The sequence below is a fragment of the Salvia hispanica genome, chromosome 6 (genome assembly GCF_029641045.1).
Source record: "Salvia hispanica isolate PSC_SH4W2 chromosome 6, Shi_PSC_v1, whole genome shotgun sequence".
NCBI lineage: Eukaryota > Viridiplantae > Streptophyta > Magnoliopsida > Lamiales > Lamiaceae > Salvia > Salvia hispanica.
The window spans coordinates 29,804,972-29,865,919 of NC_142697.1; the positions used below are offsets into that span (position 1 = coordinate 29,804,972).

Sequence of the window (60,948 nt, forward strand, 5' to 3'; positions counted from 1 at the left end):
ATAGTTTCGCCCTAAACATCACAAGCACATAGGCAATGATAACTTCAAATTAGTAGGAAGTTCGACTCGAATCGACACCAAAACTCCTGATCAACTTCAAAATCAGCACATGTTTCGTCCAGTGGCTCTAGTCCCAAAATCAACGCCCCGATCATCATAGTTTCATAGCTATCGAGTCTCGACCAAGCACTTATGCCGTATCAACCTTTAAGCATATGTTTTTTGAAAGATTGAGATTTTGGGATACCGCTTTCTAATCCACTCTCTAACATGAAAATAGTAATTTGTGAGTTGATTTGCAAAATCGTGTTAATATTTTTTGTTGTGTTTATTTTTTACAAGTAACTAATATGCGTATGATAAATTTTACAATAAACATTGAAAGATGCAACTTTAGATAGGGGAAATCAAAATCTCATTCTTTTAAGTATTAGTAGTAGTGTAACTAAAAATTACTAATTCGCAGTTATGAACTCTTCTTTATCAATTATCATACTAGTATTACTTATTTGTGTATTTCAACAACTTTGTTTCTAAATTTATACTATTGCGATAATCTTCGGTAACATTTATTCACAGAAGAATCAACTCTAATCATTAACTACTAAAATTAAAACTATTTTGGCACTTTTTTTTGTTTCTTTGTTATTACATTTCACGTATTTATTTATGATGAAACCAAGTCCTTTATTTTAAAATCGAATATAAATGCCCTGAAACGAAAGCAATGACGACGCGAGTAAACATAATTTAATTACGTAAACTTATTTATTACAGATGAAAGTTCTACAAAATTCGAAGTACACGAAATAAAACAATTCCACAACAAAATAAAGTATGAAAACCTGAACACGTGTAATTCTTTATTATTCCATCATCGTGATTCCAAATTATTGTTTTAAATAATGTTGCTTTGCCGCAATTAAGTGTATTATTTCGAAATTCATAACTCTCTTAATTATTTGCGTTTTTATTAATTTCATTGCATTGACAAATGATAATGCTTGGATATAATACTTTATTATAGCAAAACATAAGGACTTAATGAGATTCGCTGCCAACATTTTTTCCAGCCAGAGGGAATAAATATTTAAGTACTATGTTGCAGATTTATTATTATTTAATTTAAAATGAAAATACTCATGTCATTTACTATTATATATTGAAAATATATCCACGCCTTCGAGTGATATTGAACCGATCTGTAAACTATTTAAATTAATGGATGCATATTTGAAAAAAAAAATACAACTTTGTTATGGAAAACAAAAAAAAAAAAAAGTTTTGTCAGCATCCAGCTATTATTTTCATGTTTAATATCTTAGCCCATTTCATAGAGCTTACATATTAGTATTTAAGTAATAATTTAGGATATTAGTAATTAATAGTATGATCGTCCAAAAAATTATAAGGACATGGATAGCCAAAAAAAATAGTCGAACTAATTATTTGTTACTATCAGAGTGATGCTACTATGGAAACAAAGTTCTGTTCACACTTCATTGAAGTTAAAATATTTTATAGAATAAATATAAACAATAATCTAAATTGTTTGAATATTAAATAATGCTATTATTTATTATTATTAGAATTTATAAAATTACAAATTTGCGATTTTATATTTTCAAACAGTTTTAATGAATCTGTCCTGTATTAGTCTTGATTATAGGGGACTAAGTCTAAGCGCTTTCATAATTAAATGAGATAGAAGATAAAAAAAAAAAAATTTGAAAAAAAGGCAAGCGATATTAAATGTGACTGCCAGCACCAAATTGATCGGTCATTTAAACAATTAGTAAATGTTCATTAATTTGTGGGGAAAAAAATTAAAATTCACAACAAATGGATTGTTACGTACCTGGACTACAAGTACCTTAGTCACATAGACTATTAATTGACAAAGTTTGTCTAATTTTGCAGCAAAAATTTCCTACGAGAATGATCTAGCTAATAAAAAATGGAGTGCAAATTTGAAGAAATTATATATAGTTTCTTATTTCAGATTATAACAAATCAAAGCAATCATCTAAAATTGATTTTTACATTATTTATATGACAACTTGTTTGTGAATTTGGAGGCATTTCGAGAGATTTAATTTTCCAAACAAATTAAATACTGTTCATTATTATAGTGATACGACATAGCAAATTAATTAGTGATATTAAAACTATCCCATTCATTTATATAGTTATGATTATTATTCACATTTATGTATTGTTTGATTGTTTCTCTTAACTTCGTCCTTATTCCAATATATTTGCCAATGAGATGATCCTATATTTGTGTTTATTTTCTATATGTTAACCATTACATATAATATTTGTGTTTATTTTCTATGTTGTTTTTATCAACCATATTTATTAAATTATAATTATGTCTAATCAATTAAATCAACTGATTGACACATCATATTATATAGACGCAAAGCATAACGAATCGAGAAAATAAATCCATAACTATCAATTTATGTGTCATGATACAAAACTTTTCACTATATGTTTCAACGATACAATTAATATCATTAATTGAATACTCATCTCAATTGTCATCTTTAATCATTATTACTCTGTTATATAATTACATAGGCTTTAAAGCTTCGATCTGGTAGAAAAGTGAAATCAAATGCTGTAATTGTACTTTAATTTTCATATAATATGTTAACATAATAAAAAATTGAGATAGGATATTCTTTAGTATCTAATCAACATGAAATGTCTCGCTTACTAGATTAAGGAGGCATGATTATTTGGATAAATATTCAATTTTATCTCATCAACTCACCATTTTAAGAATAAAAAAATCTCAATCACATGTAATTGAAAAAAATACCAAACGATTGAATTGTCGTTGCGTATCTGAATGTCTCCTTTAAGTTGATTTGCTCATGATTTTTTTGATGCGATATTTTCAATTTTTAATTGAAATATTATGTATTTTTGTAATTAATTTAGGGTTTATATAATTTAATTAAAATGCTAAAATGGTAGGAATTGGGATAGAATTGAATATTTGAAAATTATGATAATCGAATTAAATAGGATTTTGATTTAAATCCAACATAGAGCCGTTGAGCTCTCACGTGACAATGCAATAATTTTATGTAGTTGCACCCGTATTTAATCATCATCATACTCACAATTTATTTTAAATTAATTGTTTGCTTAGATTATTTGATCCAACCACATGGCCAACCCCCTGCATTTCGGGATCCATCTACCCACCACCCAAAAAAAATTAAAAGAAAAATATACTTATATTTTAATGTTGAGGTTTTATAAGTACTCATAAGTAATAGTTCATTTTCTAAATTAATAGTATGATAGTGATAGTACCTTTTTCTTATTAATATGGTCTGTGTTTAGTCCTAGTGTGAGCTAATTTGTATTATTCTTTTTAGTGAGGTACACTTCTTTATTACATACATTATAGTCATGTAAATGTAAGTGGATCCATACATGTCACATCTAATTTTCTCTTTATAATATATACTCCTATTCTTTTGAAAAATGGAGAATTCAATAATACGTCCACAAACTTTAGGGTTTTCACCTTTTAATTTATAGACTCTCAATTATTTTTATAGGGGTTTTCACCTTTTAATTTATAGAGTCTCGAGAAACTAACCCAATTCACATATAAAGAAGATTAATCCAATAAAAGAAAGTGCACTTGCACTTGCTTTTGCTTACGTCGTAGTATAATGTACTTATTAGATATTATTAAATAACATAAATTAAAACAATAGAATTTTAACTAAATTATATTATAAAATAATCCACAATATTCACATAAAAACGATGTGGATTAAAAAAATTATAACTTGCTATATATTAGAAGAAAAATATCGAAAGTGTCCCCATATTAATTCGTCCCTGCATTTAAATAAAATGCAACAAAATATGACGTACATAAAAATTCAATATATTAGATAAAATTATGAATTCTATTTCATGAAAATATAAAAATATTGTAATTTTACAAATCCCAAATAAATATACATGGACTGTTGCTAAATTGGGCCTGAATTATTGGGCCCAATTAAATATGGGCCAGCATTTGACTTGAAAGTTATAATTTGGAAAATGATCCGAGCCCATAATCATCATTTTTTATTTTACAAGTTTAATACTACTACTAATTTACATGTGAATGAGAAATACAGTATGTTTAAACTTAGATACACTATGTAGGCATCATTCTTGATCACCACTCTCATTTCCTTTCATGTTAACACTTTTTTTGTTATATAATCGGGTTAATTCTAATACCTCAAAATTTATTAAGAGCATCCGTAATGGTACTTAGGCCAGCCATAGGCCAGCAATAGGTCAGTCATTCTCTCCCCTGCCACGTCAGCAACACTAAAAAATTCACCTGCCACGTCAGATTTAGGCCAGCCATAGGCCAGCCGCAAAAAATAATTCAAAATATACTACATTTACGGAATTAAAATTATGATTAAATTACGGAATTAAATTTACGACACATATACGGGAAAAATAATCCATTCCATTAAAAAAAAGTACAAAGATTTTAAAAAAAAAGTACATGATTTTTTTTTAAAAAAAAGGGCTTCCATACACGAGCCCCGCCGCTCTCTACTCCTCATCGCCATCGCCGTCGCCGTCGCCGCCGCCGCTACCGCTGCCGCCACCCGTGGTATCTGAGCCCACGTCGGAACCCGCTAGCCGTGCCCTCGCGATCTCCAAATCAACACGCATGCTCTCGAGCATCTCGTGAAGAAACATCTTCTCCGTGGGGTCAGTGGCGTTCTTCCACTCTTGGAAGACCTTGTACATCTGATCCCGCGTATGGTTACGCGAATGGAGAGTGTACTCGAGTGGGGCGGGTGGGAGGGCGGAGGACTGGACCTCGCGGGGCGATAGGGGGGATCCGCCCCTCGCAGCCCGCTGCGCCCGCTTCTGTCCAACCGGGCGGGGGCGACCAGTAAATGAAGGACGGGATGGAAACTCCTCAGCATCTGGGGGGAGGTCGTGGGATCCGCCGCTGCTGCCGCTGTAGTCGCCGCTATAGTTCAGTCGCTGCTTCTTCGGCCACCCAGCATCGCACCCCGCCTGGAACTTCTCGGAGTCCTTCAGCAACAAGAAGCACTCCCAGAAGGTGAACTCCTTATACTTCCCCTCCAAGGGGAACTGACTCGCGGCTATCCTCCGGGCGTCGTCCTCATTCTGCCCACTTCTGAGCTGACGGAGGGCGTTGGCGTACAAATTCGCAAAACGGCCCACCGCGGCCCTGGTGCGCTCCCACCCCTTCCGGACCTCCTCGTTGCTGAAGTCCTTCCCGTGCGGGCAGTGCCTCCTATAGGCAGCTCTGATCTTCGCTCACATGTGGACGACCCGCTGGTTGTTCGCAACCAGCGGATCGTCGCACACCTCCAACCACCCCTTGGCCACCCCGGCGTACTCATCCTCCGTCCACTTCCTCCGGCCAGGGGTATGGTCAACAGCGGGCTGCGATGACTCGCCGACCGCCTTGACCTTCCCCCTCGTCTTCTTCTTCGGCGCGGCCCGCCTCGCCGGAACGGGAGTATCCGGATCCTCGAGATCGATCCCCATATCATGCAATGACAGAAGGTCATCGCCAGAGAACAGCGTATCCACTGGGGTCGACGTGTGAGACGAAGCCGTCAAAAAATCAAGCGAGGGCCGATATACCGTGTCCCCTCTCGGTGACCCCTGCACCCCCCCTGCATCCCGGGATGCATACCGTGCTGCATCCCCCCTGCATCCCGCCCTGCCACATCATCCCCATCATCTGCTGCAGCATCATCTGCTGATGCATCTGGGGCATACCCCCCCACCCGGGCGCTGACTGTCTGCCGCTCCCCTGCCCGCCGCCCGGCATCCCCCCCGGCATACCCCCTGGCATACCCTCCTGTTTCCCCCCCATCGCCCCCCCCCCCCGGCGCACCAGCCATCATCCCCATCATCTGATTCCGAGGGATGTTAAACCCCGGGCCCATCTGCCCCCATCCAGATCCCACAGGTACCGTGGGAGTTTGAGATCCACTCGTCGCTGGACTGGACTCGTTGTTGTGATCCATCGCTCGATGATGCTCTTGTACAGAAAGTTAGAGAGAGAGAAAACTTGTTAAAACAAGTGGTGCAAATGAAAATGAAACGAAAATCGCGTTTATATAGTTTTTAAAAAAAAACAAAACAAAACAAAAACCGGCGCTGGCCGATCGGGCCGCCACAATGGCGGCTAGCCGATCGGCCAGCGCTTCGGCCAGCGACGAGCGATCGGCCAGCCCACGCCAAAGCGCTAGCCGGTTTCGCTCTCGCCGACTGCAATGGTTCGGCTAGCCGATCGGCCAGCGCGACGAATCGATTAGCCGGTCGCTAGCCGACCATTGCGGATGCTCTAATATAATGTCATTAATTACACATACTCCTGTACTACACAAGATCAAAATCCTCAGGGACTTCGGCTTTTCTGCCGATGAGATTGCCAAGATAATGTTGTGCAGTAACGCGATTTAACATTCAAGCGCGGAGAAGAAGATCATCCCGCAGCTCGCCACGCTCAAGGGCATGTTGGGATCCAACGACGAGGTGATAGGGCTCGTGAAGAGATCCGTGTGGTATATGACTGTGGATTTGGAGAAAATCTTCCTCCCAAATGTTGACTTCTTAAGGAGCTGTGGAGTAACTACAGAGGGTATACGCGTATTTCTGCATAATTACCCGCGTTGCCTCTTGTTGAAGCCTGATTTGATGAGGAAGGCGGTGGAGAGGGCGACGGAGATGGAGGTCGATCAAAGGAGCAAGACTTTTGTCCATGCTGTTCGTGCTATTGCTTCGCGTAGCAAACAGAGTTTGGAGCTCAAGATGCAGGGCTTTCGTGATATGGGAGTCTCGGAGAGTGAGATATTAGTGATGTTTAGGAGGGCGCCCACGGCTTTCTGCATTTCGTTGGAGAAGATGAAGGAGATCAAGAGTCTCCTGCTAGCTACCGGGAGGTACGAGATGTGTGATCTGATACTTTATATTAAAGGTAGATTTATTTGTTTCTCTATTACTTCAAATAAAAATTTGAGTTTTAATTTATTGATGTCATTAATTACACGTCTTATAATTTATAAAATTAATAGATTTTAAAATATATATTAATGTATCCGAATCCTATGAAATATATAAATCATTAGTGATTTCTCATTACTAAGATACTTATTAAACTTGAAACAATATTAATTATTCATTACGGATAATTTATTATGCAAAATTAATAATAACTAGTAGTAGTTGCACTTGCTCTATAAGCGACTGAGTTTATTGGATAGTGCTCCATTAAAAGGAGTAATCTACTAAGTTACTATAGCCAGCCATCAATATCACCTAAGACAACAAATACTCCAATATAATCAAATATCATTATTCATGTTTTAAAAAATAAACTGATCTAGAAATCATTTGACTCACTATTTTAAAAAAAAAAATGTGCGCAAACTGTCCCTCTAATGACCTTTCAGCCTTCAAGAAATAACAATTATTTTTATAAATTAATAATAAAAGCAAAAATACAAAATCATATAACTAGTATTTTGTAAAAGTGACTGTTGTTATAGATAAAAGAGTAAAGACCAATATTGGTCATGAACATATGTTCATTTTATCATTTTGGTCCTAAACTTTATCTTTTGAATTTTTTGGTCCTGTACATTTCAAATCGGATCACAATTGGTCATCCGTTAACTATTCCGTTAATATTTAACAATCAACGATTTTAATCACAATTTTGACCAACTTAGGCAATTTTTAATTATTTAATCATAAAAAAAACTAAAATAAAATCATAAATTATTGATAGGGGATGTAGAAAAGCCGGTCACGAACGATCGAAGAGCAATTTAAACAGAACAACAAAAGCAGCAGCAGTTCCATCTCGTAAAATCGAGACCCACAATACGAAAGAGTTAAACCAAAACAGAGTCATCATTGATTGAAGAATTACTACTGATTTCCACAGTCATTGTTGTTGAGAGGCGCCGGATATTTGAGTGCATTGAGCTCCATGTTGCGGAGGGCAGCTTTACCCAGATCAATCCCACACATATCCGACAGCCGTACGAGGTATAGGAAGGCGTCTGATAGTTCTTCTCCGACGTGAGTTCTCTCTTCCTCTTTCCACCCAGGAAGCCCTTTTGCCACCTCCTCTTTCCATTGAAATATTTCCGATAGCTCTCCCACTTCTACCACCTGCAACCAATTCTTCTTCTACAATCAACGCTACAAACAAAATACTTACTACTTTAAGCGGAAAAAAAGGGGATATATGCCAAAAACCCCTTTCGATTTTTCTTGCCGAAAACCCTAGATCATTTTTGGATGAAATAAAGTCCATAAATCAAAAACAATAATATGTAGGAGTACTTCATTTTTCCTAAACAATTATATGTTACGAGGGAGAAGAGAATTAGTGGAGGAAGAAGATAAAAGTGGCAATGAGAACAAATAATTTAGAGTGAACTTCAAAATTGGTCCCTGGACTATGAGTTTATCTCGTAAATGGTCCCTGGACTAAGGCTTAATATCAAAAACGGTCCTTTTGCACTGTTTCGAGACGAAAATGCCCTTTTCAGGCTTTGGGCAATTTGGACAATTCAATTTCGTCTACTGTTCATTAAGTCAGCAACTCATTTAATTTTGCAGGTTTTGTCATAATTGCATCTCTCTCTCTTCACACCTTCTCTCCTGTCTCTCTCCTCTATCTCTCTCTTCCCTTCTTCTTCCTCTGGCTTCGTCTGGTCTCTTCCCTTCCCTTCTTTCATGGTGGTTTTGATCTTCCCTTCCTTTCTTTATGGTGGTTGTTATCCGAAGTATGCGGTTTTTTACTTGGTTGGGCAGAATCGGCGCGCGCGAAGGTTTGGTTGGTTGGAGGAGAGGATGAAGCTGATTTTTTTTATTTGCTGGGTTTCAGTTGTTTGTTTCATTTGTATCCATTATCGTGAATTTGAGCAAGTAGTTTGATAAGTACTCCCTCCGTCCCAGAGAAGTTGGCACACTTTCCTTTTTAGTTTGTCCCACAAAAGATGTCACATTTCCCTTTTTGGAAAAAGTTCTCTCTCACATGAATATAAAAATTATATTTTCTCTCTCCATTTAACACACAAAACAAAACCTCCTAAAATCCCGTGTCATTTTCAAAGTATGCCAACTTCTCTGGGACGGAGGGAGTAGATTGTAGTACGTGATTATTGGGAAAAAATTTTATTGTCATCAATTTAGTTTGAATTTCCTTTTTCTAAGGTCGAACAATCAAATTTTATGAAGTTTGAAGTTTCTGATGTTGGATTGAATGAAATATTGCATTGAAATTTTATTTGATGCACCGTCTTCAGAAGTAGAATTATAAAAATGGGCATTAAAATTTTTTTCAGTTGTCAGTCCGACGTGTGGTCATACACTAAATATAGATATTTGTTACAATCGTGTGGATCATGTTGGAAATCCTACCCCACTTAAAATTGATGTTGATAGACATCTACTCGAATGGATCTTGTTCGACTTCTTCCACCCATTCTTCCCATTCCATTGCCCATTCGAATGGGTGTTGATTGTTAGACGTCGTTGTCATAGTTGAGCTTGAGACAACTGTGACATTGGCGGCAGTTTCTGAGACCAGTGCTGAGAAACGGACCTCAGTTTTGGATGGTGTCGGTATTGCCTTCGTGTCGTTTGCATTTTGGGGTCGCTTTAATCTTGCAAAGATATTCTTCAACTTTTCCTCGGACAATTTTTCACCAACGACTGGATTTTGATTTGTGGTAGTCTCCATTTTGTTGTGTTTAGGTGTATGTATTTGGTTTTGCAGGTTTTTATATAGGTTGATAGTGTATCATTAAATGAGTTAGTTGGAAGTTGGAAGTTGGAAAATACATTAAATCGAATGCGTCTTAACGCCTGATCTGATACGAAAATACAGATATGAAAATAATTTCAAATGCAGATATGAAAATAATTTCAAATGCACATAGTAATTTCATACTACAAAAGATAGTACTCCCACTAGTAATATCAGATGCAGTATTCAAAACTAATACTCCCTCCGTCCCAAGATAAGCGACCTACTTTTTTTGGGCACGGGATTTAAGGAATGGTATTTAAATAAGTTAAAGTGGGGAGAGTAAAGTATGAGAGATGGAAAAGTAGAGGAGAGAAGAGAGAATAAAGTAGGTGGAGAATAAAGTAAGAGAGATGACTTTTTGCTAAAAATGGAAATAGGTCACTTATAGTGAGACACCTCAAAAAGGAATACAAGTCACTTATCTTGGGACGGAGGGAGTATCAAATTGGGTATAGTTAATATCAAATTGGCTATAGTTAATATCACATGTCATACGAAACTAATCTCACATGTAGTACATGGCAACTAATATCAAATTTACTGAACAAAGTGTGTACTACTAGTAATATCAGATGCAATACATGGCAAAAATAAAACACAATCTTCGTAGTAATAGTCATCAGAGATGTGAGAGTTATTGGATACCACAAAATACACAAAATAATGGATGTACACCAGTTGCAGTTTGAACTTGAACTTCAGAACCTTGTTCAACTGATTTTGTAGGCTGCAAAGTCAACAATTTGTTAACCATATCCCTCCTCAAATACAAAACATAATATCAAAACCAATATGCATGCAAACTAATATCAAAACCAATATGCATGCATAGCAGTAAGTGCAATAAGCATGCGGTTAACAACTATATACATGCATAGCAATAAGTGCAATAAGTATACAGTTAACAACTATATACATGCATAGCAATAAGTAACTCCACATTTAATACCTGTTGTACATCAACAAAATCATTTCCAACATCAATTGGATGTCCAACAGTAACACCACCATCATCATCCTACAAAGTAATGTTCACATTTAGATATGGTAGTTATTATAGTTATAACACAACCAACTATAGCACGAATTAGGATACCTGAACCACAACAAATTCATCCATCAGATTTTTGTGAACGATTTCATTTTCACTTTCTTTCGCCTTCTATCCTTCACGTGCTTTCACCAAGCTATCAACGAGATATTTTTCAAACTCGGGATCAGGTTCATACCAGCCTAACAGAGGTGTTTGTGGAATAGCCTTTGGAGGTGTTTGTGGAATAACCTTTGCCTTCTTCCTAACTGGTTTCGGTACCCCTAAATGGGGCTCCTCTATTTCTTCAATGACTACACTACTAGACGATTTTGTTTCCAAATTTTTTTTAAAGAACTCAATTTGGTACTCCTGCTGTCGTGCCCGAGCATCTGCAGGTGTAATCTCAAGCACGTAGACGTGAACGAGCCTCGATTTTGAGGTACTAGCAACCTTCATAAATCGAGAGACATCGTCTTCGTCCATGAGCGGATCAGTAGGATGCCCAATTTTAGTACCCACGCATCCATCATTGAAATGAGGATGACAATAGTAAGACTCACATATAGCATGTCTTGGATACCCAACTCTGACCATCATACTTGCCAATTCGAACAGGTTAAACTGCAATATGCTCACGTAGTCGATGTAGTTTAACAATCCCGTAATGTACTCTCCAGCGCGAAACACACCATGGTGGTGAAGGGCAATTGTAAAACAATCAGGCCTAGTATCTGTGCAAAGTCACGCAAAACAACAAAATCCAAATTACAAATTTTTGGGATGCATAAATTCGATAAATGTTCACAGAACCCTAACCGACCGCAACATAACATAAGTGCAAATTTTTCATTTTTCAACTACATAGCCGAACACTTTGAATTTTAAGGATGAAATGCGTACCATATTCAAGCTCCGGGTGGAAGATGGAGATATCTTCACCACGAAGTTTCCATCTCTCTTCATCAAGGTCTATTATCACCGGACGGCTTGGGCCAGCACCACCATTGTTCCTCGTATGTCGACGCGAGCTAGCACCGTCATTGTTCGTCGTCTTTCGACTAGAGCTAGCACCTTCATCGTTATTCTTCTTTCGACCCCTTTTTTTTGGCGGCATCACGATCGCTCATTCGTCCCATTCGGAATTCTGGTCGCTGATACAACTTTGGTGGAGTGGGCAACGACGATTCGCTTGGTCACCAATCACGACACAGAGGAGTGAGACTGAGTTTATGCATATGTTAGCAAGTGGTGAGAGGAAAATGAGAGGGAAATTGGAGGGTAGGTGTGAGGGAGGGAAGGGAGATGAACGATAAAAGGTAAAAAGTGGTGGGAAGATGGAAGGGTTTCTCGAAAGCCACTCTAGTTTTCCTCTCTCTCTCTCTACGTGTCAACACCCCATATGTGTATATATGACAGTACATGCAAATCCGGGTGAGTCTGACAGTTTGAAAAAGTTTAAATTTTGAAATGCCCAATTCTGGGACGACATATGATATTACTTTAAAACCTGATATGATATTACTTTAACACCCGTTATGATATTAGTTTTGTACTGCATCTGATATTAGTTTTTGAAACACTAATGTACCATGTCTGATATTTGTTTGTTGTACTACATCTAAGTTGTTGTATTGCATCTGATATTAGTTTGTTGTACTACATCTAATTTTAGTTTGTAGGCATTTGAAGTGCAATTTGGATATTATTTAGAGTTGATTTAGCTGTATAGAATACTAGTCATGTTATTATTTCAACAACTTTCATTTCGCCGTGGTTAATTAGCCAAATCTTCAAATCACAATTTTAAAACCAGAAACTTAATACTTAACAATACATAAATCTTGTTAATCAAATTGCATCAATTTAATCACTTCAAATTTTTGGTTCTGATCACACACTACAAATTTTAATTCTCGCAAGTTACCCTGTATATTGTATTCAATTCAGAACCCATTTCATACCCATCGAACAAAACTCATTTCGGCCATTAAACTATTCAAATCACAAAAACTAAAACTTCAAACGTAGAAATGTTCATCCCCAAGATCACAATCTGCAAATTAAAAGTCAAACTATGCAAATTAAGTAACTTTTTCCCCAAAATGCAGCACTTCAAATTACAATTCTTCTTCGCAAAATGTTTCTTCACCAATATTTTCCCCCGCACATTGCAATGGAGTACTTGTTCAATCCTACTTCATCAAACTGACCATAATGGCTACAAATGAAACCACCAACGAAAACCCAGCAACTAACACAAGAATATTATCTTTCACTTTACTTCCACCTTCACACCGCTTTGGATATACTTCAGAATGAACTTCGTCTTCTCCTCCAATTTCATCTTCTCCTCCGACTTCGTCTTCATGACCATTGTTTCCAACCAAGTAATTGCAGCCTTCAAAATCCACACGCTTCGGATGACACCACCAAAAATAATTGCAGCCTCCAACTGTGCCCTTTTTCTCACATACGAAATACAACATTCCAAATGATGCCTTTCTTGCGTCGGCAACGATTTTGAGAGTCGCTCTGTGCCGGTACATACAAATTTCGTACTTATACCGGAGCCACTTACAACCATTTCCTCCTCCTCTTCCATCAGTCGAATTTTTAACGGACAGCGAAGACATGAAGGCAAGCAAGCTCGACGTTGCGGAGGGAAGCAGGACCAAGAAGAAGAAGAATCGCGTCTAGATTTTTACGGATTAAATGGTTCAGACAAGAAGAAGAAGAAGAAGGGAAATGAGACAGGGGAGAGAGAATATGGTCAATATTTATAGAAGGTGTGAAGAGAGAGAGAGATGCAATTATGACAAAACCTGCAAAATTAAATGAGTTGCTGACTTAATGAACAATAGACGAAATTGAATTGTCAAAATTGCTCAAAGCCTGAAAAGGGCATTTTCATCTCGAAACAGTACAAAAGGACCGTTTTTGATATTAAGCCTTAGTCCAGGGACTGCTGGTGATATTTTTAAAGTCCAGGGACCATTTACGAGATAAACCCATAGTCCAGGGACCATTTTTGAAGTTCACTCAATAATTTATGATTTTGTTTAAAAAAATAATTTTGATGATTAAATAATTAAAAGTTGCTTAAATTGGTCAAAATTGTGATTAAAATCGTTGACGGTTAAATATTAACGGAATAGTTAACGGAGGACCAATTGTGATCCGATTTGAAATGTACAGGACCAAAAAATTCAAAAGATAAAGTTTAGGACCAAAATGATAAAATGAACATATGTTCAGGACCAATTTTGGCCTTTACTCTGGATAAAATTACTATTCTTATAAATTAAAATGACCGTTCTTATAAACATATATATATTGTTTACTATTTTTATACATAAATAATAAAAACAATTTTTGCTGAAGTGATTAATATATAAATAAAAATTACTACTCATATGAACAAAAATACCGTTTTTATATCTGTGAAGACAATAAAATAAAAAAAGACACGCAAAGTAAAACAATTTTCTAGAAACTTTAGAATACATAGAGCATAAAAGAAGCTGTAAAGTGTAATATTATCCAGAACTTTCAAATAAATAAAATTCAACTTGACTAACCCAAAAAAACAAAAAAACAAAAAAAACAAAACAAAAAACAAATACGAGGTGAGACTGAAAAATGAAAATCCAAACTACTCCATTTGATTTTATGTACGTGCCACGTCATACAGGGTTATCAAGATTTGAAGTTCGTGCCAAGAACAAACAATAAATAAATTAAAAGTCATAGATCTATAAAAAAGCATCCGATTTGTTAGAGATTTATGTCAGATAATTAATCTAAAATATATATAAAAAAATCACCTTCACATTTTTCTTTAGAACTAACATTTGTTAAATCATCAGCAAAAATCAAATTTATTCTCACAAACTAAAAATTTGACTGTAAAAATATAAAATCTAATACTAATTCGTATAAATTGTATGAAACCATATATCTGAATCTTCATTAATTTCATTTATTCAGCTACAATATTAAATTTCACAATTTTTTCGCCCAAAATTTTAAAATTAATTTCTTGTTTTATTCAGTAATTAAACCCATAAATTCAACTAGATTGTGGCAACTTCCACTAGATGGGATTTATTGATTACAGTATTAACACGTGAAACGGCGAAACACTAAACAGAATCGTTCAACCGTTAAAACTCCGCCCCGCGCCACCAAATCCTCCTCCGCCGCCGCCGCCGGTGCTAATCCCTAGTGAAGCAGCAGCTAGGTACTAATCACTAATTCACTATCTCTATCATAAACTAAAAATAATCCAATTATTTCGCAAAGGAGAAAAAAAACACAATTACTAATTCCGATCGGGTCGATTTTCCCGCCATAGCGTAGTCAATTCGCGATGCCGTCGCTGCGACGGAGGCGCGCCGCCGCGGAGGAGTCGGTCCGGGCGCCGGATCCGGAGGAGAAGAGGCCGGAGCTCCGGAAGCCGAAGAAGCAGCGGAAATGGTCGTGCCTGGACAATTGCTGCTGGTTTATTGGGTGCGTCTGCGTGGTGTGGTGGGCGCTGCTGTTCTCGTACAACATGATGCCTTCCTCGTTCCCGCAGTACGTGACGGAGGCGATTACGGGGCCAATGCCCGACCCGCCGGGGGTGAAGCTGAAGAAGGAGGGGCTGCGGGCGAAGCATCCGGTGGTTTTTGTTCCCGGAATCGTGACGGGAGGGCTGGAGCTGTGGGAGGGGCATAGCTGTGCTGAAGGATTGTTCAGGAAGAGGCTGTGGGGAGGCACGTTCGGTGAAGTTTACAAGAGGTGAAGATTTGATTTGGCTTTTTTTGTCGGTTGATTTGTCTTTTTGTGCTGATGATTTTTTTTGGAGTTTCTTCCCTGTGATGGTATGAAGTGAATTTGTGGAAGAAATTGTTGGTTGTTTTTTTTAAAGAGGGGGATAGAGTAGGAACGATATTCTCCATTAGAAAGATTTACTGGATTCGAGCTTCTTTCCATAAATTGGAGTAGTTAGATTAGTTGTTATGCTAGTATTTAGAATTTAGGAAATTGGTTTCTTTGTGTTTTTCATTTTCTATGTTTAGAGGCTTGTTTGTGCAGAAGCAACAAATCGTGTGTTGGTCGATTTAATGTTCATTTTTTGGCAGGAAAATGCTTTTTGATTTTTGGTTTGTGTGATTTAAGCTAGATTTTCTTGCCATTGGCTTGAAGTGGCAACTAAGTACAACAACAATGATAACTTTCTTTACTGTGATGATTGTGCAGTAAGTTTGCTAGTTACTGGTACAGTATAATATTAAATGGCAGCGATCTCAGTACACTGGAGGGAATAGAATTTATACTTGATTAGAGAAGACCGATATAGTGGTACTTAGCTGTAAGGGCTGTTGATAACAGTTCAAAAGTTTAGATCTTCTGCGTAGGAGTAAGATGGAATTTGCAGGATTATTAAATGAACATTTAACCATGTAAAGTAATTAGTTTTGGTATCACTTCCCACTTATTGGTGGATCAGTGGATGCCTGCTGGTTTGTGTGTGTGCGTGCGCGTACATGCGTGTGTCTGAGACTCTTGAGTTTGCTGTAAGATGTTTTCATGCTACTGAGACACATGACCTGAGGTGCAGTCATTTTCTCAATTTCTATATATCTCATAAACTTTTTTGAAAAATTTATAGTTCACTAATGTGTGGTATCTGAGTATCAGTACATCAGTCACTCCCCAAAAGATTCTTATCAATCATTGACCTGCTTCTTATATGAGTTCTTAACTGGTATTCTTATTTATACTCGTAAAAACACTACAAAGAGATTGTCTTGCATCTTTTGTGGAGTATGAATTTGATTCCTTTAAATTCTTTTGTAGGCCACTATGTTGGGTGGATCACATGTCGTTGGATAATGAAACTGGCTTGGATCCTCCCGGTGTCAGAGTCAGGCCTGTTACCGGCCTAGTTGCTGCAGATTACTTTGCTCCAGGATATTTTGTTTGGGCAGTTCTAATAGCTAATCTTGCTCGGATTGGGTATGAAGAGAAAGCCATGTACATGGCTGCATATGATTGGAGGCTTTCATTCCAGAACACAGAAGTACATGTTAAACATTTATCAATCTTGAGAGGTTTAATTACAAGACAATTGGATTATTGATGCACTTCTCTTATGAAATACTCCTATTTACTTTTCAGGTGCGTGATGGAGCACTGAGTAGAATAAAAAGTAATATCGAACTGATGGTTGCTACAAGTGGACACAGGGCAGTAATTATTCCACATTCCATGGGTGTTCTATACTTTCTCCATTTCATGAAATGGGTGGAGGCACCTGCTCCGATGGGCGGAGGAGGTGGACCGGATTGGTGTGCTAAACATATAAAGGCTGTGATGAACATTGGGGGGCCATTTTTAGGTGTCCCTAAAGCTGTTTCTGGGCTTTTCTCTGCAGAAGGTAGAGATATTGCTGTTGCCAGGTAGATTTATGAACATGGAACTTCTTGTTTGCTTCAGTGAAAATTTTAATGCTGAAATTGCTTACCAGCCCATCTTTTCTATGGTTAGTTCATGTGCTTACTGTTACCTGCTATTTGGGCAATCGTTCTATTCAGGGCTGTTGCTCCTGGTGTCCTGGATAAGGATCTATTCCGAATCCAAACCTTGCAGCACATAATGAAGATGACTAGGACATGGGATTCAACAATGTCCATGATACCTAAAGGCGGAGATACCATTTGGGGTGGACTTGATTGGTCACCGGAGCAGGGTTATGCTGCAAGCAAAAGAAAACATAATACCAGCCAACCTGAGGACTTAACCTGTACAGAAGACGGAAATGTTAAACAGAAAGTTAAATTTGCCCATTATGGAAGGATAATATCATTTGGGAAAGATGTAGCTGAGGCACATTCTTCCGAGATTCAGAGGATTGATTTTAGGGTAACGTTTCTTGCTTTGTTCAGTGATACTTTACAATGTCATACTCATCTATATTATGCTAATTTAGTCCCTACTATGGGAAGTGCCTCATTTAGTCTCCAACAGTTTCACAGTTTACCTATTCTTGGGTAAGTTTCTTGAGACTGGAAGAATAAATATGTCTGGCCAAGTAAAGATTTCATGACAACAGCTTAATATATAAAGCAACGCTACATTATAGTTTATGTGTGAAGATTAGTTAAAGCAAATTTTGATTGCGCCAAAGTGAATGTGCTTTACATTTATAAAAGGACAGCAACCGAGCCATGAGAAATTCCTGTCATGCTGGGGGCATTGCTCATATCTCAATCTCTTTCAACTTACTATGCCTGCCTCTGAAATATGTTTTTTTTTAAATTGAAAACCTCTCTAAGCGACATTGTGTCATTTCAATGAATGTATTGGGTTAGCGAGGGAAACCCCCACCAAGTGCATGTGCGATCTCTGACCCTAGCGACGTAGTTGAATGTGTCTTTTCAATTGTGCCAAGGATTGTTACTAGACCTTATATTGATGTTTGAAGTTGTTTTTGTGCAGGATGCTGTAAAGGGCAACAATTTTGCAAACGATACTTGTGAAGATGTGTGGACAGAGTATCATGACATGGGTATCAGTGGCATCACAGCTGTTTCTGAATATAAAGCTTATACTGCTGGAGATTTACTAGATCTGCTAAACTATATTGCCCCAAAAATGATGGAGCGTGGAAGTGCTCATTTTTCCTATGGTATTGCTGATAACTTGGACGACCCCAAGTATTCGCACTACAAATATTGGTCAAATCCATTAGAAACAAGGTTAGCCAATGAGCATGCCATTTCTAAAATCTGATCTATGTCTATTACTTTTTCTCGCAATTTTTTATGTGTCCAGCATTTCGTAAACATTAACAACACTCATTTCGCAGGTTACCAAATGCCCCTGACATGGAGATCTTCTCTATGTATGGAATTGGCATTCCAACTGAAAGAGCTTATGTGTACAAGCAGGTCCCAGCTGCAGATTGCTACATTCCATTTCAAATTGATACATCCGTAGTTGAAGAAGATATAGATAGATGCGTAAAAGATGGTGTTTTCACCGTTGATGGCGATGAAACTGTGCCTGTTTTAAGTGCAGGCTACATGAGTGCAAAAGCATGGCGTGGAAAAACCAGATTTAATCCTTCAGGAATGAAAACTTATGTAAGGGAGTGCGATCATGCTCCTCCATCCACTCTTCTCGAAGGCCGCGGCACCCAGAGTGGTGCTCACGTTGACATCATGGGAAACTTTGCTTTGATCGAGGACATTATGAGGGTTGCTGCCGGGGCTACAGGGGAGGAGCTGGGAGGTGACCGGGTGTACTCAGACATCTTCAAGTGGTCCGAAAGGATCAAGCTACCTCTATAAAGCTAACATGTATGATAGGCTTCCACAGCTTCATTTTGTAAAGTAGGATGGTGCATCGTGATTGAGACGTCAGCTTCAGCATGATCGAGCTTTTGAAGCAGCGTACTAGTATTCTGGTTAAGGTATCATGTCTTGTAACTGGATAGGTAATAACATTTCATCGCTGCTACAACAGTGTGTGTTTCTTTGGGGATTGTGTGTTTTATTTTCCCTCTGCAGCTGATATTTGTATTATTATGAGTATGGTTTTAGTGTTCTTCCATGGGATCAACATTCAACAGGGTAGAGATAAACGAAAGAGGTGTATCTATTCTTTGGTTTAGATTTTATGCTGCAGGAGAACTCTTGTTTCTTTTTTTTGGGCAGAATTTTTGGATTCTTTAATATTGTTAATGACTTCATTATTAATTGTATAGTCTAATGTAATTGCTACGTCTGTGGAAGTAATCTATTAGACATTAGCACTATATTTTATTTTAGCCTATCTAAACAGAAATTAAATATAATAAAATTTTAACTTTTATCAGTTATGATAAAATGTCAAAACCATAAATTTATTTACTATTCTCCCCTATATAAAGGTAAAGTTCAATCATGTACTATAAAAATTGTCATTTTATTACAGAAATATAAAGAAAGGGCTTTTAAAAATTTAGTCTAATTCAATCCATTTTGAAAAACAACTCCAATGAATTGCTCACTTTTGTTGCTTTGACAAATTAATTTTACTCCACCCAAACTATTTTCGAAATTTTATATTCAAATAATTTCAACTTAAAGATGGAGATGAAATAGTTCAATCTTTTAACTGTTCACAGTATGACATATATATAGAGCTTATAATAATAAAACAATAATTTTACGAATATTAATTACATTAGGGCTAATAGCCAAAAAAGTTGATTAGATTTGGTTAAATCATTATTTCATGAAGCTTAATGAAATTTAATTTATCATTGCTTTGGAGAATACTATGTGCATCATTATTTTTGAAATAACAACTATAGCCTAAAATCAAATTAAGAGCATGTGTATGGAACTATAGAAGTCCATTTTCTACAATTTATGTCTAGTGTTTTCTCTAAATTATTTTTTTTTCCAAAAGTTGTGCTCACAAGAGCATTCCCATCTATGCTCCCGGATTCATTTTCATTCATTTTTTACTTCATGCTCTTCCCTAGTAGCACAACACTCACATTTATGCTATTCCGCAAGGACATGCTCAAGGGTCCCACCATTCTATTATTCAATTTAAATAAAAACATTTCTACAATATTGAAATGCATTAAAAATACCCGGAATACTATTACAAATTACTAAAAAATTAAAAATTACATAATTTAAATCCTAAAAATTAAAAATTACATAATTAAAGTCCTAAAAATTAAAAATTACTTATTAAATTCATAAAATTAAAAAACCCACTACTCGTGGCCAAATTTTGCTCAAATGTGTTTGATTAGGTCTTCTTGTAGCTCAATGTGGGTTTCGGTATCGCGCATTGTGTGTCTTGTTTCGATCCTCTCGTGCACCATCGTATGCACACCTCGGCGTGGGGGAGGCCTCGCGGTTGAGCTTCCGGCTTCATCCTCGTCGTAAAAGTTAGCCGCCCTTGGTCCTTCATCAACTATAATCATGTAGTGCAAGATAATACAAGTGTACATGATGTTGGCAATATTCTTAACGTACCACAACCGAGACGGGGCCTTCACAATGTTGAATCGCCCTTGAAGGACCCAAAAAGCTCTTTCGACGTCTTTCCGAGCAGACTCTTGATGCTGCGAAAAAAGTATCCGTCTCGGGTCTTGCGGATTGCTGAACGACTTCACAAAAGTCGACCACCTTGGGTAGATACCATCAGCGAGATAGCAACCTATGTAGTATGAATTTCCGTTGACGGTGAAGTCGATCACCGGTGCTACACCATTCAAAACATCATTGAAGAGTGGTGAAGAATAGAGTGTGTTCAAGTTGTTGTTGGATCCGGCAAACCGGAATATGCATGCCGAATCCATAGGCGGTAGTCGGCGACCGCTTCAAGGATAAGCGTTGGGCCGCCGCCTTTGTGGCCGCTTAAGTGTTGCCCCCTCCAAGCATTCGGACAATTCTTCCACTTCCATTGCATGCAGTCAACGCTATATTTTTGGGAATCAGAAAATATATATTTTCTTAGTTTATGGTATTATTTTCGATTTAAAAAAAATAGAAAATCCAACGGCTAATCCGTTGGCGAATAGAAACGCACCACGTCGCTTGCTCAGTGGCACGGACGTGCTCGATGCATCGAGCAGCGCCGTGCCAGTAGCAAGAGCACAACGGTGGACACGGTGTCGTCGTGCCAGCAACATGGGCGTCGTCCTTCCCAGAGAGAACCGATGCGGATACTCTAAATAAAGTTGTCAAGTAAACGTCATGGAAAATGAATGTTTACATAATAAAAACACTCATTTTATGTTACTCCATGTAATAAAAAATAGTACTAGTTCTGTTGGGTTTTCTAGAATTACAAGAGATAACCGGGCGTAATACAACCCAAGAAGGAATACAGAAAAGAACTGAAACGAAAATTACAAATGGAAATCGAAACTATAAAAATAGCCGAGTCGAGGAAGCCTATTTCCGCAAGACGAGATACGCCCCGATAGTGCTCTTCGGATTGGCGTTTCGTCCCCAAAGATAAAACGGCTGCGTCTCTGGTGAAGCAGCACCGCTATCAACAGAGCTCCGGCGAACTGGATGGAGGAGAAGGAAGAGCTTCGACAGAAGAACAATGCAGAGGGAAGAGAGAGTGTATGATGCAGAGTGTGGATTCTAGTTTCTGTGTCCACTGCAGAGGTCAACACAGCCTTGATGGCTGTCATCAATGCTGGACCGTAACTGTCAGCCACGTTGGCTTACCGCGTCATACTGACGAGGTGTCATCCCACTTGGCTCGCTGACGTGGAAACGGTGGTGGTCTAAAAAGAACTAGACCCACTAGCCTTGGGCCAAGCCCACGACCAGGCCCAAAAACCACCCAAAGACCAATTGCCAAGATCCAAGTCCAAGGACACGGGCACGGGCACGAGCACGAGCACGGGCGCGGGCTCGGGCTCGAGGCTCGCGGCTCGCGGCGGGGGGGGCGTGTGGGCTCTTATAGCCCATCTTAGTCCACTATAATTATTACATGTAATAATCCTTCTTATTAAATACTAGTTTAATAAGGTTGTAACTTCCAATGTGGGATAATTAACTCTCTTAATTATTCTCTAAGCTTCTCTCATAGCTCATTAAGTTTGCAATTTTGCACAACTTTAATCCATTATTTCTCACTCACCGGGAATCGGATTTGAGAAAATGAATATACCACGGTCATCTACTCCGAACTTAGATCGACGCTATATCATTTAATTTCACAAAATTAAATGTATCGTTCAAATTATAATTTCCGCATTAAATTTTATTATGGTTTAAAAATTAGTCACATGAGATAAAGTGTTAATAAAAAGGTTTAAGAAAGTAGTTGCATCAAAGAGAAGAATAATAATAATACATACAATGTATAATTAATTGACATTGCTAAAATTGAAATAAAACGAAACATCATAACAACAAAAATAGCAATGCAATAATTTACAATGTGATGTTTAAGACATACATTGTATAATTAATTGACATCTCAATCTCTGCAAGAAAACATGCCACACAAAAGAAAACATACAGTAGATTAATATTCTAGAAAAAAATTATAGAAGAAAACTTCAAAAAAAGTTTACTATGTTTAGCTACTGTAAAAGAAAATAAGCCATCTTCATGCTAACTGCAAAAGAAATTACGAGAACATTGGAGGTGAGGCTGACCGCGGTTAGTGCACTGCTCTTCACTTATTCAGCGGAAGTTCATATCGACCGCTACAAGATGGTGCTTTTCAACATTTTTCCTAGCATTGTGGCGCGTTTCCCCAGTTCAATACTCTTTGGCATCATAGTATATAGACCAAAGTGTGCCAATTAAGTAACCAAACTAATTCATCACTTATCTCCACTAACTATGTAACCAAATCGCGATTCGTATGCATCGTGCGAATTTTAAGTCAATATGACACTGAAGGTTTTAGCCCGATTTCTACGTTTGAACTGCATCAAAAGAGAGAGTAGATTGAGTGTGTGCTTGTGCATGCTATTATTCGATTTCAATATGTACAAAGCAGAAATGTTTTGAGTTTCAATATTTTGATGTTTAATAAGTATATGTATCTGTGTTGCAAGGACTGATTCTCAGCTTTAGAGCAGCTAGCAACGAGGCGCTTAATTTTAGGTTATTCTACAAATCGCTAGTGGTAATGGCTACTGCAAAGGGGGCATTGTCAGTGACGCTTGAAGCGTTTCTTGACGATCAGCTCCGGGAGACTGATGATGAATGATGATGAGTATCGGAGAAGGTGCCACACCAAATTCTGGTAGTTATTGGTATCATTTGCGGAAGCCATATTCTCTGTATTTGGGGCCACACATCTTACCCTCAAATATCTTGCAGTCGCACTAGCTTCAGTGATGGGAGTTTTCTTTGTGGTGTTCATGTCTGGCACTAGGTTTTACAACATTGTCTCCATAATTGAAAAGCCACTTCGAGAGGTAGCAATGGTCATCAAGAAGGGACTGGCAGCGGAAGCGCTCATCATAAATCAATTACATAATAATCAGATTTATTTAGCAGATTATTTAGACAAAACCTATTTGCGTAATTATCACATGTATCATGCTCATAACATGAATTAATCATGTTTTAAGAATATTGAAACTTAAAACATGCTTTTCTACGGAGTAGATAAATACCTAATTAATTCTCCAAAGAATTGAAGATGACTAGCTTCTTCTCCACGTGATGCTTTGAGTACTAGACCACAAATCTTCTCTCTGGTTCCAGAACTGTATCCCAATATCAGTGTGGGCTGATCTTACTAGAATACTAGGACTTAAATAAAGAAGACAGAAGAAATCCTTTTTGGAATAGGAGAGGAATTCAAAATTCTCTTCAGCTTAGGGCCAAAAATTTCAAAAATTTCAATAATGAAAAATGCGTTATTTCTGTCTCCTTTATTCTCCTATTTATGTTAAGTTCCTTTTGGGCCCAGAAAGGGATCTATGGAAGGTTTTGGATATGGGCTCATCCAATTTACTTTTCACTAATTAAATTGAACCCACAATTTAATATAAGTTATAATTGGAATATTACGAACAGCCACTACAGAAGTAATATTGAACTCTCCCCATCCAAATCCGAAATTACAAGTAATCCGGGTTTCCGTTTAACTTTCATTTCCCGTGCTTAAGATTAAAATGTCCATTAATTAATTAATGTCTGCTATTAACTTAATTAATTAACTTCTTATTAATTCCAAGAGTGGACTTAGCATGAAACGCTTATTTATTATTCATAGAGTAATCAAACTCCAACTAGCTAGGTTCCGAATAATAAAACCTTGTTTCGCACTCCTCTTGAGGACATTATCAAACAAGACTCTCCTCGCCCACGATTCAATATAATAGCAATCCTAGCACCGCTAGATATTGATCACCACTACCCAATATATCAGGATAATTGGGTTCCGAAAAACCCGCACCATTTGATAAGTCAAAGTAGTGCATAATCAATACCGTATGCTCAATGCTAACCTACATTGATTAAGAAACAAATATTATCAAGACCTCACCTTTCAGTAGATAGCCCAAGGACAAGTCTTGCTGATCCGTTCAGTGCTATACCACACCAAAGTCATCTTATTTCAGTAAGGCTTAGAAATATGCGGACTGACATTGCAACCTTTCTCGATGGATAGTCAAATTCCATCTAGGTTGTGAAATTCATCTTTTTCTCTGTTTAGAACTGACCGTGTTACCTTAAAGTGGACGACGCCCACAACCGGTCTGCTAAAACAAAGACTTAGACTTTGTTACGTTAACTTATACATTTAAACATGCATTAACATCCATTAAATGTAAAACATAACAATATTATGACAAAAATAATCTGTTTTATTCCTTGGAAAATAAAATAAGAGTTTTACAGTATTCAATCACTCGAAACGTGATTTCTAGTATACAAACTCTAACACATCATCAGAGCCATCCAAAATGAAAATGCCGACTACAGTAGTGATAAGCATATCTTGCCTCCGGTTCCATAGTTAAGGCTGGTGTTTTATTTATTATACTCGTTATATAGATCAAATTTTATATAACATTCAAATTCTATTACTCCCTCCGTCTCGCAAAAGATGTCACACTTATAGGACGGCACGGGATTTTAGGAGGTTTTGTTTTGTGTGTTAAATGGAGAGAGAAAATATAATTTTTATATTTATGTGAGGGAGTACGGAGGGAGTACTATATGCCATGGACTAACATCAAAGAGTCGTCCCAAACTATGATAGGTGGTTAGACAAAGCAACAACGATGCAAGGATCAGAACAAGTTGGTAGAGTGAAGCGCCTGCTTAAATTGCTTCCACTGTGGTCATGTTTTCTCATCCTGAGCTTGTCTTAGCTACTGGCGACAGATTCTTCATTATTGAAGCCACAAGCCTGGTACATGACTATGATCTAGCCCCAATAATCATCCTCAACAATCTGGCTTCTGTTACGGAGTTTGTGGTCTCGATTTTCTCTCGCTTCATCATCAACAAACTCAGAGAGAATGCAATTCAACAAGCAGAAGATGGAGCTCGTGAGAATTGGCATTGGGATGGGGTGCAGCGTGCCATGTTGCCTCGCGGCTTGGGCGATCTCAGTGCAACGGATGAGCCTCGACATGAGCGTATACTGGCTAACTCCACAGTATATTCTATTGGGAGTCACCGCAGGGTTGTGTGGTGATAGATTCCGGTCATTGTTCAAAACTCAGAGTTTTGGAAGCTTGTTGAGCTTTGGACCTCCACTTGGAGAGTTGGCTAGGGGATAGGAGAATTTACGAGCATACTCTTCATTCATTTCGTTAGTAATGCGCCATTCAAATGGATTCAAAAGAATCTAGAACATAGTTATCTGGATAGATATTACCTTTCATGGACAGTTTGAGTGTTGGGAGGGAATGCCGTCATATATTGTTTGGTATCTTATTGGTACGCATATGATGCCTTCCTAGAGGGAGATGGCATGGATGAGCCGACTGTTTGGTTCCCATCTGGATTGGGTGAGGACGTCATCCCAGATGGAGATGATGAATTGAGGTGTGTTGAATAATGGTGTCGTAGCTGGATGCGGTGAGCCACTAGAAGATGAAGAAATGACCACTATTGATAGGCTGATGGAAGAATCAGTGATTGTTGAAGGGCTGATTGGGCCGATGGAAGATGCTGCCCCTGGACCGGATGAGCAACATGAGGTCTTTTCGACGGGAGATGGGGAATCGGGGATTGTTGAAGGTTGTGTGTTCGTCAGATTGATTGTTAACTTATTTGCCTTTTGAGCAACTCTAATTTATAACAAAGAACATATGATTACCTAATGTCAAATCTATCAATGTATATTTAAATACAATACCTTTCTTCTTTTTGCCGATGTTTTGAGCTGAGACTTGTGGCACCAAAATATGGTTTCCCATAGTCGTGGTTGTTGTAACACTTTTACCTATGTATGTCCAAACGACTAATTCATAGTAGCAAGGAACATAGGATTACCTAATGCCAAATCTATCAATATATATAAACCCAGTACCTTTATTTTTTTCTTGCTGATGTTTTAAGCTGAGACTTGTGGCGCCAAAATGTGGTTTCCCATAATTGTGGTTGTTGTAACACTTTTACCTATGTATGTCCAAACGACTAATGATGAGAAAATATATTATTTAAATTTTTGAAAAATCTTTTTTTTTTACATTTGAACAAATTATCATCCAAGTATAATTTATCAATAAACACTCTTTAAATCTCATCTCATATGGAAAAAAAGTCTCGCTTGCATTTTCTAATATATTTAAACGAAATTGTATTCGAATTTATAAAAGTCTGATTTACATTTAAACAAAGTTTTATACGTGAAATGAATTAATGATAGGTATCTACATCTTACATATTCCTCCACGGGATCAATAAACTTGTGGTTTATGCTACTCTTCTAATCTAATTATTTTAATGGCGTTGCGTATGTATCAATTCATTCACTCAATCACTACATAATCAATCATGCAGTAGTTACAAAATTTTAAAATTGTATAACTGGCCATAATTTAATTAAATTTTATGTTGTTTTTTAACAATGTACCCTTAACAATAATAGTAAAATTTTCGCAATATTGTATGTCATTGGCCAAAATTGCTACATGCAGGATCATAATAAGCTTTGCATTTCGTTTGATTTTAGTCGATTTCAATTCTTTTCTAACAAAAATAAAAAATGATTGTATTTTAAATAGGAGTACTATCACAAAAAGTTAGGGTTTCAGAAAACAAAATCAAATGGGGTTAAAACAGTAAACCAAAATTCCCCTAATTTCCAACCCGATTCTTCCGCGAAATGCAATGGCAGATCCAATTCGGGTCGAGTCGGGTCGCCGGGTACCGTATATGTGCACTCGCCCACTTCCATTTTGCCGAAAGCATATCACAATTAGCCCCATTTCCTGATTCGGCTCCGGTTTTTTCACCTCCGACGTATCTGAACGACGTCGCTTAGTTGTTCGATCAAACCCTCTTCCGTGATTGCCTCCCTTTCTCTCTCTGCATCTTCCCATTCTGTTTCGCGTGAGTATACTCCGTCATCCCTCTCTGCATCAAGGTTCAAGGAGGGATTTTCTTGGGTGATTTAGCTCCTAATTTAGTTAATTGTATCCATTCCAGTGATATTCGTTTGGATTTTATTCGGAAAATGCTATAGCTGAACATGAACAAAGGAAATTAGCGGCGAATATACTAATAATCAATTTGTTTCTGCAACAGTTTTTAGTTACATTTTATTGCTTGGTGCTTGCTATAAACTAAATAGCCGTGTTGTAGGTGCGCTGGAAGCAGTTCATTCTTTGTGTTGGTTTATTATTTGATGATGATTGTTATCAAGCACAAGTTTTTCTGTATTACCTGTTTTTTTTTCTTTCTTTTCTGTTGTTTCCCTAATCTTGTATTATGCCATGACCACGTTTCTGGCTTTGTGGAATCTTTAGAATTCATTTTTTAATTATTATTTAAAAAATTATGTATTAGTGCATCAGATTTTGGCAGCATTGTTTCATACATTGTGGTTTTCACTACGTTACCTTTCTTATTTGTGCACGAAATGTAATCTAGTGTTGTGAAAACTATGTGAGTTGGATAAGTATTACACTGAATCCTTAGCAACTCTCTGAATATGATCTACGGATACACCTAAATGGTGATGGCGCGTTGTTCCTTTCATATTACCAAGAGAAGTTACTTTACTTGTTGAAAGCCTTGGACTATTGTTACGATTCTGTTTAGTTATTTCTCATTCTCTTTTGTTAAACCTTTTCTTATGCGTGTTGAAAGATTTTAAATGTAATGTTTGTGTTCTTTGCAGTACGTTTTCTGGACCTGGGTTTAATTTATTTGCTTGCATCTGCTGAAGATGAATATGCAGCAAACTCTACTACCACCCAGATCTTCTTCTAATGGATATGGTCATCATAAAATCAAAGGAGACACTGCAACAAGCTTTCTTAATAGTAGGTTTCGGCTGATAGCTGGGGTGGTTTAGTTGAGAATTCATGATTGTGCACTCATAGTTTGTGTATATATCTAACTCCGATTAACTTTGGGTGTAGCAGAAACACATGAATCCAATTCTTGTGATAGACTTATATATTTAACAACATGCCTCATCGGACATCAAGTGGAAGTACAGGTGCACGATGGATCTGTATATTCCGGAATCTTTCATGCTATCAGCGAGGGGGATTATGGTATGTTGAGAAAATATAGCTGGATATGGTTATTGATAAAAGCATCTTTGTATGGTGTAAGACCTATTTTGAACCCTGCTGTTATGAAATGTCCCTTTACTCTTTTTCGCTGGTATAGGTGTTATTCTGAAAATGGCATACTCAGTTAGGAATGGTTCTCAAGGGCAGAAAAATATCTCAGATTCTTCTAAGACGCCTTCTAAGACTTTGATCATACCTGCTACGGATCTTGTGCAAGTCATAGCAAAGGTTCAACAATTTCTGTCCTCGTAAATCTTGTTTTCTGATGACAAATTTGAACTGCTACCCTCACATTTTGTTGATAAACTGATAAAGTTACCTGTAACTTGTATTATGTGATCTTGATTGTGATGCAGAGCATTCTGCTAGCATGGGTTTTTTGTAATTGGATATAACATCCTAAAGTAAATCTTAATTGTAAATTGTAATCGGAACAGGACGTACCTGTAATTAGGGATGGGTTCTTGAATGAGCTCCAGCGCGAAAAGCATCATGAGCTTATGACAGATTCCTGCATATCACAATCACAGCATGTAGATGCGGGGAGAGAATTGGAGCGATGGGTTCCGGATGAAGATGATCCTGGGTGTCCAGAACTGGAGAATATATTTGATGGCCCTTGGAACAGGTTGAGATATCACATTTACTCTCTTAAACTTACTGTTTATTCATGACAAAGTTCCTCCAAATCTCCAATTAATTTAGTATTGTGATGCTATTTTGAGTAGTACGGTACCTTTATTTGCATACCAGAGGCTGGGATCAGTTTGAGGTTAATAAAACTTTATTTGGAGTCAAGAGCACCTTTGATGAGGAGCTTTACACAACGAAACTTGATAGAGGTCCCCAGACGAGAGAATTGGAAAGAGAAGCTTTAAAGATAGCTAGAGAGATTGAGGGCGAGCAAACTCTTGATCTTCATCTTGCAGAGGTTGGACTGAAACTTGACTTACTGTTCTTTTTTCTTTCCTTTAGTGTGTGCGACTCTGCTTTTTGTTTATCTCAGTCATGTCATTGTGTAGGAAAGAGGTATTCAAATTGATGGAAACATTGAGATAGATGAAGAAACTCGCTTTTCATCAGTCTACCGGGGGCCTGATGGCAGCACATACGAAGAGATTGTGGAGACGGTGTTGGATTCGCAAAATGATGAAACATTTGGAGATGTCTCCGTTTCGCATACTGGCAGAACTCACACAGACATTAATAGGGGGAAAAGCAGTGGGACTCAAGTGTCACTGAAATCCTTACTAACGGTACTTCTCAATTTCTGTAACTGTTCTTTGATTTCCATTATACCTGGCATTATTATTGGTATTCTTTCAATTGTCGTGAGGAGTGATAGCTTTCTTATGTTACTTCCACAATCTCACTTCAGTCTTCTGATTATCAATACTTTAGATAGTGATGAAGGGGAAGGGTTTCCAGTTCATTAATTATTCCTAAAAAGTAACAATATGTTCATTTAATCCATGAATTACCTTGGATATAATCAAAGTTCCTTTTAGTTTCAAAATCCCAGCACACTCTGGTATTTCATCTAGAGGCAACAGGCAACTTTAATTGTCTTTTCTGCTTCTTTATCTTTGTTTTGTAATGAAAAACAATTTTTTCTGCCACAGACACTCAGGCTATGCTTGATTTCTCCTTTTACATTATCTGATGTCCATCCCTTCTGGATTATGCTTCTGGTAGAGGCAGGGACCAAGTGGTCAATTATTCTTAGTATTCAAGCCAAACGCCCGTATAAATCAGGATTTGTGCTACTGCTACAAATTTTGCTCGCAGTATATATTGGATCCAATATAATTAGGTGAACAAAACACATATATAGTTGATATGTCTACTATTTGTTACTTCCCTCTTGCTCTCTGATTTATCGGTTAGGTCTTTTCTGTTGAGAGTAAAACTAAACTTTCTATGCATATGTTTCCACCTCTGAGGGTGTCATTTGCTAATTCATCCCGCTTAAAGGAATTTCAATATGCTGGAAGCTGCCATATGAGAATCCGCTTATTTGAGAATTGAGTTCAAAATTATTAACTGTGTGCGCCTACTGTAGTTGTCACAGTAAAAGGGTTTATTATCCTTAAGTAGACAGCTGATCTTTATTATAGTTTCCCATTTTTATACAACTTGCTTAGTTTCATTACAGTTATATCTCACACTGTTGGCCCAATTTACTCTATGCTGCATTTGAAATATAAGTTTCCAGTTATATCTCCTGTTTTGTCTGATTAGGGAGAAAGGCTATCTTCACTTGCTGCTATTAGCAGGGATGCACATCATCCAGTGTTGGTGGGTTATGCCAAGCATACTGCAAACAGATACTCTCAGGAGGACGAAGAAATGCAAGAAGTGAGAGTCTATTGAACTCCGCAGTTTGACAACATTTCTTTGAAGTGTTGTTGTTGATGGATCTAACCATCACGTTCTTTCTATTTTGCAGGTACATTTACGGAATCAAGCATCTAAAGCTGAGGGTGAGCGATCTTTCTTATTTGTTAGGATTGTTCCAGCCACATACATATATTTGGTCCAGATAGCAAATCTTCCTTTCATAATAAGCAAGAATCTTCTTAAATCTTAATCAAGTTTTCCTTTCTTATTAGGTGCCTTTTTTGGCTCTTCCTTCTTTTGATTAGTCTTATTGGATGAGTTTTTTCAAATTTTGGTAATATTTATAAGGGTTGTTGAACTGGCATTTTCATTGATTGAGACAATTCTACCCTTATTTTACTTTTGCTTTGTCAATTGGTGCAATGTTATTTATCTGTCTTCATTAAGATTGACGTACATATACATTCTCAGATTCAAACTCATTGAATAAAGAACGCTGTTCTAAGGTGGGATTATCTGCAAATGCTACCGAATTTGATCCGTCATGTTTTTCATCCAAAGGTCCGGATAAGGGAAGCTTCTTCAATGAGTTACCAGCGGGCACCTCATGTCCTGTAGCACAAGGGATTGCATCCTCTCTTGCTCGGACTAGTAGTTCCGCATCATCTTCTTCTGATCGTGGAGGAGGTACTTCAGCTTCCATTGTCCGTGGACTGTCTCCTAGTTCATCTGTTGCTTCGTTGTCTTCAGAGAAGTCAACACTTAATCCACATGCCAAGGTGACTACAGTTTGGAAAATTTGATGCATGCCATTTATAATTTAGTGTGATCATGTCCTATGGTGCATCACATTTGCATGTCAAGTTTGTGTTTTGCTAACCCTCTTACCCGTCTTCATATCTTTCAGGAGTTTAAAATGAATGCAAATGCTAAGAGCTTTGTCCCATTTCAGACGCCTAGGCCGTCTTCTCCCGTTGCAGAGAATTCCTTTTACTATCCACCTCTGCATGGCTTTTCATCTGGTGTTGGGGTGAATACACACATCTTTGTTGCTAGTTGTTTTTTTTCTTTGTTTAGATCATTAGATTGCCGTTAATATTTCAATGAATCAAGCTTACCTTTTTTGTCAAACACGTGTGACATAAGAACTTATGGATGCTAGTTCTGTTCATTCAGTTAATCAGCCCTTCAATTGCATGTCCAGTGATACTGTAAGGGTGGCTTTTCAGTGTTTTAAGAGACTGAGAATAAAGAGGAAATGCTCTTATCTGATAATGTGACGTTTAGAATAAAATTCCTGGACTCATGCATGTTTATGTTTGTTTTAATGATAACAGAATTTGGGAAGAAATATCTTTGGGTACAAAACTACTAATCAGAGCCTTAATATTTTTTTGGTCTACAAAGAAGGAAATGGCACTTCTTGGGCATTGCATTCTTGTCACTTTCTTAGGTATATTCAACTCATTACTGATCCATATTTGGGCTTATTATGATTATGCAGGCTGGGGCTTCTTTTGCTCCACAACAGCCAGTTATGTATAATCCACCGGCTGCACCAATGACGCAACAATATTACCATCCAAATGGACCTCAGGTTCGTTGTAGTTTGCTCTACTAAGGATTCTGGCCACAGTCTGTGGCACTATGGAAACTTTAATTTAGTGTTCTTGCAGTATGGCCAGCAGATGACAGTAGGACAACACCGGCCTGTTTACTACATGCCAACATATCCTCATGTAAGACAGTCATCTCCCCTTTTTCTGTCTACACTTTCCTATGTCGTGCTGAAGAAGCCTTGATTAGAATTGCTTTGATGTGTTAGAGAGAACTAAATCACGATTTGCATCTGGACAACCCCATTGTCATGGATCCCTTTTCGTATAGTAATATAAGCATTATAGGCTTCCATTATCTTTGAAAATCTAAATTGATTCATAGAGCTCAAGTGTTCATTCCATTTATGCTGTTCATAATCCCGACTCTGTCGACTCGTTACTATGTCATCCCGTGAAATCTTATATTCTTGTGCAGTAAATGACTAAATGCACAATACAAGTGAAGGAACAGTTTTACTAGATGCTGGAAAACACCATATTTACATCTCTTTATGAGAGCTGAAATTTCTCACTCAAGGCCGGTTGGGATTTTTTATGGTGTGAGTCCAGCAGCAGCTGATGTGGTGCTCGAGCTCGGTGTCGGTCTCGGTCTTGAGATGACGAGGCCATCTGTAACATTAGGGGATTTTTTTCGTGTACTGGTTTTAACAAATCACTTTTCACATTCTTTGTTTGGGTTTGATATGAATTCATGTCATGGTTAGAGATAGAACATTTGGCTTTTTACTATTTATATTTATGGAGCGAAGTTATTAAAATATTGGACTTGTTACTGGATTGAGAATATAGATGAAAGTCAGTCACATGTGATTCGATTTTATTTAAATCTTATAAAGCTAGACCAACATACTTATGTATTGAACGAGAAAAAATAACATGACACTTGAAGATATAAAATACTCTACGGAACTATAATTCGTAACCCTTGCAACATTAGTTCATTGTGTAGCATAGTATCACTCCTTTGGTAACCTCATTCATTAGCATTGAACTTATTTCTCTTTAAATTAAAGGTCAATGCTCAATTGTAATTAATTACTCCAAATTTTGATTAACGAAATCATGCTATCTAAATGACTAAATCCAAATAAAATAATCTGAATCAAATCTTTTGAGTGGATTATTGCTTTATAATTCACGCTGGTTTAGTCATTTATTTGCAAATATTCGTTTACAAAAACAAAACTGATGCGACGGGCAATATTACATTTTGCCATTCCTAAATAAAATAAAATAGAATATTCAATTATCATTAAAAAATACAGAAAAAATAAAAAAATGGAGAAAATTTAAAAGAAGTTAAGTTTGGGGTGTCGGACTCATCACCCAATTCTCAAATATAGTTAAACCCGTTAGATTCAAATCCGCTCCATCATCTCATCTTCTCTCTCTAGACAATTTGATATCCCCTACCGTTAAACCCCCACACAGAATTCCTGCCGCGTTTCCTCATTGTTGCCTTCTCCCGCAAAATTGAGCTCGAGAATCGGAGATGGAGCAAGGCTACAATCCTCGGACTGTTGAAGAAGTTTTTAGGGATTTTAAGGGCAGAAGAACTGGACTCATCAAAGCCCTCACCACAGGTATATATATCTGTGTCTTGTGTCTTATTTGTCCAATTTTTCTTCCCGAAATTCGAATGTTCATCGTATTTTTGTTGGCGAAATAATTTGCTTCCTAGCTTTACGGTGTGTGCATTGTTTTTATTTTTTCATTTCATCCTGTTGATTTTTTGTTTTTGTTTCTGTTTGCAGATGTTGAAGAATTTTTCCAGCAATGTGATCCTGGTAGGATTCCGGTTTTGTACACTGATCAACTTTATTTTTTTTTGGTACATTTTTAATTGCCGGCTTCGTTGTGTGTTTCGGAAATTGATTTTCGATTTTGTAAAATATGCGCGGACAAAATGTTTTGACTTTTGCAAAGTTAACTTGAAGTGAAATTTAGTGTTACATTAGGTTTTGAATCGGTTTGACTGGACCTTTTGATGCATATTTGTGTATTCGCTACTTGTTTCCGTTCGTACGGAGTTTCATTTTGATATGTTTGGGTGAAGATTAATGTATCTGCGAATTGTGATTTTGAACCAACTTAAAACGCCAATTTAGTAGTAGTACTTATTTGTGCCTCACCTAACACCATCAAACTTTGTAACACCTAAAGCCGCAATCTTGACGTACATACGCAGCCGCAGCTGCTGCGGAGGCATTGTGATCCCAGCTGTCCCATTAGTCCTAAAAGCTTGCGCTTCACTTTTCTCTGCTTAATTTCGGGAAAGTTGTGCATTCTGAAATCTTGAAGTCGGGAGTTGAATGCAATGTGATGGTGGGGACCTTGTTGGTTGACATGTACGGCAAAATGTCGTGACATAGCGAGTGCGCGACAACAGTTCTACGAAATGCCTGATAGAAATTTAATCTCTTGGAATGTGATGATTGGGTGGGTACATGTGGAATGGTTATGTGGAAGCTGCATTGGCCTTGTTTGGGATGATGATGGAGAGGGCGACGGTCACATGGAACACACCATGATCGCTGGGTATGCCAGGAATGGGGATATGCTACGGTTAGGTTAGTTTTTGATGCTGTGCCCGAGGGTTTGAAAACTGTGGTGACATGGACAGTGATGGTCAACATGTACGCCAGCAATGGGAATATGGAGGCGGCATGGGAGGTGTTCGAGAATGTGGGAGCGAGGAATTTCTACGTGTGGTCGGTTATGATCACAAGTTACTTCAAGAGAGGTAATGTGGTGAAGGCAAGAGAGCTTTTTGACGGGATGAGTTTGAGGAATTTGGTGATCTGGAATTCGTTGATTACTGGATATGCACATAATGGGATGTTTAGTGAAGTGATGGATGCTTTTACGAGGATGTAAGAAGACCTTTTTGAATCGGATGATGTCACGCTTGTAAGTGTTCTATCAGCTTGTGCTCAAGCAGGGGTGTTGGATATTGGCAGAGAGATTCATGAGAGGCTTTTGAACAGCAGGATTGAGTTGAATGAGTTCGTTGTTAACTCGTTGGCCGGCATGTATGCAAAATGTGGAGATCTAGGAAACGCTAGGCTGGTGTTTGAGGAAGCATTGGCAAAGAACTCTGCAACTTGGAATAGTTTGATAACTGGATTTGCCGTTCATGGCTGATGCAGGGAGGCCATAGAGCTCTTTTCTAGAATGGAGGAGTCGAGCATGAGACCCGATGAGATCACATTCCTCTCTATTCTATCAGGGTATGCTCATGGAGGTTTAGTTGAAGAGGGATTGGAGCCATTCTCGAAGATGGAGAGATACGGAGTGAAACGCAGTGTGAAGCATTATGGGTGTCTTATTGATCTTCTGGGACGAGCAGGGAGGCTTGAGGATGCTTTTAATCTAGTGAAGGGGATGCCTATGGAGACAAATGACACCATCCTTGGGTCGCTGCTGGGGGCATGTAGAACCTACTCTGATACTTATATGATAGAAAAAGTGTTGGAGTTCATAACTGAGCTTTCTCATCACTGTATACTTCTATCGAATATCTATACAGCTTCTGAAATATGGGAGATGGCTGAGGGAATGTGTGTCGCCTTTTCAGTTAAAGGGTCCGAGAAAATAACCGAATAAAGTGTGCTAGTGACTTAAGGCATTTGACGTCAAGAACCTCTGTTTTATGATTTCATCATTCAACTCTAAGAATTCCAATGGTAGAAAACATACTCACAAAAGCAACTCTAAAGTATTCAGTAGCCTTTCTTGTATAGTTAGTGGATGTTGGAAGTTTGTGTCGCTTACATGAGTTTCTGCATTAGACGACCCTAAATGAGTCGGCTATCCTCTTCAAGAATTCCAATGGTAGAAAGCATACTCACAAAAGCAACTCTCAAGTATTCATTAGCCTTTCTTGAATAATGGATGTTAGTAGTTCGTGTAGATTACATTAGTTTCTGCATTTGACGACCCTAATTGCATCAGCTGTCTTCTTAAAGTCCTTGTAATGTTTCTTCCATTGGCGTGACGACAAGTGAGAACCAGATATATATATGTCCAGATATATATATGTAATAACCAGTTACTTGGAGAGGCCACATTTTGCTGTTTGTGGTTTGAAGTGGGAGCAACGAATCATTTAATATCACTGTGATATTGAAGGTTGAATGTTGTATTGTTGCATTCACAATTTGATATCCTGTGATAGATGTGACGCATGATATACCTTTATCTTTACGCCTGTATCATTTTTGTCATTATTTTTCGCGGTAGAAACTAATTGTGCGTGCACCAATTTTTCTCGTCTTCAAGTGTGTCTTATGCAGTTAGTTTTACATATTTGATGTTTCCCTTTTCCAGAAAAGGAGAATTTGTGCTTGTACGGGTTTCCTAGTGAGCAATGGGAGGTCAATTTACCTGCTGAAGAAGTACCCCCGGAACTCCCTGAGCCTGCGCTGGGAATCAACTTTGCTAGGGATGGGATGCAAGAAAAGGACTGGTTATCTCTAGTTGCTGTCCACAGTGATGCATGGTTACTTTCTGTCGCCTTCTACTTTGGTGCCAGATTCGGATTTGATAAAGCTGACAGGTGCGTGCGCCGGTTATATCTTTTTGGACAGTTCTCATCTTAATAATATTAAGTCTGTATTGGGTTGGTTTGCAGTTTATCTTTTGATTTCTGTCGTAGTCTTTTAGAATATGCAGATTATCGTATGACGTATCTATATGAACGCTAATTGTGGCAAATTATTCATGATGGTGTATTTCTAGGGTTTCAGAAGACGGGTGACACCATGTTTATAATTTGCTAAGTTTTTTTGTTTGAGTTTTACTTGTATGATGGAATTCTCCCCTATGTGGTACAGGAAGCGGCTTTTCAACATGATCAACGACGTCCCTACTGTGTTTGAAGTCGTCACAGGTGCTGCCAAAAAACAGCAGAAGGAAAAATCTCTAGTCTCAAACAATAGCAGCAACAAGTCGAAGTCTAACTCCAAACCGGTAGGGAAAAATCTCCCTAAACGATTTTCTATTTTGCTTCAACTTGTTTTCTGTATCACCCTCAGTGTTCTGAACTTCATGGTAGTAAAATAACAATCTGGCTGTTTTGGTGACAGCGAACAATTGAAAGTACACAGACGAAGTTCTCAAAGCCACAACCAAAAGACGAAGAGCCAAACGATGACGATGAGGGACTAGATGAGGAAGACGAGGATGAGCATGGGGAAACACTATGCGGTGCCTGTGGAGAGAACTACGCATCGGACGAGTTCTGGATCTGCTGCGACATATGCGAGAAGTGGTTTCATGGAAAATGCGTGAAGATCACTCCTGCCAGAGCCGAGCACATCAAGCAGTACAAGTGTCCTTCGTGCAGCAACAAGAGAGCTCGCCAGTAGCCGTCGCTTGGACTGCAAACCCTTAGGTCTGTACCTATTCCAAAACTGGTTAATTATTTCCCACCCTTGTTCTAAGATATCAAGGCCTAACCTGTGAATGTGCACTATCTTATTGGGGAATCTTTTTTATTGTTATTATTATTGGTTGTAGGATTAAGGCTTAACTTATTTCTCTTTTATATGAAGTTTAACTTATTTCTCTTTTATATGAAGTTTAACTTCTTTCTCACATTTGTTTCTAAGTCGTAGTATTGTCCCTACAAATTGTGTTGTTACTTTTAAGAAACAGTGTTACTATTGATTATAAGTATAATAAAAAAAAATTAAAATATGAATAATCAGCAGCATGCGGACGGTGATCTTTGCTATAATATCAAAAAATTAAAATATGGATAATCTGCACAGCATGCGGACAGTGATCTTGCTATAATCAGGAAATAAATAAAAATGGTACAGTAAAAATTAATTTTGAAATATGACGCAATTCATTCTCAATGTATCCATTCTTATTTTGCTTTATCTCTCATCCCATCAACTAATCCAGAAACGAATGATGACAAATGAAGCTGCTCTTATAAGTTTAGGAATGATCGTATCATTAGTAGTAGCTATTATTGGATTTACTGTTATTGTCCGATGTCAAAACTATCAACAAATTTATTTACTAGTACTATCTCCCAAATTTAGTTTTGGGATGGAATCCCTAAAGTGTAAATCACTAAGATGAAGCTCTTGGAGAAGCGGAAAGTGACACAATTCAATCTTCAAAAGTCAAAACCACAACATTTGTAGAAACTTGAGACTTGAGAAGTAACCTTCACTTGTTTTCCATTTTGAATAAGCCACCCATTAATACACACTTCCCAAGATAGTTGAGACAATTTTCGTATTTTGGGTACAATGTCATTGTCGCCACGACGAGGATTTGGGAGAATAAATCTGAGGAAGAAATCAATTAAAGAAGAAATTTGGACCTCTAACAACAATGTACTCTGAGTTCACCAATTCAAACATAATTAAATAAACACCTTAATTCCTTAACGGGGAATAAACATATCATTATGATTATCATATGCTATGAATGTTTTCTACAACCTACTTAAGGTTGCGAGAGAGTCCAAAAAATTACATTGAATTAGTCGGTCATAAATTATGTAATTAGATTTTCTAGCTATTCCATACTTAAAATTAAATCAGTTCATGGGTCTTAATTAATTCAAAATGAATTAATATAGCACATATTTACCACTATGCAATAATAATTTACCATAGTTTTTTCAATCAAATCATTTTAATGATTTCTTTCCACTTATTCGTTATAGGGGGCATTAGTATATTAAAAAATACTCTTATACTTTATGGAGTAATAAAATTGGTCTTATTCAACCTAAAATTTTAAAGGCCACTTATACATATGTTATGTGTGTCTGCCTCGATAAATATTTTGGGTTTATTCATTATTCTACAAAATAAATGTGTTTATAATTAATTGTTATTAACTCGACGAATTAGTAAAAAATTTAACGTTTTTCAAATTGTACTTATTTAAATAGTAAAATTTATCTAAATTTGTAATTGTGTCTACATATTCTCGTAGAAATTTGATATCTCCAATTTTAATTTTAAATTAGGAAAGTAGTAATTCCTTAATTTAGTTTACTATTCATATTATTTTAAAGTGTTAATTGCTTATCATAAAGTGATAGTATTAATCTTGATAACAACCTCGTGTCGCGTGTTTTAGTTATGAAATTATAATAATCAGCAGCACGTGGCCGTGATCTTGCTATAATAGCAATATCTTAAGAAAATTATAGAAATGCACAATAAATTATGCATCACTTATAAATACTAGTATGACATGGTAATATTAACATAAAATATGAAAGTTTTATTCTATTCACTCTCAATTTGCTCCTTCTCACTATGAACATAGTGAATCAATTTGGTCTTGCTGCCGGATTGTGGCATTGCTTAAGGTGTCACATAAGATCGATGAAATGATTCGTGTATCAATGATTTAGTATAGTAGTATTTAATCGTGAAATTTGTTTATTTTCTAGTAATTTGATAGTAAATGAATAAATAAGTAGATTCTAATGAACTTATTTGAAGCACACGGCACAAAGATCGAATGTAGCATTTCTTTTTGCTGATGAGTTATCTTTACTATCTATTGTTGATTGATCAATTCTCTAGTAAAATGTCAAAAGTCAAAACTATAAATTTATTTACTATTCTCCCCTATACACACGTACGTACGTAATTAAAAGTTCAATCATGTAATAAAAATTTTCATTTTTACAAAATTATAAGGAAATTAAAGGACCCTTAAATAACAAATCCCGTTAATTGCTCACTTTCTTGCTTTACAAATAAATTTAACTCAACCAGAACTATTTTCGAAAATTTATAATCAAATAATTTCAACTTAATGACGGAGATGAAATAGTTAAATCTTAACTATTCACAATTGTTACATACACCTTCTCTAAATAAAACAATAATCTTACCAATATTAATTACTTTAGGGCTAATAGCCGAAAAAATCCACGTAGAAATAAACTGCAAGTACTTAGTACATCAAAATGTGGGCCATCCAATTTCCAAAAAAAATCCCAATTGAGCCTCTTGCAAGGCTTGTTGGAAAACCCGTTGTCGAACTTGATTAATTGCCCTTTGCTGTTCAAACGGATACACAAGAAAAATAGAAGAAAAGATAAGAAGAAATACGGCCACCCCCTAAATTTTTTATACTTTCTCCTACAAAGAACTCATGATACCAACCCCGTTCGTAATTCCATCAATTACTCGTCTATCTCTTGTTTTTCATTCCCATTTCCATAGGAATGAATACTATGATTATCGTAACCATAGAATACGATCCTAATCGAAATGCATACATTTGTCTCATACACTATGGGGATGGTGAGAAGAGATATATTTTACATCCTAGAGGGGCAGTGGAAAAAGAGAAAAAGAAAGGGGGGATAAAAAAAAAACGAGTAAAGAAAAATTAAAGGGCAATAAGACCACACAAAAGATGAACACATTGGTGTGGGTATATGTCCCTTCTCTCGCTCCTTGTTTGGTGTTTGCCCCGACTTGATGGTCCTGATGACTAGTTGTGTGATTTGTTTTGTCAGTTTTGTTTTATGTTTTTCTGGATTTGAGCTTTTGTTTCCTTCTTTCCTTGGGGCCGGTTTAGCTCTTTTGTTTGTAGATGTTGTTTCTTTGTTTCATTGAGTTGGCTATAATCGTTATTTAGGAAAGTAATTTCTTAATTTAATTTCTATTCATGCTTTTATTTTCAAGTTTTAAATGCTGCCAATCTTAACATAAAGTGACATTAATATTGATAGTAAATATTAGTGTTGAGACACATGTTTAGTCATCAATTTAAATGTCAAGCAGCACGTAGGTCGTGATCTTGCTATAATAGCAATATCTTAAGAAATTAACAAAAACGCACCATAAATTATTGGGCATATCACATATAAATATATAGTATGACATGCACACAACAAGGTAAAATTAATTTCAAAATATGAAGCATTTCATTCGATCCACTTTCAGTGTATCGATTTTCATTTTGTTCTTTCTCATTACATCTCTGGCTGCATATAGTTGTATTGGTGGTCAATGGACGCCGGCAGTAACAATGACAACAACTAATTACGAAACGTCGATGACCGAAAAAAAAACCTATTTTAGTTACAATCGGTATTGTCTTAGGTTTCGCTGTTGCTCTTGGCGGACTGCTGGCGTCTATCATATACTGTTGCCTTAGTACTGAGAAATAGAAGAAACAATCATATATCAATGATTTAGATGAAATGACATTATTAATATTGCATTTATTGGTGAGAAATTGTAGTTCAATTAACTATGAATTTTGCTTTATTTTCTAGTACTTATTTGATAGTAAAATTTATAAATGAACATATAAGAGCATCTCCAATGGTCGGCTAGCGACCGGCTAGCCGAACCATTGGAGGCGGCCAGCGCGAAATCGGCGAGCGGGCCGGCGTGGGCTGGCCGATCGGCTAGCCGCCATTGTGGCGGCCCGATCGGCCAGCGCCGATTTTTGTTTTTTGTTTTTTTTTTAAAACCTATATAAACACGATTTTCGTTTCATTTTCATTTGCACCACTTGTTTTAACGAGTTTTCTCTCTCTAACTTTCTGTACAAGAGCATCATCGAGCGATGGATCACAACAACGAGTCCAGTCCAGCGACGAGTGGATCTCAGACTCCCACGGTACCTGTGGGATCTGGATGGGGGCAGATGGGCGGGCAGATGGGCCCGGGGTTTAACATCCCTTGGAATCAGATGATGGGGATGATGGCCAGTGCGCCGGGGGGGATGCAGGGGGGGAACCAGGGGGGTATGCCGTGGGGGATGCCGGGCGGGGGGCAGGGGAGCGGCGGGCAGTCAGCGCCCGGGTGGGGGGTATGCCCCAGATGCAGCAGCAGATGATGCTGCAGCAGATGCTGTGGATGATGTGGCAGGGCGGGATGCAGGGGGGGATGCAGCACGGTATGCATCCCGGGATGCAGGGGTCACCGGGAGGGGACACGGTATATCGTCCCTCGCTTGATTTTTTGACGGCTTCGTCTCACACGTTGACCTCAGTGGAGACGCAGTTCACTGGCGATGACCTTCTGTCATTGCATGATATGGGGATCGATCTCCATGATCCGGATACTCCCGTTCCAGCGAGGCGGGCCGCGCCGAAGAAGAAGACGAGGGGGAAGGCCAAGGCGGTCGGCGAGTCATCGCAGCCCGCTGTTGACGACACCCCTGGCCGGAGGAAGTGGACGGAGGATGAGTACGCCGGGGTGGCCAGGGGGTGGTTGGAGGTGTGCGACGATCCGCTGGTTGCGAACAACCAGCGGGTCGTCAACATGTGGACGAAGATCAGAGCTGCCTATAGGAGGCACTGCCCGCACGGGAAGGACTTCAGCGGGGAGGAGGTCCGGAAGGGGTGGGAGCGCATCAGGGCCGCGGTGGGCCGTTTTGCGAATTTGTACGCCAACGCCCTCCGTCAGCTCAGTAGTGGGCAGAATGAGGACGACGCCCGGAGGATAGCCGAGAGTCAGTTCCCCTTGGCGGGGACGTACAAGGAGTTCACCTTCTGGGAGTGCTTTTTGTTGCTGAAGGACTTCGAGAAGTTCCGGGCGGGGTGCGACGCTGGGTGGCTGAAGAAGTAGAGGCTGAACTATACCAGCGACTACAGCGGCAGCAGCGGCGGATCCCACGATCTCCCCCCGGATGCTGAGGAGTTTCCATCCCCTCCTTCATTTGCTGGTCGCCCCCGCCCGGTTGGACAGAAGCGGGCGCAACGGGCTGCGAGGGGCGGATCCCCCCTATCGCCCGCGAGGTCCAGTCCTCCGCCCTCCCACCCGCCCCACTCGAGTACACTCTCCATTCGCGTAACCATACGCGGGATCAGATGTACAAGGTCTTCCAAGATTGGAGGACCGCCACTGACCCCACGGAGAAGATGTTTCTTCACTCGATGCTCGAGAGCATGCGGGTTGATTTGGAAATCGCGAGGGCACGGCTAGCGGGTTCCGACGTGGGCTCAGATACCACGGGTGGAGGCAGCGGCAGCGGCGACGGCGACGGCGAGGACGGCGGCGACGACGACGGCGATGAGGAGTAGAGAGTGGCGGGACTCGTGTGTGGAAGCCCTTTTTGTTTAAAAAAAATCATGTACTTTTTTTTTAAAAATCTTTGTACTTTTTTTTAATGGAATGGATTAATTTTCCCGTATATGTCTCGTAAATTTAATTCCGTATTTTAATCGTAATTTTAATTCCGTAAATGTAGTATATTTTGAATTATTTTTATTGCGCCTGGCCTATGGCTGGCCTAAATCTGATGTGGCAGGTAGAATTTTTAGTGTTGTTGACGTGGCAGGGGAGAGAATGACTAGCCTATTGCTGGCCTATTGCTGGCCTATGTACCATTGGAGATGCTCTAAGGGAAGCCATATAGTATTAAGTTCGAACGTGGCATTTCATTTGCTTAAGAGTTATTCTAAAGTGAAATTGTCAACTATAAATAAATTTGTTTACTATTCTCCTCTATATATACGTAAAAGTTGAATCAAGTACTAATAAATATTGTCAAAACTATAAAGTGCTTTTTCCCCTATAAACACATAAAAGTGCTTTTTAATAAAATTCAGTCAAATTCTATACACGTAAAAGTTCAATCAACAAGTAATAAAAATGGTCATTGTTTAAGAGAAATAAACGATGCTTTTAAAAACATTAAATAATGACAGGCTCGATTAGGGCGGGGGAAAAATACCGAAAAAATGATATATCACTCGTATCGTATTGAAAAATATCAAAAAATTATCAAATTTTCGATATATCGTAATTTTCGATACGATACGATATCGTATCGTAAGTTTTCGATACGATAACGATATGAATTTCCTTATATCGCGATATATCGTTTTATATCGAAAATACGATATATATCGAAAATTTCGATATATCGCTATATATCGAAAATTTTCGATATATCGATATTTTCGATATATATCGATATTTTATTTTCGGTATATATCAAAATTTTCGATATATATCGATATTTAACGATATATCGAATTTCGATACGATATATCGAAATATCGATACGATAACGATATGAAATTTTTTTATATCGAAAGTTCGATATATCGAAACTTTCGATATGATAACGATATGAAATTCTTTTCGATACGATACACGATACAAAGTTTTTGATACGATATATCGTATCGACCCACCCCTAGGCTCGATTCCCACATATTATTCTAAATATTTTGACAAGATAAAGTCAATGTGTCAAGATAAAGTCAATGTATAATTTCACTCTCCAAAATCTATACTAATTTCACCTTGATGTGTAGATTCAAGAATTCATTTGTTCCCCAATTCCAAATCTCTCATAAACCCTATATTACCAATTGAATTATACTCATCATTCCGTTTTTGGGGCCAAAATCATTCTGATTTTTTACTTGATTCTCCGAAAATTCGAAACCCTGCTTCACTCCAATCCCAAATTCCAGCTAAAGATCGATTTTTACCCATATTTTGGTGGTTGATTCAATTTCATAGAGGAATTTGAAAAAAAATCTGTGCTTAATATAACAGTTGAATTCGGAAGCTTCGATTGTTATGGATTCACCGATTTTGATCCTAGTTCGACGAAATGCCTGATAGAAATTTAATCTCTTGAAATGCGATGATTGGAGGGTACGTGATGAGTTTGATGAATTTGGTGATTTGGAATTCGTTGATTTCTGGATATGAACATAATGGGATGTTTAGTGAAGTGATGGATGCTTTTACGAGGATGTAAGAAGACCTTTTTGAACCGGATGAGGTCACTCTTGTAAGTGTTGCTCAAGCAGGGATGTTGGATATTGGCAGAGAGATTCATGAGAGGCTTCTTAAAAGCAGGATTGAGTTGAATGAGTTCGTTGTTACCTCGTTGGTCGACATTTATGCAAAATGTGGAGATCTAGGAAATGCTAGGCTGGTGTTTGAGGAGGCATTGGCAAAGAACTATGCAACTTGGAAGCAGTGGCGGACGCATGAATTTTTTTCAGTAGGGGCTCCATTATATATACTCCATTCGTTCACCAATATATGTCACACTTTGATCCGTTATCGATTTTAAGAAATATAAAGTAAGGTGAGGTAAAAATTTTAGTGGTATGGGAGAGAAATTAGTTAGTTGAATTTGAAATCCATTAATAAAAGTAGTAAAAGTCAAATGATACAATTAATAAGGGACAAACAAAAAAAAATATTGGGACATATAATGAGAGACGAAACGAGTATTTCTTACAGTAATATGTATATATGTTATTTAAGAAAATACTTTTGTTTGCACTTTTCTATTTTAAAATTACTTATATATATTTCACTTTATTTTTTATTAATTTAATAAATAGACAGTGCATATTAAAAAGTAGAATCTGGTTCCAAAAAAATTGTTAACTTTTTATATATTTTTTGAAGTAATAGCATATCACAATTATAAATCTATGAAAATGCATAGATATTTTTTTTTATTGCAAGAAAATAATTGGCAAATACCTAATTAAAAGAATGAAACAATTCATATTTACACATTCTTTTTCTTATCCTCGAATGATAATTAAGAATGATAAAAAAAAAAAAAAATTGTATAATTTAATAATACTGACGAGAAAAAAAAAATAGAAAATTGAATATTATCTATCCAATCAAACCGACAACTGTAAATTGAATTTATGCACAAATTATAACTAAACTGAAAGTCCAATTAAAATATCTCTAATCTCCCCACCTTAAATCTTCAATTAAACACGCAAAAATCAATTATTAAAGAATAAGAGTAACAAAACTTATAATAATAACGTAAACTACTTATTGAATTGGTCAATATTCATTCTTTGAAATTATTAATTGGTTGGCAATTTAGAATTTTTGTGTATACTCGCTCCCCAAATAAAAATTTCATTTTGAGAAGAAAATAATACGTGTACTCAATAATAGGACATTTTTAGGTGCTAATATAATACTATTGTTTAATCCATTTCAAAAAGTGGAGTCTTCTTCTTCTCTAAAAACTATGCAGCCATTGTTTCTTCACTTCACCTCCGCAACTTTTGATTTCTAAATTCAATTCAGCCCTTTTTTACCTTCAAATTTCGATATTTTACTCTTCAACAACGTCAATTTGGGAAGGGCTAAACGTATTTTTTGAAATTTTTAATTAAAATTACAGTAGAAAAAAACAAAAACAAAAAATTGGGTGAGGGCTTAAGCCCTCCCCTCTCCCTTACTGTGTCCGCCCATGCTTGGAAGGCCATGGAGTGGAGGAGTCGAGCATGAGACCCGATGAGATCACATTCCTTTCTGCTCTATCAGGGTGTGCTCATGGAGGTTTAGTCGAAGAGGGATTGTGGTCATTCTCAAAGATGGAGAGATACAGAGTGAAACACAGTGTGAAGCATTATGGGTGTCTCGTTGATCTTCTGGGACGAGCAGGGAGGCTTGAGGATGCCTATATATGGAGCCAAATGACGCGATCCTTGGGTCGCTGCTGGGAGCATGTAGAACCAACTCTGATACTTATATGACAGAAAAAGTGTTGGAGTTCATAACTGAGCTTCCTCATCACTATATGCTTCTATCGATATATATGCAGCTTCTGAGAGATGGGAGATGGCTGAGGGTGTGCTTGTCGCCTTTTCAGTTAAAGGGTCCGAGAAAATAACCTGATAAAGTGTGCTAGTGAACCTTTTCAGTCACCTTAAGGCATTCGACATCAAGAACCTCTGTTTTATGATTTCATCATTCAACTCTAAGAATTCCAATGGTAGAAAACATACTCACAAAAGCAACTCTAAAGTATTCAGTAGCCTTTCTTGTATAGTTAGTGGATGTTGGAAGTTTGTGTCGCTTACATGAGTTTCTGCATTAGACGACCCTAAATGAGTCGGCTATCCTCTTCAAGAATTCCAATGGTAGAATACATACTCACAAAAGCAACTCTCAAGTATTCATTTGACGACCCAAAAAACAGCAGAAGGAAAAATCTCTAGTCTCAAACAATAGCAGCAACAAGTCGAAGTCTAACTCCAAACCGGTAGGGAAAAATCTCCCTAAACGATTTTCTATTTTGCTTCAACTTGTTTTCTGTACATCTCTAACTTCATGGTAGTAAAATAACAATCTGGCTATTTTGGTGACGGCGAACAATTGAAGGTACACAGACGAAGTTCTCAAAGCCACAACCAAAAGACGCACAAAATTTTATAAATACGAAATTTTGTGCGATAAGCTCTTTAGAAATAAAAAGCATGGATGACAAATTAAAATAAGGATAATCAGCAGCATGCGGACAGTGATCTTGCTATTATAGCAATATCACAAAAAATATGTAAAAAGATACAATAAATTACTAGTCACATATAAATAGCATGACATTACACACAACATGGTAAAAATTAATTTTGAAATATGAAGCAATTCATTCGATTGACTCTCAACATATCGATGCTTATTTTGCCTTTCTATAATATTTGTTTACCGAGTATGCAAGGATAAATAGAAGAAATCCATCACATATCAATGGTATCGAAGGATACGAGTTATTATTAATACATGTATTGGTGAGAAATTGTAGTTCGTTTAACTTTAACTATGAATTTTACTTTATTTTCTAGTAGTATTTAATAGTAATTTATAAATGAATAAATAAGTAAAGTCTTTCGAACTTATTTGAAGGGCACTTCAAGATTGAATGTAGCATTTCATTTGATCACAAATCCCATTAGTTGCTTGCTTCGATAAACATATATTGAAACTCCAGCCAAACTATTTTCGAAACTTTATATTCATATGATTTCAACTTAAAGATGGAAATAAAATAGCAAAATCTTAACTGTTCAAAATTATTACGTACATCTTCTCTAACTCTGAGTAAAACAATAATCTTACCAATATTAATAAATTACTTTAGGGCCAATAGCAGAAAAAGTTGGTTAGATTTGGTTAAATCATTATTTCATGTAGCTAATGAAATTTTATTTATCATTACTTTGGAGAATACTACGTATGCTGCTGTCAATGATTTTGAAGAGTGCATCATTATTTTTCAAATAACAACAATAGCCACAAAATCAAATTAGGAGCCATGTATGTGTGCAGAACAATATAGAAGTCTATTTTCTACAATTTTTGTCTCGTGTATTCTCTCAATAATATTTGGTTACATCCATCTATATTAAAATTTAATGACAATGATTTACCAAATCAAGCTTCTTTATGTCAAAGGCTGGAGAGTGAAGAGTGGCTCTTAATGAAATTTAATACTAGTGGTCAAATTTTAATTTATATCCCAAAAGCTATGCTGATATATAAGTTGTCATGTAGTGCTCACCTAAGAACATACTATCATTTCTCTACAGATTATCTCTATTCTTATAAATATATGTATATGTGTCTCAATAGAGCAGCAATACTATGAAGTAAAAAAGAATAGCTATTTTGGGTTTATTATTTAGTACTAATACGAAATAAATGTGTTTATAATTAAAGATGCTTAAACTTTATGGGAGTTCTTTTGTCTCATATGCTGTTATGTCTCTTATTGTTCCAATTTGAATACAAATCAGGAAACATACCTTGCCAAGAATGAAAGGTCTCTAAACCAAAATATGCAAAATATATCAAGAAAGAATGACCACATTTTCTTATTTTTGTTGTATAGTATGCTGATCGATTGAATTATTGAGACTTAGTATTACATTTATAGTTAATTACACATAAAAATATAATGATCATTAATAATAATTTGCATTAGGTTTTTTTTTTACTCTAGGTTGACTTGTGAAATTGAAAAACATTTTAGAAAGGTTTTACTTGGGACCAGATTCTGTTTAAGTAGATTGGTGTTTGCCACAAATAGAATGATTGAATCGTGTGTTTATGTGTTTTGTCAGAAATGATCATTTTTGATGTATTATTACCATTGGATTGGGAACAGTGATTATTATTACAGAGTATCAATTTGTGTATCTAACAAAATTAATCTCTTTATTTTGATTTTGTATAACTAAAATGTGTTCCTACACGCTCACACAAAATATAAATAATATTTAAAGAAAGGCAAAGTGAATGGTCCTAAACTTCTAATTTAATTACATTAATTATTTATATTCAAATTTATGCTGCTAAGATAAAAAAGTGCAAATATGGGACGGGGTACTGCTTTTTAAAGAAAAGTAGGAATGGAAATTGAGGAAAAATATGAGAGAAATTACCATAAAAATAGACCGAAATGAAAGTTTAAGAGGTGACATCAATTAATCAATTGGGGCGATTTTTGCCAAATTTTTGTACTCCAAAGGGCCGATTTTTAGTTTAGAAGACTTAGTTGGGGAAAACAATACTAATTGCTACATTATAATAGTGGAATGTTTGAAAATGAATTTTGCTTTTAGATACTAAAAGTAGTAGTATTTTGGATTTCTAATTTAATATTCTAGATTGTCATTGAACTGGATTTAATTTAATTATTGTTGGTATTCTATAGTCTTATGCACTATCGTCTGTCGATTGAATTTATAAAGTCCTTTTTTTTTTCGCTTTCTTCAAGTACTGTACTCAAGCCATTGTATGTGTGAGTTATTAATAAATATCATGTTTATTACTTACATTTATTTCTTTCAATTTACAACAATACTTTATCTGATTAGTTTTGATATAGAAAATACTGCCATATATGCTAAATATAAAAGAGCAGTTTTATTTACGATATCATTCGATTCTAGATTGGTTGATGTCGTTTTTAACGCCAACATCCATGCACTATCAATACGATATATCTAGTCAGAGATGGGTCGAGAAAGAGCAAAATAAAAATTAATACGTTGCGATTGAATCGAATGAATTGCTTCATAATTCAAAATTAATTTTTCCATGTCGTGTGCATGTCATATGCTATTAGTCTATGTTTTGGTCTATATATTAATAATTAATTCATTAATCAAATCAAGTTGACCGTTAAATTTTTGAAAACTTTTTCATCATATATTACCCTTCTGCATATTCTACTATTCATTAATACTACGTATTCTTTTAATTACTAGTATTTTTCTCTCTCTTACTATTTCATCAATTTTATATTAATACTTACCAAAATTTGTAATTTTAAGGTGAGAGAGTATAATCAACGGCATAGTATTTTCTTCAAACTTTAAAAGTATCTTAAAAATTATTGGTGCCAATTTCCAGGATTAAGTTTCGATTTTTTTTGCATTATTACAGTAGTGTTGAAATTAGTAAACTCAATTTCTTCACATTTAAGGAATGGTGATGAAGGTGCTGCATCACCACCTTATCATAGTGGTGTAATCCTTGGTCATGAGGATGCCACAACCTATCTACCTCATTAACATCTATTAGGCGGTGGAATTAGTGGATTACATTTGTTTTCTTCCTAATTAAGCTAATGAAGCCACGTTATGTTGATGTGTATTGTAGCTAGCAATAGTTGACTAGTTTATCCATCTTTGAATCTCTATAAATATGGGTAGTAGCAGTTCAATGTAATAATCAATCAAGTTAGAATTGTGAGTGAGAGTTAGGAGGAAAGAGCCGTAGCTCATAGAGAGAAAGAGAGAAGAAATCTTTGTAGTGCTGAAGCACTTTTGTTTGTGTGTATTTGTAATCCTTCTGTGAGAAGTCTACAAATATTTATCCTCCATATTTCATCCTTGTTGAGTGTTGCTATATTTTGTGAATCAAATAATCCAATAAATTTGGTATCTAGAGCCACTCAATCAAATAATCCAACAAATTTGGTATCTAGAGCCACTCGATCCTACCTATGGCGGCAACGTTGAACATGATTCAACCACAAATTCTCAAATTGGAGAAACACAATTATGGAAATTGGAGTATTCAGATGCGAGTCTTGTTGCAATCACAAGAGTTGTGGGATATTGTTCAAGACGGCTACACCGAACCTGCCTCCCAAGAAGCCGACGATGCCCTAACGAACAACCAGAAAAACGCCCTCAAAGATGCAAGGAAACGAGACAAGAAGGCATTATTCAATATCTATCAAGGTATTGATGAAACCACGTTCGAGAAAGTAAGTGCAGCCACCACGTCGAAACAAGCCTGGGAGATTCTGAAGAATGCTTTCACCGGTGTTGATAAGGCGATACGAGTTCGACTGCAGATCCTACGTGGTGAGTTTGAAAGTTTGGCCATGTCTGACACGGTGAGCATTTGAGACTACTTCACAAGAACATTAGTTATTGTAAATCAAATGAAAAGGCAAGGGGAGAACATTGAAGATGTTCGTGTCATTGAGAAAATTCTTCGTTCCTTGACGTCGAAATTTGAGCACGTCGTTGCTGCTATCGAAGAATCAAAAGATCTCAACACCATGTCCATCGACCAGTTGAAGAGCAGCTTGGAAGTCCACGAGCAACGCATGAAGAAAAAGACCACTCCGTCACTTGAGCATATGCTACAAGCAAAGATGTCAATCCAAGAAGACAAGAAGTTTGAGCCTGGGACATCACGTGGTGGATACAACCGAGATCGAGGCCGAGGCCGAGGTTATCGTGGTCGAGGAGGACGCGGCCAGAATTACCAGTATGAAGGAGGACGTGGACAGAATTACCATAACCAAGGAGGACGAGGCCAAAATTATCAAAACGAGGGAGGACGACAGAATTTCACCTATCGAGGCAAAGGTCGAAATTCTTATGGACAACGAGGACGAGGAAGAGGTCAGTATAGAGGCAGTTATTCTCAAACCTATAATCGACAAGGGTTTGATGAAGCAAATGTCGAGTGCTATACTTGTCACGAATTCGGGCATTACAGTTATGAGTGTCCAATATCCGAAAATACCAGGACCAATCAAAAGTCAATTATGCCGATGGTGGAGACGATAATGAGCATGTAACTTCAACCTCTCTTTTTATTCACAAAGGACTTGAAGGTGATCAGTGCAGCATGTGGTACTTGGACACTGGAGCAAGCAATCACATATGCGGGAATAAAGAACTCTTCGTAGAGCTGAAAGAGACATCTTATGGGGACGTGACCTTTGGAGATTTCTCAAAAGTTGTTGTTCAAGGAAAAGGTAACATCTTGATTAAGCCGAAGAATGAAAATCATGGTTTTATATATGACGTCTATTATGTGCTTGCCATGAAAAGTAATATTTTGAGTCTTGGTCAATTGCTGGAGAAAGGATTTGATGTTATTGTCAAGAATTCCCGCCTTACTATCAATGATGCTCGTGGTAATTTGGTTGCCTGTGTGAAGATGTCCAAAAATAGATTATTTGCATTGAATGTGAAACATGATATGTTGAAGTGCATGAATGCTATTGTTAAAGATGAATCGTGGTTATGGCATTTGCGTCTTGGACATCTGAATTTTGGTGGCTTAAAGCTTGTCTACAAAGAATATAGTGAAAGGCTTGCCGTATATTGATCATCCTGAAGATGTTTGCGAAGGATGCATACTGGGAAAACATCACAGACCAAGTTTCTCTAAAGAAATGAGATGGAGAGCATCACGTCCGTTGGAGATCGTTCATACAGACGTCTGCGGTCCTCTGAAGCCTGTTTCTAATGGAGGTAATCAGTAATTTTTTACTTATTGATGATTATTCCAGAAAGACTTGGGTTTATTTCTTGAAAGGAAATCTGAAGTGTTTGATATTTTCAAAGAGTTCAAAATTCTTGTTGAGATACAGAGTGGGCACTATATTAAAGTTCTCAGATCTGACCAAGGTGGCGAGTTCACATCCGATCTGTTCGAAAAGTTTTGCAAGGAGCATGGAATCATTCACCAGCTTACTCCTCCATATACTCCTCAACTGAATGGTGTTGCTGAAAGGAAGAACCGAACAATTCTTGATATGGCGAGAAGTATGATGAAAGGGAAGGACTTACCTCGAGAATTCTGGGCTGAAGCTGTCGCAACAGCAGTGTATCTCTTGAATCGATGTCCAACCAAAAGTGTTCGCAACATGACGCCTGAAGAAGCATGGAGTTCGTTCAAGCCCAGTCTTGCACACTTGAGAGTTTTTGGCTGTATTGCTTATGCCAAAATTCCTGAAGCTCGACGAATCAAGCTTGATGACAAAGGTGAAAAGTGTATCTTCGTGGGATATGAAGATCGAGTAATGGGTTACAAATTGTATAACCCACTCACGAAGAAGGTGATCATAAGTCGCGATGTGGTGTTTGAAGAAGATCAAACATGGAGCTGGGAGGATAAGAAAGCTGCAAGCTCGTCAGATATTGTACCTGATCAGCAAGAAGAAGCACGTGAAGTAGAAGAGCCAGATTCACCAACATCATCTCAAGGTCCAGTCGGAAGGCCAAAAAGAATGCGCAATCTGAATGATATATACGAAGCTACTGAAGAAGTTGATGGAGCTGGAGAGGAAAATGTGAATCTTATTTGTTTTTTTATGGATGCTGATCCAGTTGCTTATGCAGATGCTGCGCAAGATAGGAAATGGAAGATTGCAATGGACGAGGAAATCAATGCGATTGTGAAAAACGATACTTGGTCGTTGACGACATTGCCAGAAGGTCGAAAAACAATTGGCGTAAAATGGGTGTTCAAAACAAAGAAAAATGCCAACGGTGAAGTGCAAAGGTACAAGGCGAGGTTGGTGGCGAAAGGATACAAGCAGAAGGCTGGAATCGATTATAGTCAAGTATTTGCTCCCGTTGCTCGTCTTGAGACGATCAGAATGTTTATCTCACTAGCCGCTCAACACAATTGGAAGATCTATCAGCTTGATGTGACGTCTGCATTTCTAAATGGCTTTCTTGAAGAAGAAATTTATGTGGAGCAACCTGAAGGTTATGTAAAACGAGGAGCCGGAAATAAAGTCTACAGATTGAAGAAAGCTTTGTACAGGCTCAAGCAAGCACCTCGCGGCTGGAATTCCATAATCCATGAATATTTTCTGAGGAATGGTTTTGAGGAGTGCCCATATGAATATGCTCTATACTTGAAGAAAGATGCTAAAGGTAACATGTTGTTTATTTGCCTATATGTTGATGATCTAATTTTTACTCGAAATTGTGAAGCAATGTTTCATAAATTCAATAAGAGCATGATCAAGGAGTTCGAGATGACGGACATTGGCTTGATGGCACATTTTCTGGGAATTGAGGTAGTGCAAAAGGAAGATGGGATATTTATCTCTCAAAATTCATTTGCAAAACAAATCTTGGAGAAGTTCAAAATGGAGTCTTGCAATCCCGTTAATACTCCCGTGGAGATTGGTCAAGAATTGAGGAAGCATGATGGTGAAGCAGAAGTGGATCCAACTTACTTCAAAAGCCTCGTTGGAAGTCTACGATATCTAACGTGCACTAGGCCCGATATTCTCTATGGAGTTGGAATAATCAGCAAGTACATGGAAACGCCGTCACAGTCTCATTTGAATGCAGCCAAGAGGATTTTTCGCTATATTAAAGGTACGCTGAATGAAGGTATACTTTATCCCTCTAATCAAGAAGTTAAGCTCATTGGTTATTCGGATAGCGATTGGGGAAGAGACTTAGATGAAAGAAAGAGCACCACCGGCTACTTTTTTTTATATTGGAGATGTCGTCTTCACTTGGTCGTCCAAGAAGCAAGCTATAGTGACACTCTCAACATGTGAAGCCGATATGTTGCAGCAAGTTCAACTGTGTGCCATTGCATTTGGTTGAGGAATTTACTAAGTTTTCTGGGATTCACGCAAAAAGGCCCGACAGAGATATGTGTTGATAATAAGTCTGCCATAGCACTCGCAAAAAAATCCGATGCTCCACGAAAGAAGTAAGCACATTGATACTCGTTATCATTTTATTCGGGAGCACGTGAACCAAAATGATGTGGAGTTAGTGTACTGCAAGTCACATGATCAAATTGCAGACATATTTACGAAGCCATTAAAGCAGGATGTGTTTAGAAGATTGAAATTCATGCTCGGCATGAAAACCTTGAAGAATTGAGCTTAAGGGGGGATGTTGAAATTAGTAAACTCAATTTCTTCACATTTAAGGAATGGTGATGAAGGTGCTGCATCACCACCTTATCATAGTGGTGTAATCCTTGGTCATGAGGATGCCACAACCTATCTACCTCATTAACATCTATTAGGCGGTGGAATTAGTGGATTACATTTGTTTTCTTCCTAATTAAGCTAATGAAGCCACGTTATGTTGATGTGTATTGTAGCTAGCAGTAGTTGACTAGTTTATCCATCTTTGAATCTCTATAAATATGGGTAGTAGCAGTTCAATGTAATAATCAATCAAGTTAGAATTGTGAGTGAGAGTTAGGAGGAAAGAGCCGTAGCTCATAGAGAGAAAGAGAGAAAGAGAGAAGAAATCTTTGTAGTGCTGAAGCACTTTTGTTCGTGTGTATTTTGTAATCCTTCTGTGAGAAGTCTACAAATACTTATCCTCCATATTTCATCCTTGTTGAGTGTTCCTATATTTTGTGAATCAAATAATCCAACAAGTAGTACCTCTAAACAGTCAACTGCCGTTTGATGAATTACTTTTTGCGTTTTGCCCACAACAATTTCAGTCTCCAATATTCATTTGTCAATTTTTCCCTTTATCACTTCTTCACCATTTCCTCAAACCCCAGCCTTTATCACTTCTTCATTATTTCCTTAAACCCCAGCAAACCACCACCTGCAACCTCCGTCATCGCCGCCGTATAATTCGCGGCAATTTCCAAATTGAAAGGTGTGATTTCAGTACCTTATGCCATCTCCAATCATTTACACCAATCTAACCCCATTTTTGAGTATATGTTACACCAAAAAGTAGTTTTACTCCAACCATTTACACCAAATTCAAAATTTACACCATTTTTGAGTTTTTGTCTCACAAAATTTTTGCAGTAACACCATATTTGGTGTTGTTTCACAAAAAACACAAAAAATGAGTTTGAGTTAGGGTATGGTTGGATAAGATTTCTACACCAAAACTCATTTTTGGTGTATGGTTGGAGATGGTCTTAATAAAACAACACCAAATTTAGGGTAAATACCATAAGTGGGTAGCTACTGCAAAAATTTTAAGATATTACATATTAATCCTTATTATTATTTAGAGATATCGTTTCTAATTCGATAATTAAAAGTGGCAAGTTCACAAGGATGAATTGTAATCAATTGCTAGGGAATTTTTTTTATTTGAATTTGTTATGGGCAGTAGCAGTAACCTTTTAGATTTAGTTTATCTTTTGTTATTCAATTATTATTCCTAGCCAATGAAATTTGCAGTCTTTATCAATTAGTCTGTGTAATTTTGTATCAAATTTTGTGACCACTGCCTCGTTAAGAGGATTGCTTCTGTGTTTATTTTCATTAGTTATTTTTTGTTTTTCACTCCATATAATAGTTCTTTTTACCTATAACAGATTCCCAACTACTTCACTAATAAATATTAGAGCACAACCAGAATAAAAATGTTTGTATATAATTAGTATTTTATCTTATCATTCATTATCTAATTTGCTAAATTGCCAATATTTATATATTTTCTATAGATTTGATAGGGATGTAGAGTTTGATGTGTGTGCACAACCTTAATAAAAAGTTATAATACTCTTAGTTTTCATTATCTTAGGTATTTTACGTGTAACTAAATCTCTCTCTGATGCAGCTGTTGGTATCCTTCTCCTCACCTCTCTCCATTTGAGTTCGAAAGACATTCAATCTCTTTATTTGTGTGCGCTCTCTTTCGGGCAAAGGGATATCGCGCCATTGTTGTTCTTTGCCTTCTCTTTCACAGGTTAGCATCTCATCGTTCTCTTGTCTTGAATCATAAAAAAGATTACCTATCCTACTAACTAATTAAGGCTTTTGAAGTTTTTTCTGTTGCACAATAGTTACCTTGCTAATTAATGTTCTATGTATATTTGAATCTAGAACTTCAATCTGAAATCAACCATAATTCATTTGCATTATAGTCTGAATTTTCCTCTCTATAAATTATTTTAGAGCCACTTTTTTTCACTTTTTTTTTTCCACTTTTTTTTCCACTTTTTTTTTAGTTTTGTATATGTTTTTCTAAATTTTTTATTATTTTGTGCAGATCTGGTCCTAGTGTAACATCTTTATTTGAAGACATGAACTGGGATTGAGATTAGGTCTATTCTATGTTTATATGTGAGCCCCTTATCAAATATGATCTACATATGATTTGAATTGATATTTTAATTTCTTTAAAGTTAGGTCCTTGGTATTATGTTGAATGCTCATTTTTGTTTGCAGTATTGCTGACAACTGTGGAGGATAACATGTGTTGAAAGGGAAAAGGAAGTGAATGAAGCCTGCTACATTGATGTTGAAATTTCAGACTTTTTCATTTTGACCAAAACTCTCTTAACCTTTTCAATATTGGTCACAATGCTGTGAAGAATGATGATGATGGTATTCAAATTGTTAATGGAACTCTATCTACTTGATAACACATGTTTGTTAGTGTGCATGATGTGGCAAATTCTTTTAGACAGGGAAAATCATGATGTGTCTTTTCAACACTTATACATGAGCTTTATTACTCTCTAGGCCATTTTATTGTTGCATGCAATTCATATCTTCTCTGTTTTACTACTTCTTAAGCGACTAAGAAAACGTTATCCCTAAAAATAGTTACCTTGCTAATTAATGTTCTATGTATATTTGAATCTAGAACTTCAATCTGAAATCAACCATAATTCATTTGCATTATAGTCTGAATTTTCCTCTCTATAAATTATTTTAGAGCCACCATAATTTTTGTTCAAGCAAAATAGAGAAATTTGAGTAAACAAAATTACTAGAACTATACATGAAACACGTCCTAACATACATTGTTTTTGTGGTCCTCATATGTTGGAACATAAATAGGCACACCAAACAATGTCTATTGTACTTAATGGAGATGATAATTAGATCATTTTAGTGTTTTGTTATAGAATGCAGACAAGTGGATTTGTGCACTTAGTTTGCTAATGAATTTCATATGTGTTGGTTGATTTGAACATGACTAATCTTACAACATGATTACATATTTTTTGTTATTTTACAATCCATTTTCAGCATATACTCAATGGAGCCTCCGAGGTCAGATCACAAAAAGGGTATACGGCCAATTAATTGCAGCCCAATAATCCATTACGAAGTAATCAACAATCCTCCTGACACGTCTTTCTACTTGGGCCAAACTTGCATGACCTCTAAACATGCATTTAGGTCTTCAAATTGTGTCATGTCCACTGTTTTTAGAAAAAATCTAGATTGGTATAACATTCAAAATGATTTCAGCTCTATCAAAGATTCAGAAACTTTGAAGTATAAGCTCTGTGATGATTTAAATGATTATGCTTTGGCGTAAGAAATTAGTTTCAATTTGCATGACTTTTTATTAACGAAACTACTAGGCACTACATGGAATAGAAATAAGAAGCAGAGAGCGATTGCACATTATCATAGGGGAAGTGATAACTCACTTTGGTGGGATGACATAAAAGATGATTTTAGAACAATCTTTGGTCCTGTCATTGTTGGACTTCGAGTTATACATTGGAACAAGTTATATCATGAGAATCTATTGGATGGTGTTGCTGTAAAGGGCAAAGGGGACGATCCTTCTCAGGATGTACTGTTCAACATGATGGACCACCCAAATTTGTGTTTACTACAAAGTCAATATCTCATAACTCATCAAATACAAGACATCCGACATCTTATACAGTTGATGAAATGGTTTTTTCCTATATCCGTTTGCTGGAGCAACAAAGCTTCCTCGACTTGTGAAGGAGTGTCGAGTCTGTTTGGACCAACTAGGTATTGGGTAATACTTAATTTTTTACAGAATTATTCTAATATTTCTTATCAAATAATTTCCTTAACACTAACTTTCTTTTTGTAGTCTATCACCCAACTTTGGTGTTATGTCCATTGAAAGAAATTGGAGCATGAGGCTTCCAATTATTTGGAATGATCGTGACGTATATTGTTTTATGCTATTTTGCTTTCGGCTGATTTTTGAGGATCTAAAATGGCGTTCTTATCAACACTTTTTTAATGATCATAATTGGATTCAAATGGCTCAAAACGGCAGTCAACAGTTGACCACGGTATTGAATTACAGCCCTAATTCATACCGACTTTCGATTGATCAATTGAAATTTTCGAGGAATTGCACCGTACATGTATGTACCATTTATATAATTATTACTATATTCTATATTTTTGGTATTTTAATGTTAATTTTGAAGATTATGAACATGTTCACTAACAGATGAATGTAAAAGGCCAACGTAGCAATCGTAGCAACCATCATGAGATTATGCGTATGTCCCCTGAGTTACTTTTGGACGTGGTGAGGACCTTCAACAATAAAGTTCCTCGACTAGGTAAGCTTGGTTGTATTTTTCCACTTTTTTTTTTTTATTTTTTAGTTTTGTATATGTTTTTCTAAATTTTTTATTATTTTGTGCAGATCTAGTCCTAGTGTAACATCTTTATTTGAAGACATGAACTGGGATTGAGTTTAGGTCTATTCTATGTTTATATGTGAGCCCCTTATCAAATATGATCTACATATGATTTGAATTGATATTTTAATTTCTTTAAAGTTAGGTCCTTGGTATTATGTTGAATGCTCATTTTTGTTTGCAGCATTGCTGACAACTGTGGAGGATAACATGTGTTGAAAGGGAAACGGAAGTGAATGAAGCCTGCTACATTGATGTTGAAATTTCAGACTTTTTCATTTTGACCAAAACTCTCTTAACCTTTTCAATATTGGTCACAATGCTGTGAAGAATGATGATGATGGTATTCAAATTGTTAATGGAACTCTATCTACTTGATAACACATGTTTGTTAGTGTGCATGATGTGGCAAATTCTTTTAGACA

The 60,948-nt window shown here is 37.0% G+C and overlaps 4 protein-coding genes and 3 pseudogenes across 7 annotated transcripts; all 7 read left to right on the forward strand.

Annotated features, from left to right (window-relative positions):
* Positions 1–6,393: 6,393 nt before the first annotated feature.
* Positions 6,394–7,315, forward strand: LOC125206546 (uncharacterized; annotated as a pseudogene).
* Positions 7,316–14,987: 7,672 nt separating this feature from the next.
* LOC125205938 (phospholipid:diacylglycerol acyltransferase 1) lies at positions 14,988–19,669 on the forward strand. Of its 2 annotated transcripts, none has more exons than XM_048105156.2 (7): positions 14,988–15,141; positions 15,256–15,680; positions 16,743–16,965; positions 17,064–17,344; positions 17,480–17,807; positions 18,384–18,643; positions 18,754–19,669. In XM_048105156.2, exons 2-7 carry the CDS (start codon positions 15,271–15,273, stop codon positions 19,235–19,237), a joined length of 1,986 nt encoding a protein of 661 aa, XP_047961113.1. In that variant the 5' UTR covers positions 14,988–15,141; positions 15,256–15,270; the 3' UTR covers positions 19,238–19,669. The 2 variants fall into 2 exon arrangements, with proteins under 2 accessions (XP_047961113.1, XP_047961114.1); XM_048105157.2 differs by having other exon boundaries at positions 14,991–15,141; positions 15,261–15,680.
* A 7,980-nt stretch (positions 19,670–27,649) lies between these two features.
* Positions 27,650–33,927, forward strand: LOC125207590 (polyadenylate-binding protein-interacting protein 3-like). Of its 2 annotated transcripts, none has more exons than XM_048106991.2 (14): positions 27,650–27,955; positions 28,746–28,890; positions 28,990–29,127; positions 29,246–29,376; positions 29,586–29,776; positions 29,902–30,079; positions 30,171–30,404; positions 31,390–31,506; positions 31,598–31,631; positions 31,960–32,267; positions 32,396–32,518; positions 32,993–33,085; positions 33,165–33,227; positions 33,523–33,927. In XM_048106991.2, the coding sequence occupies exons 2-14, from the start codon at positions 28,794–28,796 to the stop codon at positions 33,523–33,525; spliced, it is 1,710 nt and encodes a 569-aa protein (XP_047962948.1). In that variant the 5' UTR covers positions 27,650–27,955; positions 28,746–28,793; the 3' UTR covers positions 33,526–33,927. The 2 variants fall into 2 exon arrangements, with proteins under 2 accessions (XP_047962948.1, XP_047962949.1); XM_048106992.2 differs by having other exon boundaries at positions 27,651–27,955; positions 28,993–29,127.
* A 530-nt stretch (positions 33,928–34,457) lies between these two features.
* Positions 34,458–38,682, forward strand: LOC125207526 (PHD finger protein ALFIN-LIKE 4-like). The gene is made up of 5 exons (XM_048106907.2): positions 34,458–34,690; positions 34,862–34,894; positions 37,437–37,665; positions 37,943–38,078; positions 38,195–38,682. The coding sequence occupies exons 1-5, from the start codon at positions 34,600–34,602 to the stop codon at positions 38,474–38,476; spliced, it is 771 nt and encodes a 256-aa protein (XP_047962864.2). The 5' UTR covers positions 34,458–34,599; the 3' UTR covers positions 38,477–38,682.
* LOC148923530 (pentatricopeptide repeat-containing protein At3g21470 pseudogene) lies at positions 35,001–37,562 on the forward strand (annotated as a pseudogene). The gene is made up of 3 exons (XR_016132697.1): positions 35,001–35,032; positions 35,296–37,238; positions 37,437–37,562. The product of XR_016132697.1 is annotated as a pentatricopeptide repeat-containing protein At3g21470 pseudogene (transcript).
* Positions 38,683–45,725: 7,043 nt separating the features above from the next.
* LOC125206547 (putative pentatricopeptide repeat-containing protein At3g49142) lies at positions 45,726–47,944 on the forward strand (annotated as a pseudogene).
* A 4,372-nt stretch (positions 47,945–52,316) lies between these two features.
* On the forward strand, positions 52,317–53,500 carry LOC148923531 (uncharacterized). Its single transcript, XM_089061525.1, has 2 exons — positions 52,317–52,785; positions 52,992–53,500. The coding sequence occupies exons 1-2, from the start codon at positions 52,317–52,319 to the stop codon at positions 53,498–53,500; spliced, it is 978 nt and encodes a 325-aa protein (XP_088917651.1).
* The last annotated feature ends 7,448 nt before the right edge of the window (positions 53,501–60,948 follow it).

Bases quoted from the DNA above. Each gene is read 5' to 3' on its own strand.
- LOC125205938 (XM_048105156.2), top strand. From the start codon at position 15,271: ATGCCGTCGCTGCGACGGAGGCGCGCCGCCGCGGAGGAGTCGGTCCGG. The intron at 16,966-17,063 runs GTACATGTTAAA...TTTACTTTTCAG, and splicing joins TTTCATTCCAGAACACAGAA to GTGCGTGATGGAGCACTGAG. The intron at 17,808-18,383 runs GTAACGTTTCTT...GTTTTTGTGCAG, and splicing joins TTCAGAGGATTGATTTTAGG to GATGCTGTAAAGGGCAACAA.
- LOC125207590 (XM_048106991.2), top strand. From the start codon at position 28,794: ATGAATATGCAGCAAACTCTACTACCACCCAGATCTTCTTCTAATGGA. The intron at 29,128-29,245 runs GTATGTTGAGAA...TCGCTGGTATAG, and splicing joins TATCAGCGAGGGGGATTATG to GTGTTATTCTGAAAATGGCA. The intron at 29,777-29,901 runs GTTGAGATATCA...TTTGCATACCAG, and splicing joins TTTGATGGCCCTTGGAACAG to AGGCTGGGATCAGTTTGAGG.
- LOC125207526 (XM_048106907.2), top strand. From the start codon at position 34,600: ATGGAGCAAGGCTACAATCCTCGGACTGTTGAAGAAGTTTTTAGGGAT. The intron at 34,895-37,436 runs GTAGGATTCCGG...TCCCTTTTCCAG, and splicing joins TTTCCAGCAATGTGATCCTG to AAAAGGAGAATTTGTGCTTG. The intron at 37,666-37,942 runs GTGCGTGCGCCG...TATGTGGTACAG, and splicing joins GGATTTGATAAAGCTGACAG to GAAGCGGCTTTTCAACATGA.
- LOC148923531 (XM_089061525.1), top strand. From the start codon at position 52,317: ATGAAAAGGCAAGGGGAGAACATTGAAGATGTTCGTGTCATTGAGAAA. The intron at 52,786-52,991 runs GTCAGTATAGAG...TTATTCACAAAG, and splicing joins ACAACGAGGACGAGGAAGAG to GACTTGAAGGTGATCAGTGC.